General features: G+C 38.7%; 4 protein-coding genes, 1 long non-coding RNA gene and 1 other non-coding gene across 7 annotated transcripts; 3 read left to right on the forward strand and 3 right to left on the reverse strand.

Annotated features, from left to right (window-relative positions):
- Positions 1–11,526: 11,526 nt before the first annotated feature.
- Positions 11,527–20,519, forward strand: LOC112164655. The gene is made up of 20 exons (XM_024300928.2): positions 11,527–11,859; positions 11,933–12,021; positions 12,186–12,298; positions 12,398–12,452; positions 12,991–13,076; positions 13,857–13,923; positions 14,008–14,070; positions 14,324–14,494; positions 14,570–14,663; positions 14,766–14,845; positions 14,942–15,017; positions 15,237–15,280; positions 15,666–15,733; positions 16,367–16,452; positions 16,558–16,715; positions 16,842–18,183; positions 18,344–18,630; positions 19,259–19,453; positions 19,535–19,691; positions 20,028–20,519. The coding sequence occupies exons 1-20, from the start codon at positions 11,748–11,750 to the stop codon at positions 20,330–20,332; spliced, it is 3,648 nt and encodes a 1,215-aa protein (XP_024156696.1). The 5' UTR covers positions 11,527–11,747; the 3' UTR covers positions 20,333–20,519.
- An 83-nt stretch (positions 20,520–20,602) lies between these two features.
- On the reverse strand, positions 20,603–22,032 carry LOC112167282 (E2F transcription factor-like E2FE). Its single transcript, XM_024304295.2, has one exon. It carries the CDS (start codon positions 21,936–21,938, stop codon positions 20,898–20,900), a length of 1,041 nt encoding a protein of 346 aa, XP_024160063.1. The 5' UTR covers positions 21,939–22,032; the 3' UTR covers positions 20,603–20,897.
- A 6,616-nt stretch (positions 22,033–28,648) lies between these two features.
- On the reverse strand, positions 28,649–29,666 carry LOC112203638 (tobamovirus multiplication protein 3). Its single transcript, XM_024344570.1, has 2 exons — positions 29,644–29,666; positions 28,649–29,525 (listed from the first exon to the last, which is right to left on the reverse strand). The coding sequence occupies exons 1-2, from the start codon at positions 29,664–29,666 to the stop codon at positions 28,649–28,651; spliced, it is 900 nt and encodes a 299-aa protein (XP_024200338.1).
- A 72-nt stretch (positions 29,667–29,738) lies between these two features.
- On the forward strand, positions 29,739–33,126 carry LOC112167223. 2 transcript variants are annotated; one of them, XR_005800544.1, is made up of 7 exons: positions 29,739–30,081; positions 30,344–30,424; positions 30,516–31,182; positions 31,781–32,123; positions 32,243–32,329; positions 32,489–32,653; positions 32,905–33,125. It is a non-coding gene; the product is annotated as an uncharacterized LOC112167223 (transcript). The 2 variants fall into 2 exon arrangements; XR_002923655.2 differs by having other exon boundaries at positions 30,344–31,182; positions 32,905–33,126.
- Positions 33,127–47,955: 14,829 nt separating this feature from the next.
- On the reverse strand, positions 47,956–49,438 carry LOC112203639 (zingipain-2). Its single transcript, XM_024344571.2, has 2 exons — positions 49,201–49,438; positions 47,956–48,733 (listed from the first exon to the last, which is right to left on the reverse strand). Exons 1-2 carry the CDS (start codon positions 49,430–49,432, stop codon positions 48,048–48,050), a joined length of 918 nt encoding a protein of 305 aa, XP_024200339.1. The 5' UTR covers positions 49,433–49,438; the 3' UTR covers positions 47,956–48,047.
- Positions 49,439–68,199: 18,761 nt separating this feature from the next.
- LOC112166015 lies at positions 68,200–70,858 on the forward strand. The gene is made up of 4 exons (XR_002923088.2): positions 68,200–68,504; positions 69,023–69,203; positions 69,883–70,029; positions 70,561–70,858. It is a non-coding gene; the product is annotated as an uncharacterized LOC112166015 (long non-coding RNA).
- Positions 70,859–72,089: the final 1,231 nt, after the last annotated feature.

A 72,089-nucleotide genomic window follows, 5' to 3' on the forward strand; every position in this document is an offset into this window, starting at 1 on the left:
TGATTTTAATATTATGAATTTATGAGTTCAGAGTATATAATTGAGGAGGTAAATTATGAAAGATGAATATGATAGCGCTTGCATGCATTACCTGGTCGACAATATCCTCCAGATAATATTCTGGTTGGCAGAAAGATAAATATGATAGCGAATGCATGCATTACCTAGTTAACAGTACGCTCCAGGTAATACTTTGGTCGGTAGTGCCCTCCAGAATATATATTCCAGTCAGCAGTACCCTATGATGCATCATTTGGTCGGCAGTACTCTCTAGATGACATGAGATAGTTAGTCGGCAGTACTCTCTAGATGGCATGAGATAGTTAGTCGGCAGTACCCTCTAACTATCTATTCAGATCAGCAGTACTCTCAGATGAATCATTTGGACGGCAGTACCCACCAGATAACATGAAATGGTTAGTCAGCAGTACCTTCTAGCCATCGTCTCCTCATATTCCGATCGGTGGTACCGTCCAATGAGTCATTTGGTGTCACGCCCCGATGTTCAATCACAAATAATAATACAATTTAAATAATTACAATACTCCAGGCATAATGGTTCATACATCAACATTAAATACTTGAAAAAAAAATTCTTTTAACACAAGCAGCCGACAATGTCCCGAACCCACAATGTTAATATAAACTCGTTCTTTAGAGTCACATATTACATATTGCAAATGTAGACCCCGTGAAATTCCGAACATCACTTTTTGACGGGATAATTTTTCGTGACCTTTGTTTGGCCAAAGACTTTTGGAAATAGTTTGGGCTTGGGCCTTAGGCCTAAGAATAGTATAAGGTTAGAGTCCAAAATTTACTCTGGACACCCAACAGACGGGTATGCTAGTGAACCTAGCCCAATTAGTTAGTCGACCTTTGACCCGAACATCTCCCTTGATCCAATATGGTCCTTGTAGCTCATAATGACATCTTGGCATAATTTTGAAATATACTTGTGCGTGCGTTTACGATTTCTCGTTTTACCTTATTCCTTACCCGTTGGTTGAATTCCTACTCGCCTTACCCGACACTTACTCGTCAACCATCTCACTGACTTTCAAAAGAATAATTTATTTACTCCTTATATTTTTCAAACTCAAACAAAATTCCGACCAAATTTACCCTGCCATTTTTCTATCTACATATAAGTTCGGTAAGGCCCAATTCTTATTTAGTCTTGCCAACATTTTTAATTTTTGAGTTTTCTTTTATTTATTTGTTCAACTTTTATTTCCCCATCATATTGGTTTTTACACCCTATTTTTCCTATCACATGCCTTAGCTGATCCAAACCCTTTTCTGCCCACACATTGAGCTTGCTTCTACCTATACAAAGCCCAAGTCTTTCCTTCTTTCCTTGTTCACGTCAGAGTTGGGCAGAGAGAAAAGTAACGTCGTTCAGCTCTCCCCTTCCACGTTATCACCATGCATATGGCAACTCCTCCAAGAACATCACTCCATATATTCAAAAGGGAGAGTCCCAAACTAGAGACTGTCGTCCACCCTCCTCTTCTCGCTCTTTCTCTCTTTGCTGGGCACATCAGTGTGTTTTCATGCCTCGAAACTCCTAGTTAGGGACCTCCGATAAAAAAAAATTTCTTCATCAAAGTTGTTCGTCTACGTCTCTTTTATCTAGGCTCCAAATTTCAGCTCCATCGGAGACGTTTTGAGACCTGTACATCCCTCAAAGCAGAAGCTATTCAGAAGCGAGCCTGTTCCGGATTTCTGCTTGAATTTCCTCTCTTGCTCTACCCGAATCCCTCACATCTTACTTGAGACTGATACAAACACTTGGTAAGATTCTGGAACCATTAAGTTCGCCTTTCTTTCTTCAATTTTTAGGCTCAATACGTTCAAAACAACTATTCTACATATTGAGAAGTTTCTGTTGCACTCTACATTTTCGAGATTGAGCGAATTTCTTGACCTGCAACTGGGCTCGATCCAATCAGCTCCCTTAGCTCTCTTTCCTGTTGAAATCCTCAAGAGAAACTCACCTTTTTTATTAGTCTTTGGTGAGTATCATCTTTTCCATAAACCTCTATATATTTTTGGTTGTTATTACGAATCCTTAAAGATTATGAACTGGTCACTACTGTTGTTGGTATCTTGCTGCCTTAATTTTGATTTCTCATCCATTCTAATGTCTAGGGATTCTGCTAGGTCGTCATGGTTACACCTTGAGAATTAGAATCGTATTTGGTTCAAAGGTTATTTGTTTTTTGTAGCTGTCCAAATATCATATTTCAATGCATTATGTCATCGAGCTACAGCACCTGCCCATATAGTATTAGAAAGTAACCTGAGCTATAGATCATTAGGAGCATTAGACATGCCTCTTAAGTGTGTTGGGTTAGCTTCGATTGGCCATATTGGGTACCAAAAGAACTTTGAGCAAAAGAGCAACTTTCTGCAGTTTTTCACTTTTCGGTACATTCTGACCCAGTTGCATTTATTCCAAAACTGGTGCTAAACCGCTCGAAATTTGGGATCAGTTTCTTCTAGATAAATATAGTAGACATATAGATAAACATTCTGGATTTTGAATCACCTCAAAATAATTTTTCTAGAATTAGTTATGAAAATTTGAAGGAGTACGGTTGATAAGATATGCTGCTGATTTTACTGCTTCTCCCCAATAGGATCGAGGTACATTCATGCCAAACAAGGAAGCACGAACAACTTCCATCAACTGTCTATTCTTCCGTTCTGCTAAACCATTATGTTAAGGAGTATAAGAATTGGAGGTTTGATAACGAATTCCATGTGACCTGCAAAACTCAATCATAGGGTCATTCACAAACTCTCCACCATTGTCAGACTGAAACACTCTGATGGATTGTTGATACTAAGTTGCCACAATTTTGTGAAATTCGGTAAACATGCCAAATACATCACTCTTATTCTTCAGTAATGACACCCATGTCATGCGAGTGCAATCATCAATAAACGTTACAAAATACCGAGCTCCAGAAAGAGAAGGAATTTTCGCAAGACCCCAGACATCAGAGTGAATCTTCATAAAAGGAACATGACTTTTATTAAGACTTGGTGAATATGAAATACGGTGACTCTTGGCCAGTTCACAAATGTCACAGTGGAAATCCAACTCACTAACAACTGAAGAAAAAAAATGAGGTTGCGGCTTCTTAAGATAACGAAAGGATAGATGACCTAAACGGCGATGCCATAACCATACAGCTTCCTTCACATTCTCTACCCGTTGATCTGATTAGCTTGTCCCAAAAGATGCTTCTGCTTCTTTCCAGTCTCTGTCAAATCCAGATAGTATAATTTCCCCCTTCTAACACTATAACCAATAATCAGTCTAGTCAGAATGTCCTGAAACACACAGAAAGTCGGATAGAAGGTCACAATACATGCAAGAGCTAAAATAATTTGACCAACAGACAGAAGATTATAAGCTAGTGATAGAACAATTAAGACAGATTCAAGGGTTAAGGTATCAAATAAAGCAATAGAACCTTCTCCGGTGACCGGAGTTTGAGTACCATCAGCAGTAGAGACAACGTTTTGAGGGGAACGTCTAAGGTTTTCACAAGACTTGGGTCATTGGTCATATGGTCATATGCACCTATATCAATTATCCATGTACTATTAAAAGTAACCTTACCCTTTATACCTGACTGTGCTACATTAGTGGAGGCATGATCTTGGTAAACTTCCTCTGTAGTAGCAACAACAGCCTTGCCCAGATTCTTTCGGGGTTTCTTGGAGAAGTCCCACCAATCAGGGTAACCAATCACTTCATAGCACCGCTCCTTGCTATGACCTAATTCCCCACAGATAATGCACCTTTTGTTTGCATATGGATTTGGTTTACCTAGAGGCCAGCATGGAGAAGGTCCTGAGAAGCCTGGAGGAGGACCCTATTTGCGTTGAGCCATAACAGAAAATCCGGTAGTCATCGAATGCCCCATAGCCTGTTTCTCTGATTGCATCATTGAGGAATTCATGATTTTCGCAGGATTGGATTTTCAAGGGTTTCAAAATGGATATGAATGTTTTGGAAAAAAAAAAAGTTTTTTCTTTTTCTTTTTCCGAAAAAAGGTAGGGTGATGGTGGTTTGAAATTCAGGATGGTTTGATTTCAACGGTGGTGGTACGCAGCGGTTTGTGGTGTTCTTCCGGATTCAGGATTCAAAGGACGTAGCACAAGTTCAAAGGATTGAACCTGGCTCTGATACCAAGTAGAAAATAATACTTCAATTCAGGGTTAATTCGATAATTCTATTCATCCCACAATGGGGGTGTATATACAAGTACAAAGGAGTAGTCTAACTCTAATAGGAAACAATCTTTCCATAATTAGACCATCTCCAACAAAGATGTTAAAATTTTTGGGTCAAATTTAAATTTGACAGATGATGTGGTATTTGACAATTTTGTTATATTTACACTCCAACCCATCAGTTAAAATAAATGTATATTTTATTGATCACACTTCTTCTCCTTCTGTTTCTCTTCTTCTCCTCCTCCTTTTTCTGCTCTTCTATTCAAGTCTCAATCTTCCTCCTGTTTCTCCCCTTTGTCGTCCTTCCCTTCTCCTCCTTCATCATCTCTATTCAAAACCGATTACTCATTCTTCAACTCAAATCCAGCTGCATAAGCTCAAATAGCTCAATAGCAAAAACAATCACATAACATCCAAATCTAGGAAAACCCAGGTAAAAAACCAATTACATACACAGATCTAATGAAAACCCAGAAAAGATTTTGAAAACCCATAAACGGTATATACCTTCTGCGGCTTCTCATAGTCTTGCATAAGACTCTGATGCTAAAATCTGGCCCTTGATCCTAATACAGAGCATACGAAGAAGGCTCCACAGCAACAACCCCTTTCATCTTCTTCATCAAATTGATCACAAAGAGACTTCTACTGAAAACCCCAGAAAACCCATTTCTTGCTTTCCTGTTTTATCTGTGAAATTTGAACCAAGACTAGAAGTTTTGATTTGGTCTGGGCATCGGGTATGAAGAAAGAGAGAGAAGAGAGAAGGAGAGAGAAGGAGAGAAAAACAATTAAAAAAAGAAAAGACATAACGCTTGAGTCTGTCAAATTTGACAGGATGAAGCCGGAATTGTCTTCCACGGTGGATTTGAAGAATGAGTTGAAGAGGCTGAGAACGGTCTTTTGTATTCTAATTAAATAAAATCCTAGTTACATACAGATTTATAGCGATTCTACACCAATAACCAAAAATCATTGAGAGCACCATCGATCTTCAGTATCCATCCTTTTAAGTAACTGGCGGCTTGCAATCCAAATCATGCCAAAATGTCTATCACCACCACCACTTTGTTCAGTTGATGTCCTCTTTCACCACTACTTTTTTTGGTCGATTCTCTTTCACTACAACTTTGTTTAGTTAATCCTCTTCCTTTGAAAAAGGCATCAATTTCATCAATGATATGACATGCAAACCTTCGTTTTTCATTCCCCGCAACCCCGGAGTTGACTCAGCATCACTAAATAAGTCTTTGATGTTTTCTTCAGCTTGCCTTCCCCAAAACTTCATTGTCATTGACAAACCTTGGTTCCACCTCGTTCAAAATTATTCCGTCCAAATTTTTTCCAATTTGATGAGCCATAAGAGTTTTTCCAGTACCAGGCAGTCCATAAACGAGCAGACCCTTTACATGCTTAAACCTTCACTTGTCTGTCAACTCTGATGGAAACAAATGGGAGGCAAAAGCACTTTGAAATTGATCTGCAAACTCACCACTTAAGCCACCAATTTCGTGTTTTTCAACAACAATAATCCTTTGCTTGAAGATGGCAGACAATGACAATAACGACCATCTCTTGATTTTATTAAAGGCCAAGGACGGCCTCTTGCTCTTCACTTGATGAAAGAGGGAGGAGAAGCCTAATCGGTCGACCATAGTCATGAAAGACAACAAAACGATTTTCTCTCAAGTTTAAATTTTTAATGGATTAACCCTTTCAGGATACCATATATATATATATATATATATATATATATTTATATAACCTTGCTCAGGTGCGGATATCCACACCTAAGAAAAAAGATACGGATTTCCAGTTTTGACCCACTTTTCGATCATATTTTCACATCTTAACCGCTGAGTTTTTAGATACTAATGTATAGATTACTTCTGCAAAATTTCAGCCAAATTGGTGATTGTTAAGGCATCCTAAACTGCAATTTACACCAACAAACCGAATCTACCTAACCGGAACCGTTCGTGTACATTGTCGTAAATTGCAGTTTTGGATGCCTTAACGATCACCAATTTAGCTGAAATTTTGTAGAGGTGATCTATACATTAGGACCTAAAAACAGAACGGTTAAGATGTGAAAATATGATCGAAAGGTGGGTCAAAACCTAAAATCCGTACCTAAGAAAAACTGCGGACGTCAGCAGTGGAGAAGCGTTATATATATATATATATATATATATATATATTTGCAAAGATACATTAACGATCATCAATTTGGGAGGCAAAAGCACTTTGAAATTGATATGCAAACTCACCACTTAAGCCACCAATTTCGTGTTTTTCAACAACAATAATCCCTTGCTTGAAGATGGCAGACAACGACGATAACGACCATCTCTTGATTTTATTAAAGGCCAAGGACGGCCTCTTGCTCTTCACTTGATGAAAGAGGGAGGAGAAGCCTAACCGGTCGACCATAGTCATGAAAGACAACAAAACGATTTTCTCTCAAATTTAAATTTTTAATGGATTAACCCTTTCAAGATACCATATATATATATATATATATATATATATATATATATATAAAACCTTGCTCAGGTGCGGATATCCAAACCTAAGAAAAAAGATACGGATTTCCAGTTTTGACCCACTTTTCGATCATATTTTCACATCTTAACCATTCAGTTTTTAGATCCTAATGTATAGATCACTTCTGCAAAATTTCAGCCAAATTGGTGATCGTTAAGGCATCCAAAACTGCAATTTACACCAACGAACCGAGTCTACCGAATCGGAACCGTTCGTGTACATTGTCGTAAATTGCAGTTTTGGATGCCTTAACGATCACCAATTTAGCTGAAATTTTGCAGAGGTGATCTATACATTAGGACCTAAAAACGAACGGTTAAGATGTGAAAATATGATCGAAAAGTGGGTCAAAACCTAAAATCCGTACCTAAGAAAAACTGCGGACATCCGCAGTGGAGAAGCGTTATACACACACACACACACACACACACACACAGATATATATATATATATATATATGTATATATATACATATACATATATATATATGTATATATCTATTTTGGAAAGATACCTTAACGATCATCAATTTGGCTGAAAATTTGCAGAGATAATCTATACACTAGTACCTAAAAACTGAACGGTTGAGATGTGGATATGCAACCGAAAAGCGACCCAAAACTCGAAGTTCACACTTTAATTTCAAAGCAGAACTCCACTCTGGATAAAATCTGTATATATATATAACTAATTTCATTTTACCTCCCTAACATTTACATGTTAAATCAGTTGTAACCTTACACTTCACTTTTAATTTCATCACGTACTTATACCCATGTGCTCTCCAATTTAATTAATCATGTCCAATAATTCATTATTATGTCAAGTATTTTTTAAATTGAAAATGTGGCTCTAATGGATTCCCTTGTATGATGATGATTGACTAATGTGGCATGCAAAATTATATCGTATGTGACTACAATTTCAAAATACGTCACACAATAATTAGCAAAAAAACCAAGAGCTAGACAAGATTGAATGAAATCTGTAAGTATAGGGGCACGCGTGATGAAATAAAAAATTGCAAGAGCACAGATGATTTAAGGTGTAAAGATCAATGAGGTAAAATTAAATTTGCCTTTAAAAATATCAATAGCTGGATTATGAAACTATGAAGTGAAACTATATTAAATCACAACTAGATATTATTATCAAGGCGACAATCTACAGACGTGCGTGGAGCTTGAAGGCTTGGGGCTGTGGAGAGAAGATGGGTTGGGCTTCGCTGTTGGGCCTTGGTAGGATGTCCTTTAGGGCTACTGTTTATTGGCCTGGGCCGTCACCTTGTCATTTGGGCCAAGTGTTTGGACCTAGGGCTATAGTTTGTTAGTAGTGTTGCTTTCAAAAACCCTTGTCTGGGGACTATGCTTATTAGGTTTTCTTTCGGGCACTAATGAGTATAGTTTTACTCGGTCTATTACTACATCCTAGGTTATCGTAGTAATAGGCTTGCTTTTATAAGTGAGCACTGGTTGTATAATGAATGGTCTAGTCCCTATGTATCATGTGGTACCCCCACAACCTCTTGTCTATCTGTCAATGGTAGCGGAGAGGTTTGTAATAGTCATTCTGGTTTGAGATTTATAATGACAATATTTATCGATTAATTCAAAAAAAAAAAATCAAATTAATAATAAATATAACCCCCCTCTCTCTCTATAGTTAGGGCTGTCAATTCTGATACGACCCAATAACACGACTCGAAACCAGCAAGAAATAAAGCGGGTTCAACCCGCACTATTAAAAAGCGGGTCGACCATGGGTCAACCCACCATGACCCATTAAATAAATGAGTTGGCCACTTATCAACCCGCCAACACGAAGTGAACCGGTATAAACTGAATATGCTATACCCTTCTTGAAATTTTAGATGTCAGGAGTATTTGATCATAGGATTAGACAATTTGAAATATTTTTCTTTATAATTATGGATTTAGTTATTTATATTCTTTGTCTTGTGGAGTTTTTAGCTAATTTAATCAATTTATGCATTGGGTTGCATTGTTAACCCTTAAATGAGTCATTTTGTCTAACATGACACAACTTATTTATTAAACGGGTTAAGCAGGTTGGAAACAAGTAACCCGTTTAATAAATAGGTTGAGTTTGAGTTTAAATTTTTGATACGATTATTAAATGGATTGAGTTTGAGTTTGTCTTTTGCGACACGACAAATATCTTGACCCAACATGACCCATTGATAGCCCTATCTATAGCGTTTATACCAATAAAGACAACTAGACGAGACCAATTTTTCACCCTAAACACTTCTTCTATCAAATTCTAATGCCTTTTCTTCAAACTCAAATTCTTATTATCTTATCTGATAACTGAACTGATGAGGTATAAATGTTCTTTTGAATGTGAATGAATGAATAATGTATTCTCACTTACTGATTCTAAACTATACAACATTGGTTTTCAGTTCAAGTGGTTGACGTGGAAGTTTTCATTTTTTTTTTTCTGGATCGAGGTCACACAGTATCATCAAAAGCTTTCTTGGCCTAGATTTATCCGTGCGGGGAGGTCATGTCAGAACTTTTCCTCCCCTATCCACTAAGAATAAATTGAGATTTAACTCCAATTAGCGTCGGCGATATTCAAACCCTGATGTGGAGTTCTACACCTGAAAACTCTATTCAACTCGACAATTTTGACCTCCGAGCGCTCTCCTCTATAGTCTTTTTAATAACAAAACACATATTTTTCTCTTGCAATCTCAAAGCTCTCAACCAATCTTACAATCCCATTTCTTAAATCCTTAAAACCCAAGGACTATTCTCACCGAAGTCCAAACTAAAAGTAATTTATAGAGCGAATACAATTTCCAATAGAAGTGACCAAGAAAACAAACCTTTACAGAACGGTAGATCATAAGTTTGGGTTTGATAGTTCATACTCTGAGGCCTCGTTTGGTTCACGGAAATGAAAGTAATTCCTTGGTCTTTCCCATTAGAAAGGAAATGAAATTTCTCTAGAACTTTCCATTTCATTATTGGGTCATGTAAGAAAAATTATCAGGAAAGTTGCTAAAAAATTTTGAAAAAATGTAATAAAACAGTATGGTGTGAGTAATAAATGCAAGGAAAGAATGGGAGAAAGTGATTCATTTGAAATTTGGAATAAACCACTTTCTCCCTTATTTTCCATTCCTTCAGGTAGGCCTGGCAACGTGCGGGTATAGTGCGGGTTCTTAACGGGCCAACCCGATAAGAACCCGTTAGCTTAACGGGTTTCGCGGGCCAAACTCGGCGGGTTTGCGGGTTTTCCGTTGGAACCCGTCAAGACCCATAAACAATTTTTTATTTATTTATTTTTTTTAACTTTTATCAAAGCAACTAAAACCAATTAAGACTTATGTATATAACCCCTTATTTGTTATTTTCTCTATATGAACTTTTTTGGTTTTCTATTTTGAAATTTTTTATTTTCTATCTTTTTAGATTTTTTTTCCCTTTCCTTTTTTGACAAAAAATGATTTACAAATCACAATTATACCACGATCAAACGGTCGGACCCTCACAGATCACCTAGAGGATCATCTTTACCGATTTATACGATGATCCAACCGTCGGATCCTCACGGATCGCCCTTAGGTTCATCCTCTCAAAATTATACGAAGATCCAACGGTCGGATCACCTAGAGGATCATCTTTACCAATTTATATGATGATCCAACGGTCAGATCCTCACGGATCACCTAGATGATCATCTTTACCGATTTATACGATGATCCAATGGTCAGATCCTCACAGATCGCCCTTAGCTTCATCCTCTCAAAATTATACGACGATCCAACGGTCAGATCCTCACGGATCGCCCTTAGGTTCATCCTCTCAAAATTATAAGATCCAACGGTTAGATCGTCCCGGATCACCTTTAGAATCATCCTCACAAAGTTATATGACGATCCAACGGTCGGATCCTCACGAATTGCCTTTAGAATCATCTTTGCACAATTATACGAAGATCCAACGGTTGGATCATCCCAGATCGCCTTTAGAATCATTCTCACAAAATTATACGACGATCCAACGGTCGAATCCTCACGGATCTCCTTTTGAATCGTCTTTTCACAATTATACGAAGATCCAACTGTCGGATCCTCATGGGGAATAAGAAAAATTATAAAAATGCCCTGGTTGAAAAAAAAAAAATAAAAAAGAGGAACCCATATGGGTAATGGGAAATGGGTTTTTGGGAAGGATTTTGAGTTAATGGGTTCCAACGGGTTTAGCACGCAAAACCCATTAATTTGCGGGTTTTTTGCTTGCGGGTATAGTGTGGGTTTGAGGGTTACGGGTTTAAATGTCAGGCCTACCTTCAAGAAATGATTTCATTTTTTTTTGCATCCCAAACGCAAGAAATGAACAAATTTTCTTTCTTAATACTTACTTTCCGCGAACCAAACGTGGTATAAAGGTTTGCGTTGAAATACAACGGCTTGAAGATTTGATATCTGATAGACTGATACTTCCGCAAGTTACAGTAGATGCGGTAAAGTATAATTTTCGCAATAAAAAAGGGTCAAAGAAAGGTTAGAAGTGTAATGTCCCACCGAAAAGACGAAGAGCCATGCCGACAAATCCACTGTAGAGACTGCCATGTCTCTGCCGGGTATCTGACACATGGGGGCACAAATCCCCAGATCCAACGCACCATTAAATCTAACGCCTCACGTGCCCCCACACTCACGGTCACGTGCCATCCACCCCAAAACCCCCCCGCCTCTTTCACCTCCCATCGTTCTCAGATTCCCACCTCAAAGACAAAACACACACACCGAAAGCAAGAAAAGAATTTCTCTTTTCCCTCTCACAATTCGCAAACCCCAGATGCCCGATCCGAACCCGACTAGGGTTCTCGCATTCCCGATCGCCTAGATCCGAACAGCTCCGGAGCTCCGCCGCAGCTCGTCGGAATTCCGAAAGTCATTTCCAGCAATGGAGACCCTTCTGGGTCGAGCGCTGGAGTATACTCTCAAGTACTGGCTCAAATCCTTCTCCAGAGACCAGTTCAAGTGGCAGGGACGGACGGTTCAGCTTTCCAATTTAGGTAAATTCAGCTACTCATTGGCTCAATTTTGCAGCGATCGCGGTTCGTTAATCGCGGTGCTTTTGGATGACAGATATGGACGGCGATGCTTTGCACTCCAGCATGGGATTACCGCCGGCGCTGCACGTGACCACGGCCAGAGTCGGAAAACTTGTGATAGTGGTTGGTGATTCTTAATTCTGCATTCCTTTTGTTACCTATTCGATATAATTCACTTTTCGGATTTTGAATAGGTGTAGCTTAAGCTTGGTGAAAATTGGAAGGAAATGAAATGAGGAGTTTCGTACTTATATGTTTTAATTTTTGTTTTTGGTATGAATTAATAGCTCCCATCATCGTTGAGCAATGTTCAAGTGGAACCGATAGTAGTGCAGATTGACAAGCTGGATTTGGTTTTAGAGGAGACTTCGGAGTTGGATGCGAGAAACAGTCCTAGCAGGTAATTCCAAAGTATATGTTTAGCTTGATGTTACGTACCAAGTTTGTAACAAGCTTGGCAGCTTACTGTAGATACTGAGCACTAATGTCTTGCATGCAGTTCGCCATCATCCACTAGCTCCGGGAAAGGAAGTGGTTATGGATTTGCTGATAAGGTTAGGTTTGCTCAATTCAGTTAATGTATGCATTTTATATCAACAAGGTCTTGTCCTTCTTTTAGTCTATTGGTACTCTCAGCCTCAGAACTTGTGCCTTTGATACTACTTTTGCGATGCTTGAGGTGGATTACTATTTTTTAGGAAAAAAATTGAACATGGTGAGGTTGTTGTCAAAATGGTGATCATAGCTTGTTAGCCAAGATATTGAGTATCTACGGACCCTTTAACCAGCGAGGAAGCTGACAAACCATACTTCTCTGTTATATTCCAAACAGTTGAACTCCTCTGGGAATCTTTCAACAAAATGTCTCTCCAGGCACTTAAAGAGCCAAGCTTGTTTAGCAACCTATTTTGCCATTTCCTCATTGATTAATTCTACGCCCCCCCCCAAAAAAAAAGAAGCTATTACCTCAGAGGCTTTTTATATATTTTCTCTCTTTTTGCTCATGTCATTCTTCTTTTGCTTTCCTTCTTGTATTTCATCTCCCACAGGACTTTTATTGAAGGTACATTATTGACCTTTTTAAACTATCAGATTGCAGATGGAATGACTATAGAGATTCACACAGTTAATCTTCTACTTGAAACTTGTGGGGGTGGTCGCCAAGGAGGGGCAGCTTGGTAATTCTGAAGACCCATTTGTCTGGTTTTACTTTTTATATACCCATATGGCAGTATCCTGTTCCTATCTGCTCCATGAATTGCCCTTCTAAGATTTTTCTACCTTATTATAGATTGTATAATTTTGGAAGTTATAGTTTGTGGGAACACCTCAGTTTCTGATTTTAATTTGCTGCAAGCAGTAATGGTCTTTCTGTGCCTGGAATATACTATATAGTTGTGAGTAAGTAACTTGGGCTGCTAACAAGGAATTGGTTTTTATAAGTTTATAAATGACCTTGGTCAACAAGAATAAACCGTTCACCCTTAAATGGCATATGTAAGTAGTAAGGGATTGTAAGTTGGCGCCATTGTGCAGTATAGCCGTCTTTCTTAAATAGCTTTCTTTTTACTATTGAACAGATTTTTTTTGTTGACATAGTACATATTCGTAATATAGTCAGTTGTTTCAGGATTTGTGAAAAATTAAAAGTTGCAAGTCCTAGGACTGTTAAAGGAGGAACATTTGCTCTGAAACAACAAGACGTAGAATATTGAACATGATGGAAAAAAGTAGGAGGAAGCTAAAAATTTGCTGCTGAGATTTTTGGATGGCACTATCTAAAGGAGTCAAGGATGTCCGCATAATTATTTTAGATTAAAAAGTGTAGGGTTTATGAGTTCAGGTTCTTGGACAAAAAAGAGTAGCTAGGATTTCTTCCAATTTTGAATCATGGACATGTAAGTAACTTCTTATGCTCATCCTTCTCTCATTATTTCAATTTTTTTTCCTTACCCCAGGGCATCTCCTCTGGCTTCTATCACTATACACAACCTTTTGCTGTATTCTACTAATGAAAATTGGCAGGTAATATATTGTTTATGCACATATGATAGTTGTTGACTACTTCTGTAACGTCAGCTGCTTACTTGAACAAATGCCCTGTGACAGGTAGTAAATCTTAAGGAAGCACGGGAGTTCTCCACCAACAAAAAGTTCATTTATGTTTTCAAAGTAAAGTGCCTACCTCTGTGTGTGGCAACAATTATTTCTCTCTACCTTTATTTTCTCTTATATGCGGTGGGGTCGGGGTGCCTGCCCTGTTTTGTGAACTGCTCTTATTGTATTTGCATTTCCCATTGTCTTGTTTCTCAAATGTATGAACCTGCATGTTCACAGTTGCATGTGCCATTGTTCTCTGACCAGGGATGTTTTACTTTTCAAGTTTAAATTAGTATTACATGATGATAAATTCTTTTTTTACTAGAAACTTGAGTGGGAATCTTTGTCCATCGATCTCCTGCCTCACCCTGATATGTTCACGGATGCTAATATAGCGAGCACTCAAAATGGAGGAACCCAGAGAGATGATGATGGTGCAAAGCGAGCTTTCTTTGGTGGGGAGCGCTTTATAGAAGGAATTTCAGGAGAAGCTTATGTAATGCAGATCTAAACTTTGTACTTTATGGTATTGATGTTACTGTATCATTCTTGACTTGGTGATTATGACCAGATCACAGTGCAAAGGACTGAATTAAATAGCCCACTCGGTCTTGAGGTTCAGTTACATATCACAGAAGCCATTTGTCCTGCAATAAGTGAACCAGGTAATGTTCGGAATATTTGTAGATCACTTGTTTCATTGGTCATTGGTCTTAAATTATATGGTGTACATATAGCTCAGAGCTAAATATGATCATGCTGCACAGGACTACGTGCTCTTCTCCGCTTTATGACTGGATTATATGTCTGTCTGAATAGAGGAGATGTTGATTCAAATACTCAGCAGGTTTGCAGTTTCCTTTTCTTTATTTACTTACCATTATCATGCTTAGGGACCATCTTAATTTCCCCTTGTCTTTCTATCCGTGTGGTATTTTTTCAGCGGTCAACTGAAGCAGCAGGCTGTTCTATCGTTTCAATTGTTGTAGATCACATATTTCTCTGCATTAAAGATACTGGTATGTGAAGTAGGGATTTAATACTTTTGTTACATGGAAGAAATAGGATTCATCCTAATGAACCAAATTTAAGCCAAAATAGTCTGGGAGTCCAGTTTGTTGGTAGCTAGTTGTCTTACTCTGTTCAAGGTTGCATGTCATGTTCATTTTTCGGATTATACTGTTTGTATTTCGGATGTTTACGCAAAGAATTCTTATAAGTTTTGACTTGACTTGCAGAATTCAAGCTTGAACTTTTGATGCAGTCACTCTTCTTTTCACGGGTACTGTTCTGTGACTTAAAGTTAACATTGTTATCAGTTCTGCTATCAGTATTTTAATATTATGATTAGACACAATCGACATAGTGCTGATACTTCAAGGAGGGTTCTACATTATGTATTATACTTCATGAATGTGTCTGGGTTTAATGTAAAAATGATTTGGCATTGGAAATGTGTTAAATATTGGAAAAAAAACAATCTTATATATGTGCTAGAAGAAAACCACACTGTTTTGGGTCACATACAGTCAGAGTTCAAGCCATTAGATATCATTGGGGAGCTTACAAATTGTAGGCTGATCGATATCTTGTAGTCTTTGTGCTGTGCCATGTTTTCTCTACTCATTTAGCAGTCCAAGAATTTATAAGAATATCCACTTTTGCAGACAAGTGTTTCTGATGGAGAAATTGACAATAACTTGTCTAAGGTTATGATTGGTGGGCTCTTTTTAAGGTAAACTTCGTTCTGTTTCAATTTTTCTAGATATTTGATGCTTAGACAGCTAGTAAATTTTTTCTGGCGCACATTCTCCTGGAGTTCAATGTTCTACAGTTTTGACTGCATGTATGTAAACATATGTGTTTGTGCATATATGAAAATTTACCACCTTTTTGGTGTTTGTGCATTTGTCCCCTTGTCTTTTAGTTATGTGCAGACAAGGATATTGATTTTTTTTTTTCAAGGGTTATATTAGTATCAAAGTATGTTTAGAACTTGAGGTGCTTTCCCCCCTTATCTTTTAGTTACCTGCAGACAAGATATTTTGATTTTTTTTTTTTTTCAAGGGTTGAATTACTATTAAAGTATGTGTAGAACTTGACTAGCTGATCCTATTTGTTTGGCTAAAAGCATAATTGGTTAAGTAGTGTTTGTCTGTTGCTTACCTGTAACAGTTCAAATTTTGCCTCTGCAGTCATTGACACTCTGTAATCCTTATGTATACCTACTTATTGAAGCAAATAAATTCTAATGGTGTTTCGGAGGAGAAAATTATTAAGTTGTACAATAGTATAGAATCATCCCTGCTTTCAGTTTTTATTCTGCTAGATGGCTAAATCATAATTAATGTTGGTGGCTGGAATGTAGGGATACCCATTCAAGACCTCCTTGCACTTTAGTGCAACCATCAATGGATGCCATTTCCGACGAACCTGTGCATGTTCCTGACTTTGGTATGGGCTAAATTTATTATATATTCTGGAAAAAAAGAGATTTTATTTGTGTCAAATTATGGGTATGTGTAATTTGAAGTTTATCTCTTCATTTTTTTTGGACAGGTAAGGACTTTTGCCCTCCCATATATCCTTTGGGAGCTCAGCAGTGGCAGTTGATCGTGGGTGTCCCTCTTTTATGCCTTCATTCTCTTCAGACCAAGCCCTCCCCTGTGCCTCCAGCTTTTGCTACACAAACAGTCATTAATTGCCAACCCCTGATGGTATGCAATACTTGTTCCCTATCACCTTATATGAACAGTCATTTATTTTAGGTCTGTCTTTTATTTTCTTGTTCTTTTCTGAATTTAAAAAGTACCGCTTCTTAATCTTTTTCTTTTTAATCCCAGATTCATCTTCAGGAAGAATCCTGTTTGAGGATCTCTTCCTTCCTGGCCGATGGAATTGTTGTCAATCCCGGTGCTGTTTTGCCAGATTTCTCAGTAAATTCCTTGATTTTCACCCTCAAGGAATTAGATGTTACCGTTCCTTTGGACGTGGACAATTTGCGTAGTCGTGGTAACAACAGAAGCAGTATCAACCAGAGTTCCTTTTCCGGAGCAAGGCTTCACATTAAGAACTTGTTCTTCTCAGAGTCACCGTCACTAAAACTAAGGCTACTGAATTTGGACAAGGATCCTGCTTGCTTCTGTCTCTGGGAAGGTCAACCAGTTGATGCTAGCCAGAAGAAATGGACTACCAGAGCATCACACCTTACTTTGTCTCTCGAAACGTGTACTGCATCAGCTGGACTTCAGAGTTCTCTTGATGGGACCTCAGGCTTGTGGAGATGTGTTGAGCTGAAAGATGCTTGCATAGAAGTAGCTATGGTAACTGCTGATGGGAGCCCATTAACAAATGTTCCTCCTCCTGGTGGTATTGTCAGGATAGGGCTAGCTTGTGAAAAGTATATCTCAAATACTTCTGTTGAACAGTTGTATTTTGTTTTGGATCTTTATGCGTACTTTGGCAGAGTTAGTGAAAAGATAGTTCTTGTTGGAAAATATACTAGACCAAAGACGAGTACGGATGATACGTTCAAGGGGAAGCTAATTGACAAGGTTCCCAATGATACAGCAGTTAGTTTAATGGTGAATAATCTTCAGCTACGATTTCTGGAATCATCTTCCATGCATGTTGAAGGAACGCCTCTAGTTCAGTTTGTTGGGCATGATCTCTTTATAAGAGTTACTCACAGAACTCTTGGTGGTGCAGTTGCTGTTTCCTCCATTATACGTTGGGATAGCGTTGAGGTGGACTGCATAGACAGTGAGGGAAACTTGGCATCTGAGAATGGCAGAGATTTAATTTCTATTGAAAATGGTCATGGTGTTTTGGTGAGTGGAAATGGGTATCCTCAACTAAGACCTGTCTTTTGGATAGATAACCAAATAAACCATTCATCAAATGGTAAAGCTATTGTAGATCGATTTCTTGACATAAACGTGGAACATGTAATTCCTTTAAACGAACAAGATGTAGAGTGTCACAGTTTGAATGTGTCAGCTTGTATTTCTGGCATTCGCCTAGGTGGCGGAATGAACTATGCTGAATCCTTGCTGCATCGCTTTGGAATACTTGAGGCTGATGGTGGTCCTGGGAAGGGGCTATCTAAAGAGTTGGAGAATTTACGAGCAGGCCCCCTTTCAAAAATTTTTGAACCATCACCTCTCATTGTTGATTCAAAAGAGGGTATGTGGCAATTGCATTTGGGTAATTTCTAGTTATTATTTACACTCAGAGAGGTTGTTATGGTGTTCTTTGTTCATTTTTCAAAAATTTTTTTTTTACTCAATTTAATTTACTGCAGTCGCCCTAATGTTAAATTTTTTTTTTCTTTCTTTTTTTTCAGATGGAAGTTCAGGAGATGGGAAAGAGAGTGAGGTTTTGCACTTGGGAAAGCCAGATGATGTGAATGTGTCCATAGAATTGAAAAATTGGTTATTTGCTCTTGAAGGCGCACAGGAAATGGCAGTGTTTAGAAGTTCCTCCAATCAGGAGGGTGATAGCAGAGAAGAGAGGTCTTGGCACACAACATTCCACAATCTGCACCTAAAAGGAAAAAGCCGTCCAAAACAAATGATGAATGGCATTAGAAAGTCATACAGGACACCAAAATATCCTTTAGAATTGGTGACTGTAAGCATATCTCTCTCTTGCCTTGATCCCTATGTTTTTAATATCCTGTTATGCTAGAGAGATGCAAAAATTGTTTGATCATACATGCATGAATATTTATTAACAGTGGATGGATTGTTTGTTCACCTGCTAGCGCCAGCTTGGGTGTGTTCAGTTTCAACAAAATCACTTAACGGAAACAATCTCTCCCCACTTGCCCCTATTAAAATTACGTTTTCATCATTGCATTCTTTCTTTACATAGACAAATAGACACATACGAATGTCTTTTGTTCAATACATGCATTTGATGATTGATCTTACATTTTTGAATTTCAGTTTAATTTTTAAAAAATTATTCATCGTTTCTCTTGACTGTTGACAATATCAGTAGCTAGGGTCAGAGGCTGAATGTTGGAATAGTGATGAAAATATTGATATCAAAATATCTGTTAATATTTCTGTAAGTTTGAGTTCTAATATTTTTGTAACTGGTTCCAAGATCAGTGTCATACCGTAAATATACTTCAAAACTGTATTTCAATATAAAGATAGATGTTTGTGATTGATTTCTTTATGTGCCTTTATATAATCTTGGGATTCATAGAGGTATCAGATCATTGTCTCTTACATCATAAAAATGGTTGCAGGTTGGTGTGGAAGGCTTGCAGATATTGAAGCCACATGCCCATAACTATCATAATCCTGCTATCTTAAATGTGAATGGGACCAAGGAATCTGCAGGTGTAAATCTGGAACTTCGCCTGGTGACAATGGAGGACAGTGTTGATCATGAAATGGTGGAATGGGTAGTAGAAAATGTGAAATTTTCTGTTGAGCAACCGGTAATGAGATTTCCGAGTTAGTTATTGTCTTATTTCCTAAAATAGTGTTCTGCATTATCAAACTTATTTTTTTCTTCACAGATTGAGGCAGTTGTATCTAAGGATGAGCTGCAACATCTTGTTTTATTGTGCAAGTCGGAAGTTGACTCAATGGGTCGAATAACAGCTGGAATTCTGCGGCTATTTAAGTTGGAGGAGACCATAGGCCAGGCTGCTATGGATCAACTGACCAACCTTGGTATGTAGTAAACTGTTTGCCAATAAATAAGTACAGTTCATTAATTCTGGTCAGGATGTGTGCTTCTGGTCTTCCAACTTCCAAGTTTCCGAAATTCATTCAAATGGCATTTCTTGACATATGCACTTTGCTTCTCCGCCCTACATGTGTTAAATTGCTCAATTTATTTGTGGAAATCAGATGTCATCTTGTATTCTTCTTTAGCTGTCAAGTTTTATTTCTGGCTTTGTATGATTGGGGTACTGCTGGAATAATTACTTAGTATTTCAGTTTGTGCCGCATGCTCAGTTTTGTTTGTTTGATCTTCATTCATGAATTTTGGAAAATGACTTGCAGGAAGTGAGGGCATTGACAAGATCTTCACTCCTGAGAAGCTCAGCAGGAGTAGCAGCTTCTACAGTGCTGGGCTCTCTCAATCAAATTTGATAAATGAAGGCCCAGTTACAAGTACAACCACCTCAAAAATGACCGTGGCTTCACTTGAGGAGGCAGTTACTGATTCACAGGTCAAGTGTGCTGCTCTTCTTACTGAACTGGGCACTTCAGAATCTTCCGTGCAACATCTTGCAACTGTAAAACAGCTCACTCAAAAACTTCGGAGTATGCAGAGTTTATTGACAAAATTAAAGTCTCAGATATAGTTGGCCATTCTTTCCCCTGTAAAAGTTTGGGATTAAAATAATCCCATTTGATAGCTTAGCCATTCTTTTTTGTATATAAAGAGACATATTGGCATGGTCGTGGGTATATCCGTATATGTAATAGACTGGCAATCAGTTTTGTATGGATTTGAGTTCCTAAATTAATATATCATCCTCAACTTCAATTCGCCAATATTACATTTCACACTTGATTCAAGTTTTGCAAGTTTAGCAAATAAGCAGACAGTTGATAAAATTACTCGTGCAATTAGTAGATGCTCTTTTTCATTCATATGCCAATGTTGGGTAACAATCTATAAACTTTTCCTTGCTGATATAGGAAACTCAAAATGAGGAAAGCTGAGAGTACAAGGATAGGGAATACACATCAGTTGCACAAAACAAAGCAACCAATAAATCTGTGTCGAATGTCAATACAATGAGACTAACAATGTCACCAAAACCAAAATGAAATATGAGTCCAACAATATGCAGGTAACCCATCTCTTCTTTGTCGAGTCAACAAAACAATGAGAATCGAATCGAAGCAATGTACCTTGAAGCATCAAGAACTCTGAATTGGATTCTTCTCAGCAACTTGAGAGTTCCACAACATCCACGCTTCCCTATAATGCGAAAACAGCTCCTTCATCGCTTGGTTCTGATACTGAGGCCGATAATAAGCCCCCAGACTCTCCCAGCAAACCTTGTTGACGTCAACACCCTTCCTAGCTCTTGGAACCGCCACCGGAGCGAAAGGACCAAACTGGTAGCTCTTCGAACTCTCCTTCGCCCCACCACCGCCATCCGAATTGCAGTTCTCAACCTCACCCTGATCTTGAACTCTCTTCTCCACAACCTTGCTCCTCTTACTACTCGCATTCGTCAGATCTGTCCCAAAGCTCCTCTTCTTAGCCTGCTCCGAATTCAGCTCCGAATTCAAATTCAAACCATCTCTTCTCCCATTCAGCCCCAACCACCTGTACGCCGGCTTCCCTGTATCCGCCGTATGAGTCTTCTCAATCAAATTCACCGACGATAACACATTCGCAATGTCATAGATCCTCCTCACCTTTGTCCTCATCACTGATACATTGTGAGCATCTCCAACTCCAAGCAGTAATTTTGCAGCTTCATCAAGAGAAATCGATTCCGATTCCGATCCGGTACACACGAACAGCTTCACGAAATTCTGCGCCAGAAGCGCCAGAGACTTTTCCCTCTTGGTCTCATCCAGGGGGTTGTTATTGCAGGCCGCCGGGATCGGAGTCAGATCCAGGCCTTCTTCTCTGAGCTCCTTCAGGGCGTTAGGGACCGCGCCGAAACCCTTCCACGTGTACGTGTTCTTGGACTTTCTTGACAGCAGTCCGACGCTCTCCAGCACGTTGACGATGTCGTAGATCCGGCGGCGGACGACGCCGAGGCGGGAGGCGGCGTCGTCTAGGCCGATCAGGGCAGTGGCGCCGTCGTCGCGGTTGTAGAGGCTGAGGAAATTGGAGCAGAGGAGGCTCAGGGACTTCTGCTTTCGGCTGTAGGAGGCGTCGCGGCGGGTGGTGGTGGTGGTGGCCGGAGGACGATCGACGGCGGCGGCGGCGGAGGAGGACATGGTCGAATTGAAAGGACCGTTAGAGAGAGAGAAGAGGGTTTGGGTTTGAAATTTGAAATTTACGAGCGTTTGGGTTTGTGGGGATCTGAAGGATTAAGGAAATAGAGAAATAGAGAGAGAGAGAGGGAGCCGCACCGACTTGGATTCAAAAATTAAAAAAGGTTTCAAGGAGCGGGAATCTTTTACATCAGCTTTTTTTACTTTTTAACTTTCCAAATTAACCTGTGTATACTGTACATTACCGACTTTGGGTTCTATTTTTTACCCACCTCCTTATGGTCATTTCCCATTTCGGGTCATTGTATGAATTTTTCTCCTATTTGGACAATTTGACGTAATTTGTTTGTCGCGCATTAAATTAAATTTTAATTTTGGGTCATTGTATGAATTTTTCTCATATTTAGACAATTTAACGTAATTTGTTTGTCGCGCATTAAGTTAAATTTTATCATATTATTTGAACGACTCTGATTACTATTTGTGCGAAAAATTTACTTTGATTTCATGGGGATATTTTTTGTAGATTATTACTACGTGTTTATGTAATAGTGAGAATTTTGTGCGAGCTATACATGGTGAAAAAATCATAAAAGAAGGCCATCTGACCAATTGACAACAAAATTAGGTGAGCTGGACCAATCAAGTCAACCTAAAGTATCGTACACGTGGTATTCTGAAAATGTATGAAAATATCCCATTTATTTGTTTATCAATTTCAAAAAAAAAAAAAAATTCAAAATTTCAGCCTGAAGCATATGGCCCAAGGTTTGGCTTGCCTCTGGGCATAAAGACTCAAATTACCAATGTTTGAGTACACAAATTCCATGGAAAATTCAAATCATAATTCAAGATGTCAATTTCCTAAGTTTTAACTACAACTCCATCTATACTTAAATTTTTCGAGAAGTAAACATGGTGGACAAACTACCCTATCAAAGTCATAATCTGCATAAAAACACACTGTGCATGGTTTAACAACTTTTCGTGCTGAAATTTCTCAAGTTGTTTTTATTTATTTTTTTAGAGAGAAAATTTTCATTCATTATCTCCATAGCCAAAACGGCGCATGCCTAACATCCTAAAACTTGTGTCCCCGCCGGCCCGCCCAATATTAGTAGCCAAGCATTATAGGGAAAAACAAATGCCCTTCATTACAACAATTAACTTGACTTATTCGTCAAGCCTACTAACTACAATCTTACCAATTTTCAACCAAAAGATAATAAAATGAGCTTAAAAGTACCAATGCACACAATTCTAGTACGCTAGAAGCTCTTCAATTCAAAATTAACAGGGCCCTAATATAGTAGACTAAAAGAAAATTACAGAAAACTGAAATGCCCCAAGTTTAGGACGACAACCATACCAGACTGAACCCCAAACCCTCCCCTTTGCTGAATGCTGATAAGCCCCAGCCCTGAAGTCCTGGCCACCAATCAAACGATCCTTGGGCAGGAGACCAACTTAAGCGTTCAAAGCCAACGCCCTCGCATATCATCTCACACCCCTAATTTAACCTGCCACTAGCAATACGAGTATAGCTTTCTGGCCGTCGTAGACAATCCAATAAACTGGATTGTCTATATCACCATGAGAAACAAAATCACTCCAGCAATGCCCAACAAGCCCTGCAAATCTTCCTAACGATCAGAATCGTTGTTGAGAAAGGTGCTCACCAGAGGAGCCACTTATGAATAGTCTGGATGCTGAACATTGAGGATGGGATCCCAGCCCAAAATGACTAGGGTTAGGAAGGAGCAGCGACGTGTTATTCTTATTTAAGATCCATAGCGGAGGATATTGTTTTTAACTTTTATGCACATCCATAAAGATAAAAAATTGTATTTTAAAAGCATTTTAGGGCTTGACTAGTTGACCGGGCCTAGTCTTTTTATTGATGGGTCCTTGACCCAACGCCCCAAAATGAGCAAAAATTATTCCACTTACCCCAGCAACAGATTTTTATTCCCACATACCCAATTTGACACCAAATGACCATTATACCCTCAACTCAATTAAAAAATTACAAACATGCCACTCAACATCAATCTCACATCCCGATCTCTCTCCCCCTCCGGCGCTGTTTCTCTCTCCTCCGCGCTTTCTCTCTAGCCTCCGGCGCCGTTTCTCTCTCTCCTCTGGCGCTGTCTCTCTCTCTCTCTCTCTCCTCCGCATAAAATCCTCCACTCGATCGAGTGCGAGCTGTGATGCAGATCTCAGTTCCGCGGTTCAAATCGCATTTCTAGGCGCATTGAATCTGGAGAAGGGAGAGAGAGAGAAGATGGGATCGAGCGGCAGTAAAGCCACGTCGTCGTCGTTTCCCGGCGATAGTGGTCGAAGGCGACGATCTCCTCGTATGTGGATGAGGAGGCGATTGATGATGGGGTTGAGGCTGGTGGAGCCGGTGGATCGGAGCTGGTCGGGGACGATGTGGGAGAGTCGGATGTGGATGAGGAGGGGGAGGAGGCCGAGGGTGTTGGGGCCGAGGAAGGAGTAGTCTTGGAGGAGGTTGGAGCCTGACCTTGGTTGGTCGGAGCCTGACCCTGAGTGGTCGGAGGCTGGGTCTGCTGGGTGGTCGGAGGCTGGTTCTTGAATATCAGGAGTACCACTCGATCTTTTTTTTTTTTCTCTTTTTTTTTTTCAATTTTTTGCCCGGCCTATGTTCGAACCTTTCGTAGAGTGCTTTAGCTTCCTTCTCCCAGTTTGGAATGTATTTTTTGAGGTATTGGGGAGCATCTGTACAATGATTTTGTTTCTGATTGAGTCTTCTTGCAATATAGTCGAGAACCTAGTGGAGGTTTTACTGTTTCCAATATTGTTTTCACAGGTTATCTTCCGTGCTCTTAGGAGTGTGTTAAGGGTCTATTGGAGGGTAATAGACGTCTATTGGGGGCAATAGACGTCTATTGGGGGGCAATAGATGTTTTGAATTGATGTAATATTCTCATTTTTTTCTCTAATTAAAGTTTTATTTGTCAAAATCTAGGAAGATTAGTTCTTATTCTGGCGACTAAAAGTCCTATGGGGGGCAATAGACTTCTATTGGGGGGCAATACATGGCTGATAGTCGTCTATTGGGGGGCAATAGACGGCTATTGGGGGGCAATAGACGTTTTGAATTGATGTAATCTCCTTGTTTTTTTTCTGTAATCAAAGTTTTATTTGTCTAAATTTAGGGAGATTAGTTCCCATTCTGGCAACTGAAAGTCCTATTGGGGGGCAATAGGCTTCTATTGGGGGGCAATACATGGTTGATAGTCGTCTATTGGGGGGCAATACATGGCTGATAGTCGTCTATTGGAGGGTAATAGACGTCTATTGGGGGGCAATAGAGGTTTATTGCCCATCTACTAGGGGGCAATAGATGTCTATTGGGGGCAAAAAAACTTTCCGGTGAGATTTTCAGCAAATTCCGGTGGGTGGGCAGTAGGAGACCGAAATCCGGCGACCGGATTCCGGCGAACGTTGGCCGGAATCCGGCGAACGTTGGCCGGAATCCGGCGACCGGTGACCGGATTCCGACGGCCGGTGACGGGCTCCGGCGAAGTCTCCCATGGTTTCTCTCTCTTCTATTTTTTCTCTCTCTCTCTCTAAGTAACAAGGGGGTGAGGGTAAAATGGTATTAAAAAAAAATTAAAAACAAAAAAAAGGGTATTAGGGAAGACTCCCTTAGAGTGTATTGGGTAAGAGAGAATTAAAAAAACTTAATGGGGTAAGTGGGAAAAAAATCCTTAGAAATGGGGTAAATGGACAAAATCCCTAAAATTCATTCATCGGTGCTTAAATTGTTATTTAAGCATTTTTGGGCTTTGATTAGTCGGCTTTATTTATGGCATGTTTATGGAGATAAAAGAGATGACTCCAATACGTACATGACTTCCATTGCGTTTAACCGTTTACAAACACAGTTTGCACAGAAATACAATTTAGACTCCACATTGTAAACATGACTTCCCTAGCCTTTTCCTTTCTTTTTTTTCTTTACACCAATTAATACATATGTTTTTTTGAACTAAAATTAATAGAGATGTTACCGATTACTCCTATTCGAGACATATGAGAGTTTCTATTGGGACCTCCAAATCTGCTCACTTGACCTCACTCTATTAGGAATTATTAAATGACATAATAACCTACTATAAAATGACTATTAAGGACAATAATTATACTAGAAAAATAGTTATATTTATTTTCTCTAGACTTTCCAATTCAATAATATTATATTGCATTCTTTATTATTTTCCCTATCTATTTTCATTTTCCAATTGTTTGGACCCAAAATAAACATTTTGGCCTGACAAGGCACGTCTTGGAGAAATTGAGCCAATATCAGTGGCTCAAGTTATATATTGTCGACAAGCTCGAAATATATATTTAGAGGCTAAATAAAGCCTACTATGGAAGTATGAAAAGTCAACTTTAGCATATTTTCCTACTTCGGCTAGGAGAAACCGAGCTAGACAAGGAAGGAGGGGCGGCAGACTAACCAAATGAAATCGAAATGAGCTGAAACTTTCCAGATTCATTCTAGACATCCTAAGGATCATTTCTTATGAAGAGTGCCAGAGCTATTTTTGAGTGGAAGGCCTTCAAACAATCAGTCCAATTTTCTGCAGAAGCAAAACTGGAAAACTGGACCTGTAAGAGGTCCAGCAGCATTTCCGGCCCAACCACATGGAATAAAGCTCTGAAAATTTGTCACAATAATCTACACTCATTTTGGATCATTTGATATGAAGAAGTCAAAGGCCCATTTTGAGTTCTTGGTGGAGATATAGCTGCAGCAAAAAAGGAGCAGAAAGTGCTCTCACCTAACAAATCCATTAGTGTTTAAGTGCTTAAACCTAACATTCCATTAGTGTTTTAAGTGCTTAAACCTAACATTCCATTAGTGTTTTAAGTGCTCAAACCTAACCCATCATGATTTGTTTAAAGGCCAAATAGTGTTGCTTGGAAGCCTATATATAGAGGCTAAGAGAACAAAGAAAGAGACGAATTCATTCACATCAAAACATCTCTAAGATGATCTAAGTTCTCTCTAGAGCAACCTCTCTAAGAGCAACTCCTCTCCTTCTCTTTCTCTTACCGGTGATCACACTCCAAGTCCTAGTCTCCTTAGGAGCCGACTTTCAGTGCCACCAAACCCTCTGTCAACGTACTTCGGTCCTAGTCTCCTCGGGAGCCGACGGTAGTGCCGCGACCAAGAAGACACCAATTCATTCAACAACAAACATCTCTAAGATGATCTAAGTTCTCTAGAGCAACCTTTCTAAGAGCAACTCCTCTCCTTCTCTTTCTCTTATCGGTGATCACACTCTAAGTCCTAGTCTCCTCAGGAGCCGACTATTAGTGCCACCAAACCCTCTGTCAACGTACTTCGGTCCTAGTCTCCTCGGGAGCCGACGGTAGTGCCGCGACCACAACGGTTACAGAACCAGCTAAGCAAGGGTAACGCCCTAGCAACCCAGCCAAGCTAAAGTCACGCTTTAGCAAGATCTCAACACTTCCCGGTGATTTCGCTCTGCTCAATCTACAATATTGAGTATCGATTGTGTGAACAAGAAGAAACTACATCAAAGTCCTCACCACGAGGCACAAAGAATCCTACGACGAGGTTGGTGCTCTCCTCATCTACAATCGCTCAAAAGAAGTCAGGTCAAAGGACACCCCCGACGACCGCACCCGAACGATGCTGGCACGCCCAAGCAGAAAAGAGACTGTTGACCAGCTGCAACAAAACTGGAGCCAAACACCAATTTCACTACATACTCATTAAAGCATTCATATATATTTAATAAGAAATAAAACTATGATTAAGATAAAAATGTATGATCTGCATATTGAACGCATATTGGTAAGGGAGAACAAAATAAATTGTATTATGACCTAAATCTAAATCTATCCATTATATTTGCAAAAAGAAGAAAAAAAATAGAGCTAGCAAATAAAAATAAATTAAAAAATATTTAAATAATTAATCATGAGGTACAAAAAATAGAGAAACATTAAGTAAAAATGATTAATCTGTTTTTTTTTTGCACAGCTAAAAAAGAAAAAGTAAATAAAAAAATCACATAATAGTTCATGTTATTTTATTTTTATTAATTTTTAAAACTCAATACCTTGTGTTTGATTTTTTTTTTATTTGATAAGAGATTTATGTTGTCTGATTAAGGAATGGAGATGTAATTAAGATTTATAGAGTAATTAAATCATTGAAATGACTAAGTTTTTTTTATTATAAAGATCTTAGTTTGTTTGTAAATTATATGTGTGAGGTTATTTGAGGAACTTTAGTGAGGTTTAATGAGTAAATTTAGTATTTAAAAATTTGACAGGAGGTGTAAAAAGCATAGAGGTCAAGTGAGTAAATTTGGAGGTTCCAATAAAAAAACTCGAGACATATATATATACATACACTCCTTAAAGACGCTGTTCAAACTTCAAACAACAAAGCACCAATCATATGATTTGACGACAAACAAAATAAAAACACCATGATGCTAAGTTACTAACATATACGAGACACTCCTTAAAATGGCTAGGTCAATTCTTTTTGACATATCTACCACCCCTGCTGAGAACAAAAACTTCCCAATACAACAGTTCAGAATGGTCATCTTTGCGTCGTAGCTTGATGATTACATTGTCCTCAAAAGTAGATCTCAAAGTCCATGTAGTCCTTACTGCCTGACCCTTGGTTGTTTTCATCATACCTTCAGAGCGCGAATAGGTTGATATTGTGTGATCCCAATCTTTGGAGGCAACTTCCTCAGAATGAAAAGAACCAAAGAAGAAGGCGATATCTCCACCAACAGGTAATAGATCAAGTTTAGAACTGGGTGATTCAAAACATCAAGGTCTGCCGCCTTGTCGAATGCACATAAGCCCATCATTACGCATCTCACAAGGAAACACGTAAAACATATGGTTGTCACGTAGCCAACCTCATGCAGCTTCTTACGTCTTGCTTTCGATTCCACAGGAAATCTCTGCAACATCAGAAACAGTCTTCCACCATACACAAGAAATCCAAGGGCTGCAAATAAGGAGACCCCTGCGAAGAACAGTTTAGATAACAAGACCACGACTGGGATAGGGTTCCACCATAATATCAACCACATAGATATCTGAACTAGATAAACAGCAGCGTTGATTGTAAAGAAGCTCGGCCTTAGTCCATCTGTAAAAACAGCACGCGCCTTATAGTAGATTTCAGCCCAGAACAGAACCAGAAGCGCGTAAGTTGTGAAGAAAGCCAGACTTGGCATATCAAGCAACACATGTTGGAGAATCTCTGGATGCAGCTTCTGTACTTGCCGGCGGAAAATAAACACTGCTGATCGAACTGCATTGACAATAAAATTGAGAAATTGGAAGACCTTCTGGGTGGTCCAGCCGTACTCCGGCACTCGCACCTGTGTCCCAACCAATTGAACTAGGGCAACGAAAGCGACGAGGACGTAGAGAATGGCGAGGCCGTGGATGATTCGGTCTTGCCAGAGCAGCGAGGCATTGATGTCGTGCCACCAACTTGACGACTGTCTGAGATTGTAAGCTATCACCGACGCCGCCACTACAGAAAAACTGATTACTCACGACGCGAGATTTACGGCGTGCATTAAATGTACACCGTAAATGAGTATCATTTACGACGTGCATATAAATACACGCCATAAATGATAATTTTTTGACACAATTTTACGGCGTTAAATATATGCGCGCCATTAAATTTGAAATTTTGTGTTCTTTAACTGCATTCCCTGTTGTATGCCGTGGTTGTTGGAACTTCAAAGAGCACCCGGCCAAAAATTAAACTCTCTCCTCCCTTTTTAAAATAGAATTCTAGGTCAAACTCGTATCATCCTCTCTCTCTCTCTCTCTCTCTCTCTCTCTCCCTCCCTCCTCCTCCTCCTCCTCCTCCTCCTCTCAGAGGCTCATTATCTCAAAATCTCCTTTTCAAATTCGATTTCGGGAGTCCGATGCCGGCGGTGCAGGAAGATTCGCCGGAGGCCCAGCGATATCTAGAAATCCGACGCCGTTACTGCGATGGTCCTCAGAGCCGAAGAACAAAGCCAGCTACAGCTCGTTGAACTCGAAGACATTGATGATGAAGACGACCTCTTCGAAGCGATCGATAAGTGTAAGCTTCATGAACCTTCGGTTCCGTTCAATTTCCGTTACATACTTCGATTTTACGTTTCGATCATTTCGCACTGGTAATTGATTTCAATCAATTTTCAAATTCCTGATGGATTTTCTTAGTTTTTGTGGACCTCGCCGGAATTGAGTTTGGTTTCTCACAATTTTATGATTAGAAGTAAATTTTAAGCTAAAATTGCTTCAAAAGTGACTAAATCGGAGTTATAATGGAGCGATGAGATTTGTGTGCGGTGATTTCTCAGGGAATCAATGTTGGAGATGCTTCAGGACGCAGGGATCTACATCTGCAATGGCTTCAGGACGCAGGGATCTACACCAAGAATGTAGATTTCCATAATTAAACATGCAGTTTGATTCAAATACCACGTTCTATACCTCAAGTCTTGCTGACTGAGCTTGTTTGTTACTTTTCAGCTTCCTACTAACATGCATGGAGGGAATGGAAATGTTGCTTAAATTGATACTGAGGGAATTTTGTGCCTTGTTTACATTATTGGTTTGATAATGTGATTTGATGGGAAAGTAGAAATTAAATCCTGGCTGCTGGAAGTGTTAATTACAATGTCGTATTATTATAAAGTCTTATTTTTATACTTCCAATTCAATGCTGTTATCATTTCGTTTTGGAAAATTGATGAAGTTATTGGTAGATGCTTAAACTACTTTTCTTATTTCTTTGTATCCCAATATTGTCACTGTGATAAGATCCATTAGACAATGGGATTCATCCCATGTGAGAGACAGAGAGAGTTGGAAAGACAAGTGTTAGGGAAATGACTGGGCTGTACAGCACTGTCCTAACTCTAAGATAATTGACATCTGGTCTATTGTTGCCCCTTTCTTATTGTTAATTAGACTTGAATTTCTATATCATAGTCCAGTACCATTGTATTATTCAGTATTTTGTCTATTGTATTCTCAGGTTTTGGGAGGTTTTGAAGAATCAAAGTATGTTACTGAAAGGAAATGGGCTAGTGCTCCAGATGGTACTCAGATTCCAATATCAATTGTTTACAGGAAGGACATTATAAAGCTTGATGGATCTGATCCATTGCTACTCTATGGCTATGGTTCTTACGAGGTAACAAAAGAATTCATAGATTAAAATATGCACAGTTCTTTTTTCTTTCTTTAGCTTTCTTCAACTGCAATCATTGTATTTTTAGTCTGGTTATATTGAAAAGCATATATCCTAAATACAAAATGCAAGATCTTCATAAATACAAAATGAGGACTTCTAAGTGGGCAATTAAGAAATGGCATCTGAAGATCTTAAAGCTAATCAGAACCATCTTTGCCCTTGAAGTCACTCCCTGCATTATAGTACTGATGTGAAGAGAAAATTGTATGCTTTTGAACCCCAGGTGTCTCCTTGAAAAGCTTAAAAGTTTTCTTGCTATGGTCGTGCAGAATTTTTGTCTCTGGCATGTGATCTGTAATTCTGATCATAATTTAGGAATTCTTATCTATCTTGAAGTTTGTCACTGGTCCACTTGGTGTTTGTCTTGTATATGTTTGCGGAAATCCTTAGAATTATTATTTCTTTATAGTAAAAGTTAAAAATCCTAATTAAAGGCACAGTGTGGGCAGCTCAGAAGTCTGGGCATACTCTTGTGGCATCAAACTAACAGCATTCTAGTGTAACTTGTAACAACTAACAAGTTGTTGAATTTATTCAGGGTAAACCATGGAGAATTTTGTTGGATCGGGGTTTTATTTACTATAGCTCATATTCGTGGTGGTGGTGAAATGGGTAGGAAATGGTATGAGAATGGGAAGTTACTGAAGAAGAAAAATACTTTTACAGATTTTATTGCCTATGCTGAATATTTGATTGAAAAGAAATATTGTTCAAAAGAAAAATTAAGTATAGATGGAAGGAGTGCTGGTGGATTGCTCATTGGTGCTGTTCTTAATATGAGACCTGATTTGTTCAACGCTGCTGTTGCTGGAGTGCCTTTTGTTGATGTGTTGACTACAGTGCTTGACCCAACAATCCCTCTCACAACTTCAGAGTGGGAGGTACTCTTCTTAATTTCAATCAGCTCTCATCAGCTGCAGTCTCTGGGCTTGCTGCTAGTGTCTTTATGAGTTGCAGGCTTTTATATTCACCTATCCACTGATAAATTCTGTTTCTGCAGGAATGGGGTGATCCGCGTAGAGAAGAATTCTACTATTACATGAAGTCATATTCTCCTGTTGATATGACACAAGAATTCTACTAAATGGTAGGCACAAGATCCTAACACTTTTGCCTATGTGAACTTTAGTTTCTTCATTATGAGATTGCAAGGCATGATTCGCTTTCACATTATACATTTTGGAGATATCCCATCATAACTTGCAGATATGTGATTGATTTCTCATTGGTTGGTTACGCTATCCAGGTTTTATTTGAACCAAAACAAAGGGAAACCTGGTTGACCAATTCAAATAGGAATTCTGCAAGTTATATGGCATGATGCTTGAGCCTTTGCTGAATGTTTATCTGCAAGCAGGAGATTTTTTTCTCTCGAGCTTGTCTTGCACTTGCCTCTCTAAGAAACACAGAGGTATATATGCATTTATTATTATCAATATATATTCTGAAATGAGAATGTCATATGGGGATATCTTACATGACTGGTACGTATGAGTATTGGATTTGGTCCATGATTGGCTATTTGTGTGTCTTCTCTGTTGCTAGACATTTTTCGTTTTGTTCCATGATTGGCTTGCAAAATTGACATTAATAACTTCTTGAAGGATCTTGATGCATGTTCAGCTCCAAAATTGACATTATTTCTCATTTCTTTCTCTACAGAACTTGATGCTTTGGCCAATAACCATGAAACTATTTCAATGGCAATCATATACTTGTTCCTGGCAATCATCTACTATTTCAATGGAATGTGATATATTGTGATACCATGTGGAATGTGGAATATTGTGATAGATATCATTCGCTAACTTATCGATTTTATTAGTCAAAGGATTAAATGATGTAATGAGGTTTAGTATATCATTATTACACTTGTTGTAATATGATTATTGTGGTTGATTGAGATAATTTTGATGAAGAGTTTCTTTTACATTGGGTATGTTGTACTTCTATTTTGTTTCAATAAGTGCCTGAACATGATATGGCTAATAGCTGCAATGTTGGGGTGATCTTGGAACAACTGAAAATAAATTGATTTTTTTTTTTAAATTTTGCAAAAGACATTTACGGCGTGCAATGCGCGTCGTAAATGAAAATTTAAGGCGTGCTTCTGAGCACATTTACGGCGTGCATAGAAAATCTACGGCGTGCTTATGAGCACATTTACGGCGTGCTTTTGAGTACAAATTGCACGCCGTAAAAGTGAAAGTTTGAGTTCAATTTTACGACGCTGTCTATAAGAGCGTCTCTTCGCGCGGCGTAAAATATCATTTACGGCGTTTTTTGTGCGCCGTAAATGACCTATTTTCCTGTAGTGCGCCGACTGCACCACACCAACGCTATGCCCCATCACAGATTGCCGCGAATTTTCTGTGAATTTTGTGATGGACCGAAGAGGTTGATTGATTTAGATTTGGGATTGAAACCTCGAGAAGAAACAAATGATTAAAATCCAAGCTCAAAGTTTAATGCGTTTTTCTTCTTCTTGTTGTTTCTGTTATTTATATTTATTTTTCTTTTTCCGGAAAGCTGGAGAATTCCAAGTCGGGCCAAGTGGCCAACATACCTTTTCCTTTGTGAAATAGGTTTTATGCAAAACCTAGAGCTCATAAATAAAGTCTGTAAACAAAAAAGTAATCTATATCTCGGACACACACACACACATTTTTAGGGGTTAGACAGTTCATTGGATAAATGACACAATCTCAAGGTTGGAATAGTACATACACCAACACAAAACACAGGCTTACACCTACATTGATACACAAATTACTCCAAAAAACATTAAAGCACAAGAGTCTAAAACTAATAAAAGAACTTCGACTTCAAAGGAAAATATATATATACCTAGGTAGTTGCTTAACCTACATCAAGCACGCAATTGTGGTACGCACGTTGGGCAACACTTCTAAGAAGACTCATAAAAAATCTTCAACTAGGCTAGACTAGACCAAGACCAAACCCTAGGCAAGCACCATCTCCTTCCCCTTAGGATTAGAGTTCCCATCTTCACTAGGCTAGCTAAAAGTTAGCTCTCCCTTCTTCTTGTTGGTTTGGCTCAAAGCAACAATCATGAGCCCAAATCCAAGAGCCCTAATCACGAGCCAATAGTTTGCCCTAGACAACTTGGGCCTAACCCAAATGCCACCAAGGTAATAGCACCGCTACCACAGCTATACTCTGAGGCTCCTCCGATGCAGAGAATCACCACGCCATTCGCACAACCTCTTGGACCACCACCAACGTCTAGCTCAACCACATGCGAAAATCTCTTCCCATCACTGAACCCAGATTTAGAAGATAACCTGGGCAAGAACAATTTGTTGTCAGATTGGTAAATCTTTATGTTTTTATCATTAATGAAATGATTACTTTGATGACCATGCACTTTACCACAACCCACGACAACTAATGTAAAACCGGTAATTTTTGTTCTATTAATAGTAATTATTCAACCTAAACTAATGTACTAGTTTATGAACAATTTAACAAGTGTGACAACAAATTTGTTGTTAGAGTGGTAAATCATTATGTTTTTATCATTAATGAAATGATTACTATAATGACTACACATTTTACCACAACCCATGCCACAACAATTGATGTAAAAGTGTTAACTTTTATTCGATTTGCAGTAATTACTTCAAAAACTACATCATTTACAAGATTATCAACATTTTACAATTCCAACAACATTTGTGTTGTGATATATGGTAAAACAAATATTAGACCAAAAGATATGTAAGTACTCAGTATTGTAAGGAGGTTCTCCTTTTGATAAAAGTTGTCCAACTATGATATTTACATCTTTGACCACTCAATTACAATACCCATAATAAGTGTCGTCATAAGTCGTAATTTTAGTTCTACTATGTGTAATTTATTATTTTGACAATATTTGTTACATGTTTCTGAACAATATTACACTTCAAGAAAGAATGTGTTGTTAATATGGTAAATTTTATTTTTAAAATGACACATGTCAACATTTAAGCAGGTAACCTATTAGCCAGTTCAATAGGTTTCCACTACATTAATTTATTAAAAATAAAAAAATAAGGGTATGACATACATCAAGGTACCCTAGACGAGCCCGAAGAAGAAATCGTCCTCGATCGAGTACCATTCCAATTTGTTCAAACCGTTGTTATTGGTCTGATTTTCCAATTGAGCTGTCACGATTAGTGGCTGAATGTCTGATGTCTCATTATCCTGATTTTCTTACCTCTTGTGGTATGCAAAAACTAGCAGCGAGCTTTTTCTGACCGCGGTGAGCTTCGGCAACGCGAAATACTTCCTGTAATGCGGGTTGAAGCTTCTCTTTACTCCTATGGTACCGTTTGTACAGCACAATTCTTTGATTTGGGGTCCAAAAAAATTAACCCCATTAGAATGGTGGTTGAAGAACACATGCGAAAAGCCAACCTCGATCAAGTATCCAAGCTTTTGTTGTTTATACTCTGGTTGGTTTCTTTTGTTAAAATAAGATAATGATACAAAGGGATCCAAGTTCTTTGTTCATAATCCTTTTTTATATGAGACTGTGCAAGTGAAACTGCCTCGATTAGGTTGGTGTGTACTATGGACAAAGGAAAGTCGATGTAGCAAACTGCCTGACCACTCTAACTTCTCTTAATTGTGTAATCTTTGTCTTGTGGAAAATTTCCAATGCAATGGTTATGACTTTGAATTTGGTTATGAGGAGTGGGATGAATTTACTATAACCACATGTAGGCCTGGGATTTTGAACTCGAGAACCGGTGGAACCAGAGGTTCGGTTCGGTTTCAACTTCTGAAAACATGACTAAATGGTAGCACCGAACTGTTTTAGAAACCGGTTCGGTTCCGGTTATGCCTCTTCCATACTCTCCAGAACCGTTGGAAACGGTATATGCATGTCTGTAGGTCTAGTAGCCCATATATTCATTCACTAAAGCCCACATATATGCAGACCTCATGACCTCAGGCCCGTTTCTTTACAAGTCAACACGACATCACGACTTAAACACTCGACAACCTCGACCTAAACGGCTAAACCTAAAACTCTTAACTCTCTCAACTCTCAAAACCTTAAACACTCGACCTCAGACCCGCAGTCGAACACAGTCCACTTCCCTCAGTTCCCTGATTCAAAGTTCCAAACCCAAAATCCGTCTATATTCATAACACCATATGTGCTTCAAAATCCAAAATCCCAATTTGTATCCCAAACTGGCAAATCATAATCCCAAATTCCCAATTCCTCCCAAATCGTTCAACACTTCGACTGCAAATGAGTTCGAATTCACTTTCTTTGAATTCAAGTACTTGGAGTCCTCGAAATGAGATTGTACCTGCAACACAGCAAGGAGAAGAGATTGAAGGAGTTCAGTCGCATCATCTTAGCACCACAAAGAAAGGTGCTGCAAAGAGAAAGAGGGCAGAGAAAGTTCAGAAACTGAAGAAATCTAAGGAGAGAAGTTGGATTTGGGCACATTTCATAAAGGTGGAGCACCCACTTATCACTATAGGAGAAAGTGGATGCATCGACACATAACAGACAACATATTGAATTTATATGTCGTCTGATACGTGTTAAACTAGTCGTTTCTCTGCCCCTCAGCCAACACAGGCTCAAAATTGAAATTTACAAAATTTGGGACAACATATACAATGACATATGTTGTCTGAAAAACCCAAAAAAAAAAAAAAAAAAAATCAATTAATTTGGGTTGAAAATCCTGAAAACCCTAATGTAAAGTATTCCCTCCCTTTGACCCGGCCTTTCCCTCTCGTTTTGTTTTAAAACGCCCTTTCCCTTAGCTATTTTCAACCCTAGATCTTGAAAAAACAATTCTCTCTCACCCTTAATCACTCTCACCCTCGCACGCTCTCACTCATGAACCTCAATCCCTCATTCCACCCTCAATCCCTTTCATCCTCTCAAGCTCACCCTTGCTCTCATCCTCCCTCTCAGTATCATTAAAGATTTTCGAAAGCTGTCGGTAAGCTCAGGAGCAAGTCCGGCGAAGTATAGCTGTCTCCAAGCACCGTCAGTCTCTCCGGTCACCACGGTTCTCTCTCCGTTGGTCGCGACTCTTCACTTTTTCAGCTCATCTCTCTCTCTCTCCCCTCCCTGTAAGTTCTGCTTCTCTTTCAGATTTAGAGAACTTCTTTGTTTTTAATTTCATCGGGTCTTGATTAGGTTCTCCGAATCTCCGATATGATTGGGTTTTATAATATTGGCATTTCTTTTAGGTTTATAGAATGGTTTTTATGGATTCTTTACTTTCTAATTGGGCTCGAGAACAATCCATTCTTTTTTTTTCTTCTGGGTTTCAGGAACCCTAGAATTAATTTAAGGAAATCTGGGGTTGATTGGTTCGATTTATTAGGGCTTAAAGCTGATTGATGGTTACTAGGATTTTAATTATGGTTTTGGTTTCTAACAGGGTTCATCGGAGGTTTGGACTACAAAGACGAAGAGATGGAGGGTTTAGGGTGATTTTTATGTAGGTTGGTTATATTTTCCAAGCTTCAAATTTTAGTACCCATGGCAAAGTGCTGTTTTATGCTGGACATGATGACATCTTGATTCTCTACTTGTAAATAGTTTCTACTATGCTCTGCATTTTTCTAGTTCAAGCATATTGATTTATGTTACCTGGGTTCAAGCTCAAGAAACCTTGTTCTTTACTAATTTGGCATGTGAGCATGTCATCTTCTTGTGGTTTGGAAATTGATGTGCTGATACTAAAGCATCTCAGAACTTGAAAAGCTTGTGTGGTTTGGAGATTGATTTGCTGTACTATTCTTGTATAAAAAGGAAAGGAAAGAACATAAAACTTGTCTTTACTATGACGTAGACATATTTGATACCAAATGATCTCCATCTAATTGGCAGGTGCAAGGTATAAAAGTGGCTGGTTTAAGTTCTCCGGTATCAAGAATGGATTTCTGCATCTTCTCTTTAAACTTGGCTGTTGGCAGTGAATCTGGTTTGGTCAGATATCTTTCACTATTGACTACTAAATTTCACTTCTAAGTTTTACTATGCTGATTGTCTTTCTACCAACATGTATAGGTCCGTATTTATAACCTCAAAGGGTGTTCAGATGGGGTAAAATTCCTCTTTGTAACTGAAACCAAATGTGAAGGTATTTGTTAATGTCCTTGACTTTCTATGACCAGATCATACTATGCTGATCTTGAAATAGTTTTTTCTAGAGCCTCTATTTTATTAAATTTAAAGTGGTATAACTTGATTATTAGACCTCAGTTTGTCTCAAGGAAAAGGACCTCAATGCAGAGCTGTTTTCGGGCTTATTAATTCCTGAGTTCAAGCACTTCAGTTTGTGAAGCATGGAGGTAAACTTGCAGTGGGATTTGAATGCGGTCATGTAAGTATCATTTGTTCATTGTTTTTAATAGTTTGTACATTGGCCATAACTTATGCTTTTACCAATCAGAAGGTTCTAAATTTGATGTTTCCATCTCAGGTTGCAATGCTGGACACAAGTTCCTTATCTATATTGTTCTTCATAAAAGGTGCATCTTTCTCTAGCTCCCCAGTCATTTCAATGACTTGGACAGAAATTACAAATCCTCAAGGCCGCTTGAAGAGTTCAAAGCTCTTGGAAACTAAATCACCAGTTCACCCTGCAGAGGAAGTAATGTTCATTTAACCAAAGATGCAAATATACATTTAATTTGTGGAACATGGGTAATATGATCATTCCTTGGCCATGGTACCTGAAAAAGGAGTCAATTGCAATTTCAATTGCACATTAAAAAATCTATGTTCTTATACCTCTTTGTTTTATATGCAATTCCAGGATCATTGGGTGTTAGTGCTACAAGACAGTACCATTTTAACTCCCTAGCTGTTCCGCGCAAAGCAAAAGAAGCAATTGGAGGAATTACCCGTCTTACTCATGCTGATGGTATGACATGAATCTACTCATATCTTTGCTGGATAACGTTAAGTGGTTGTAAAAGTCGTTTCCATATTTTATCTCAAATAGCCTGTTCTTTCCACCCTTTTTTTTTTCCTTTTTATCTATTCTAAGTTGATCAGCCAAAAGTCTGGCTGTGAAACCAATAGCAATTGCATCTCTTGAACTTTTATTTTCCGTTTAGCATATTCCTCCCTATAGTGAAAACTAAACTTGATTTCACAGTAGACTCTAATACTCAGGAAGATAAAGAGATACTATATCTTTAAATAGCTAACAGTACACCAAACTTTCAATGCAGTTTAGCGACTGTTGTTTCAGGAGTTCTTCAATCACAAGTTTCTCAGAGAATTGAGGTAAAGCATTTAATTTCGTAGCTTATAATTGTATTGTTTATTGGTTATGGATGCATATGGCAATTAGTACAAATTGAGTATCAGTTTTATATATACATATAATAGCAGTTTATTATGTCCACATATATCTGCAGTCAAACTAAAATTAAAGGAGCTGCTTAGAATAGTTTCTTTTTTCGTAATTTGCAGGGTGATGGTGGAAGTTGAACACACTTCACCACTTAAATCAACGGGTGAATAGCCTAGTTCTTCTAGCTCCGATAAGATGTTGCATTTGCATGGTAGGCATCCCCTCAACTCCTCTCTCGAAAATCTGAATTCAGATTCAGCTGCACATATTAAAGGGCTTATGCCAGATTTTTTAGGATACTTGGCTGACCAAGTGAGACTATGCTGGTAATCATTCATTGAACAGGTTTTGATCTTAACTGTGTTTTCAGCAGATTTGAAGGGTTTAATCCAACAAGGGAGTATGGTGGGATTTGCATATCCTCTTGGTTTCATGTCCACCAGTGACTGTCAGCCCAAATAAATATTTTGTTATGCTATTCAGGTGTGCAAACAATGTCAGAGGTAATGAGAGGGAAGGATATTTTATCACTGTTGATATTGAGAAAGGGATGCAAGATGGACAAGTATGCTCTCATTCTTTATACTTTCTTTTCTTGTCTGGAGTTGCTCTTTGTATGAATTTGGTTATATCAGTTAACAAGGGATCGATACTTCTTTCTGCTAAGTTTGTCACAGCTCTCACTTGTTTCTAATTTGCCTTTACAGTTTATGTAGTATTCCTTCTCTAATACATGAGCTCTCCTATCGATTTACGAACCAAAGCAGACTTCACATGGGCTACCAAGATTGCACAGCAATGGAAACAATACATAATCCCACCCCACGATTCAAGGATAAGCTTCATAAGTTCAAGATATGACTTCATAAGGCGTAGTGCCAATTTGGTAGTAGTTTTCATATAGAAAGATGACATCTAGGTTGGATTGAGTATATACTTTTATTTGAAAATTTTATATATGTATATGGGGTATACTTTGTTCACTGATGGAAGTAATATATATGACAATGACAGTTTGTGTATTGTCCAAAAGGAAGTCATACAACATATATTGTGTGCAATTCAATAATTTGTTGACTAAGATTCATTTAAAACAATAGAAGCAAATAGTAAGAGTAGTCTAAGCTTCATTCATACAACATATGCATCAAACACATTGTTATCTTAAATGCATTTCAGACAACATATACATCCAGCAAATTGTTATCATAAATGCAATTCAGACAACATAAAGGCATACCAAGTGTAGTCTGAGGTTCATGCAAAACAACACATGCATCTATCACCTGTTATCTTAAATGCATTTCAGACAACATATATATCCAGCAAGTTGTTATCATAAATGCAATTCAGACAACATAAAGGCATACCAAGTGTAGTATGAGGTTCATTCAAAACAACACATGCATCTATCACCTGTTATCTTAATTGCATTTCAGACAACATATACATCCCGCAAATTGTTATCATAAATGCAATTCAGACAACATAAAGACATACCAAGTGTAGTTTGAGGTTCATTCAAAACAACACATGCATCTATCACCTGTTATCTTAATTGCATTTCAGACAACATATACATCCCGCAAATTGTTATCATAAATGCAATTCAGACAACAAAAAGAAATAGGGAGTATAGTCTGAGGTAATCACAGACAACATACCCATCAAAGCATTGTCGTCCCAAAATAAATTTACTCAACACCGAAGTAGCAAGCTGTTGTGTGATTCTATACTCTACAACAGTTTAACCAAATGAATAAAAATTGCATAAATTCAGACAACACATATTTACATATAGACGTTGTATGAATGAGTAAGCAGACAACATAAAAAGCCTGTCGTCTGATTGAATTCAATCAGACGACAGGCTACTAGACAACAGCCTCATTTTTAATCAGACAACAGGCTTTAGCCCGTCGTCTGATTCATTTTCTCCTATAGTGTATGGAGAGTGTGGATGGAATTGAGCAGGAAGTTGGCCGCACCACAAGAGCACAATGTAAGTATTTTCCTACTCACCTCACATGTAATTCGACTAGTAATGGAACTAGTTCGATCTTTGATTAAACACATAAAGGTAATATGCAAGGAATATCCAGGTAGAAAAGAATTAGCAGTGAGTCAAACTCAGCTTGGTGCTGATGACTTGGATGAAAGTATGGTAACTAGGCACTGGACTCAAGAAGCTTGCATTCAAGCTGCTACGGTTATGATAGTGATGGATGAAATGTCCTTTAGTTCTATAGAAAGATAAGGGTTTAAGTATTTCTGTAAGGTGGCTATTCCGAAATGGAAAATTCCTTGTAGGAAGGTTATAGTGAATTTTTTTTTTTTGAAAATGTATCAGTTGAAGAAGGAAGAGCTTAGAAAAGAATTAAGTTGTCATTGTGTGTGCTTGACAACCGATACTTGGACATCCCTTCAAAACATCAACTATATGGTCTTAACTGCCCATTTCATAGATAATGGGTGGAAATTGCACAAGAGAGTTCTCAATTTTTGTGTAATTTCAAATCATCAAGGAGTTACAATCAGAAAATTTTTGGAGTCATATTTGAGGGCTTGGTCTATTGATAGAGTCTTAACTATTTCTGTGGATAATGCTTATGCAAATAAGCATGCCATAGATTACATTAGGAACAAAATTATTGATTGGGAAAAGAGTGCTATTTTTGTTGGGAAATATCTGCATGTTCGCTATTTAGCACATATAGTCAATCTCACTGTGAGCTCTGCCCTACATTTAATGGATAAATATGTGTCTAGTATAAGGAATGCAGTTCGATATGTTAGATCAAGCTCATCAAGGTTAGATGCATTTAGGTCTTGTATTGAAAAAGTGGCGGATGATTGCAAGAAGATTTGTGTGTTGGATGTTCCAACAAGGTGGAATTCCACCTACATATATTATGTTGGAAACAGCTTTAGAGGTTAGAAAGGCATTTGATAGGCTGAAAGATGATGAGGACATCAAGTACAAGTCTTATTTTGATGAAGATGAAGAGGCTGTTGAGGAAGATGGTGAAGAGCTTGATGATTTTAGTGTTGATTTATCTACAATTAGGAGCAGGGCATCTAGGAAGAGGGTTGGACGACCTAATGCAGCAGATTGGGCAAAGGCAGTTGTGTTGGTCAAATTCTTAAAGATATTTTACAATGTAAAATTGAGTGTTAGTGCCACAAATCACCCTACCTCGCCAAAAGCTTTCCATGATATTGTTTCAATCCATGCTGAGATTAAAGATCTGTTTTTTCAACCAGTGGACAGCCATGATATTACACAAAAGATCCTATTTCAGATGGCGCAGAAGATGAGGGTCAAGTACCAAAAATATTTTGGAAAGCTTGAGGACATCAACCAACTATTGCTGATTGCCTTGGTTTTGGATCCTAGGTGTAAGATTCGATATTTTGAAAATATGTGCAAGAAGATATTGAACATGGAGGATTTAGTGATTAAGAAGAAGAGTGTTGAATTGAAAGAATTAGTGGTCTCCTTGACTGATCTGTATGCAGCTGCGCTGCCCTCACAGAGTTCACAAAGAACTAGATCATCTAAGGTGACTCAAACTACTGGCAGTAGCAGATACACTTCAACTAGAGTTACCAGCAAGATGGTAGATATGCTTGAGGACTGGGATAGAGAGCTTGAAGATGGTGATGTAGTGGTGGTGAACATGAGGTAGATAGGTACATTCTAGACCCTATAGAGAAGCCTACCAAAGGCACTGAGTTCAAGATTTTGACATGGTGGAAGCTGAATGGTCCTAAATATCCTAACCTCCAAACTATTGCCAAAGATGTTCTTGCTATCCAAGTGTCGACAGTGGCAAGTGAATCTACATTTAGCACCGGAAAGAGGATTATAGATCCTCATAGGAGTTCTTTGACTCCTAGATCAGTTGAGGCATTAATTTGCCTTCAAAACTGGCTGAAATCAGATTGCATTACCGGCTTGGCTTATGTTCCCACTCTGGAGGAAATGGAATAGTTTGAAGAAGTGGAACAAGGTGTGATAACTTGAGTTGCTTGTGTTTTTATTTTTCTGTCACTTTCGATGCAGTTTCTAACTTTCTGATCTAATCCAATTGTTTCCAATATTTGTTATGCAGAACAAGATAAAGAAGAAAGGGAAAGGAAGGAGAAGGAGGCAAATGCATCATCGATATTGTTTGGACCCAAAATGAATATTTTGGTCTGACAAGGCACGTGTTGGAGAAATTGAGCCAATGTCAGTGACTCAAGCTATATATTGTCGACAAGCTCGAAATATATATTTGGAGGCTAAATAAAGCCTACTATGGAAGCATGGAAGCATGAAAAGTCAACTTTAGCACATTTTCCTACTTCGGCTAGGAGAAACCGAGCTAAACAAGGAAGGAGGGGCGCGGCAGACTAACCAAATGAAATCGAAATGAGCTGAAACTTTCCAGATTAATACTAGACATCCCAAGGATCATTTCTTATGAAGAGTGCCAGAGTTAAATTTAAGTGAAAAGCCTTCAAAAAATCAGCCCAATTTTCTACAGAAGCAAAACTGGAAAACTGGACCTGTAAGAGGTCCAGCAGAATTTTCGGCCCAACCGCATGGAATAAAAATCTGAAAATTTTTCAGGATGATCTACACTCATAGTGGAACATTTCATATGAAGAAGTCGAAGGCATATAATGAAGTCTTGTTGGAGAAATAATTGAAGGAATAAAGGGGCAGAAACTGACCTAAAAACAGCTCAATATTCACATGTTCATGTTTCCTACCCACATGAAGAAAGCTAGATGCTTTTCTTTTTTTCCTTGGATATATTTTTCTTCTACAATCTCTTTAATAGATCATCATCACTTCCATGTTGCTGCACCTTCATGCTTTGCTTTCATTTCATCATTTCTCTATCTTTTCCATATTTTACAAGTGAACTTAGATCCACTTTCATTATTTTTCTTCCACTCATCATTTCACTCTTCTTTTTCTTCCCTATATAAACACCTTCTCCTCTCATTCTAACACACACATTCACAACACAACAACATCTCTAAGATGATCTAAGTTCTCTCTAGAGCAAACCTCTCTAAGAGCAACTCCTCTCCTTCTCTTTCTCTTACCGGTGATCACACTCCTAGTCCTAGTCTTCTCAGAAGCCGACTTTCAGTACCACCAAACCCTCTGTCAACGTACTTCGGTCCTAGTCTCCTCGGGAGCCGACGGTAGTGCCGCGACCACAACGGTTACAGAATCAGCCAAGCAAGGGTAATGCCCTAGCAACCCAGCCAAGCTAAAGTCACGCTTTAGCAAGTTCTCCTCATTTCCCAGTGGTTCTCGCTCTGCTCGATCTACAACATCGAGTATCGATTTGGTGATTTTCAAGAAGCTCAGCAAAAGTCCTCGCCACGAGGCACAAAGAATCCCACGACGAGGTTGGTGCTTTCCTCGTCCACAATCGCTTGAAAGAAGTCAGGTCAAGGGACACCCCCGACGACCGCACCCGAACGGTACTGGCACGCCCGCGCAAGAAAAGAGACTGTTGACCAGCTGCAACAATTCTGGAGCCAAACAGATATATAACTTCAAAGGCTAGTAAGGTCAGCAGGACATCCACAACTTCTGATGCAGCTAAGTCAACCAACAAAACTTCAAGAACCATCAAACTGACTGCCTAAGGTGAGCAACTTTGTTTCTGTTTTGATTTCAGTATGTATCAATCAATTTGTGACTTTGTTCAATTCAGTAAGTATAGAATGCATGCAGTTTATGCTGATGATATCAGTTTATGCTTTGTTCATTGTGTTATGTATTAATGTCTAAAAGAGTGATACAAATCAATTTATGTCATTTCAGTTTATGACTTTATGCTTTGTTCATTTTGTTGTTCAGTTTCGGCTATTTTGTTCAATTTGTTAGTATCAATTTTGTTCATATCATTAGAGCCACTTGACTTGTTAGTATCAAATTATCAATTTTGTTCATTTTAGTTTGATATTGCAATGATGCAATATGTTATTTTGTTCATTTAAGTTGGTATCAATTTTGTCCTGTTTATGTATTGATACAGTTTCTAGTTTGATTATGGCATTATGCAGCTTTTGACTCATTTGTGTACTCAGTTCATTATTGATGCAGTTTGCCACTTTCATTCAATGTGGTTTTTGATTCTCTTTTGTTTTGATTATTGCCACTTGCATTGTGTTTCTGCTTCTATTTTGGTTCCAGGTTTTAGAACTGTTTTGCTTTTGTTTTGGTTCCAAGTTTTGGGAGTGTTTTGCATATGTTTTGGTCCATGTGTTGGGACTGTTATGCTTATGTTTTGGTTCCATGTTTTGGTCTCATGTCCAATTATACTATTAATGCAGGAATTCAGTTTTAAAGCAGCTCTCTCTATGGATCACAGAAGGATGCAATTTGGAAGTTGGAATGTGGAGTAAACTGGTTTATTGATTTCAGTTTGGTTCCTTTTTCATTGAAAGATGTTTATGTGTAAGATTGCAACATTTGTGGATTAATGCTTTGTGCAATGTAGTGATTGTATTGCATCAGTTCATTGTTGGACTGTTATCTTTGTTTCATTGAAAGATGTTTATGTGCAAGACTGTAATATTTGTGGATTAATGCTATGTATTTCACTATTTCTGGAGATGGAACATTGAAGTTCATCAGTTGAATCAGTTTATATGTGCTGTGCTGCAGTCTTGTCACTCTTGTGTAGCTGGGAAACTGTAAAACACTTTCAATTTGTGGTTATGTAAAGGAACCGAAAACAGGTCAAAACCAAACCGAACAGAATGGTTCGGTACGAGAGCGGTTCCTACTAAAAATAACATTGTAATCGAACCGGAATAAGCTAAACGGTTTGGTTACAGTTCCGGCTAAAACTAACGTTTTCAGAACCGATCCCAGGCCTAACCACATGTAACCAAAAAGATAGAATATGGAATATCTATAAACTTCCACTTTTCAATCCCAATAATGAGAAGTGGAATAAGGACGTAGTTTTTGTGGATGGAAGTTTTTTATTGTGCTGTTCAATGTATGGATTCATCGGTTTTATTGGGCAGCTTCAATGTAGCACTTAAAAAGTGGGTTATGATGAACAGTTCCACCTCCATCCTGAGACTGCCGTATCGCCCTATACACGTACATCTGCTTGGTTCAATCTGATCGGGAGCTCTTATTGGTGGCTGTTTATCATAAGGAGCGAGATGGTGTTGAACTTCTCTGCCATATTTACTGCCTTACTGGTTTGATTTATCACGAAAAAATTGAGAAGAGTTAAGAATTTGGGAAACCCAGTATTGATTTTACGTCGCTCTTCATCCATACTCCATAGCGACTCTAGCTGTTAGCAAATTAGCAAACATGATATTTTCTCATGGTTCGGACAGCTGCTTTTACTTGGGAAAATGAAGGCGAATTGAGATGGCGGTCCAAAAACAATGAAGGAAATATTCGATGGCATCAAAGCCTAGAGATCCAAAATATATGGTTTGGCTCTAAATTATTAATTCTATATTACTATTTCAGAAGAAAATTATTTCTCTTCATTTTGATGCATGTATTGTATGCCCTTTTGTGTAAGCCATCTTAGAATTTGCTACAGCGATCACAATGGAGGAAAGCAACAGTAAGAACAAGAAAAATCATATAGATGTACATAATGGATATGCATATTTGATAGAAAACTACTTGTAGACCACACTAATCCGCAGATGAGTTCTCACATGTGATATAATCAAGTCATTAATTAACGGTACACTTTGAAGTTCCTAAACCGCTTTTTCTAATTTCGACCACTAAACCAACTCGCATTGTGAAACCCTAATTTGACACACTCGATACAACTAGACTCAAACAGACCTTCAGTAAATGATTCAAAAAGGCCATTGTAGCAAAAAGAGAGCTAGGGTTTAGAGGGGGAAAGGTTACCATTTCTTTGAGGATATTGTTGCCGTCTTTAGTGATTATTTCAAGCAAAAGAACTTCTTGTACGTTCCTATCAAGCCAATAAATTCTATAAACACAACAGATTAATTAAAATTAAAATAACCTTTAGTTTTTTTTTCATTACATTCTTGATAACATTTGAAGGCTACCTATAAGATATCCAAAAAATAAAAAAATAAATAAAGAGAGAGAGACAGTTGCCGTATAAAATCCAGAAGGTTGCCTAAAAGAATCCATTCAGGTTTGGTTCCCATTTCTCAAAAGCATAACATCTCAATGCATGAATGGGAGTAGGAAATTCACAAAACGAAGATTAGAATAATTAAACTGAATAGAGAAGTTTTGCAGAATTCAAAGAACCAAAAGTAATCATATAGGCTTTGATTATTACATGAAAAACCGGATCAAAATCATCAAGTTATAGCTAAGTTCAGTAATCACTTTTTATTTCTTAGTTTTCTTTCCATAGAAGGACATGAGATGAGATGATGACTTAATTGTAAGTACGTCTATCCTTCCGGGGTTTGACCTGGACCCCCAACTATCTTACTTGGACCTTCGGGGTTTGACCGGGACGGAGCAATATCATCGGTTGGGTATATAGGAGCACTAGCAATTCCGCAAATACCTTCCGGCTTAGTCGCAACATTCCTTCGCATTTTCATATAACCCTTGTCACCCCAATCCTCACCCCATGAATTTTTTATTTTCCAATAATCTACACCGTTTTCAGTCCCGTACCCAACTATAGTAATGGCATGGTTCGCCTTATCTATATCAAAATTACATTTCCCCTCTCGGTCCTCAAATATATAACCACCTGTGTAATAATTAAATTCGTCACATGTGAAAACTGAGGCAGTGACTGGTTGATTGGCCACAGCTCTTATCAGATCCATTTCATTATTAGGGACCCGTTCATAGCCAGTTATTGTGGCTGCTGGATAACTGACGGTGGTGTTGTCACATGCTTGCGTGTCCGTACCTTTGTATGGATACTTGTCACTATAAGCGACTCCATGTTCTTTAATGTAATTAAAGGCCTTCAATCTGTGACCACTTCCCCTGCAGCCATTGGTACCAAAGTCTCTACTGCAGTCCAATAGTTGTTGCTCCGACAATACTCTCAATTCGCCAGTCGCTCTTTGGGCAATTCCTTCGACAGCAGCTACAGCTGCAAACGCCCAGCAACTACCTACACGTACACAGAAAATGATACAAGGGACAAACTTAATTAAAAACAGTTATATGCGCGGACTGGAGACTTGCAACTCCATTATCGTATATAAAGTTCATCATTTGCAATATAATTCACAATGCTAGCTGAAAATTCATGAACTTTAGACAAGAGAACAACATAAACTTGATTTGATTTGATTATAGTGAAGCAGCGAATAGAACCCCCTACTAAATAAATGAAAGGAGAAGCATCCCTCATGCCAATGACCACCAAAAAAGCTAAAAGCAAAATGGAGATCGAGTGTTTCAATTAAGCCATGTTGCAATTATACGTACCTATCTTTTTGTAATATATGTGATATACAACAATTTAGTGTCTAGCAAATAATAAAGGATGCCGATTTCTTCTTAAAGTTAAAAGAAGACAAATGATTTAAACAACAAATTAAGATGACCACACAAGAAAAATTATTTGTTGCTTACCACACCCTAGTTGGTCCTTTACTGGGGTAACTAGTCTTTCTTTTACCCAATCGATTTCTGTAGGAAGATCGTTAAGGTTCAAGCTTTTGTACCTAAAATTAAAAGATGAGTTTGATGATAAGGTGGTGGTGGTATTAATGGAACTCGGTTTTGTTGGGGGCATGCGTGGTGTGGCTTCAGCAAACAATGGCAAGAAAAATAGGGTAACAATGAGAAACATTTTCTGATCCATTGGTTATCTACGGAGAAAACAGATAGTTAGAGAGTTGGGGTTATGGTGTATGGGTTCTTGACTTATTGTTCTTAAGTCTATATATATAGTACTGCTAGCTAGTTAGGTTCAGTCATTCAGATGTTGAATTCATTTCAAGGATATATCTGTTTCTTTATAAATTGGATTACATAATTATGAACTGTTTCTCTCTAAACGATTTGTGCATGCTAGTTGCTTCGTCAACATCTAGATTGCGTCACCATGCACTATCTAATCGTTTCCTGTCACTATGGAAATCCACTAAGTAATCGTTTCCTGTCATTGTCGATCGATCACCATGCATATATACTCATTCGTCTCATAGCTAGTTTGTCCAACCTTCAAATGTCCCGAAAAGGCATGTACGTGCTGCTTTCAGTACTCTTCTTTTTCCACTCTATAGCCTATGCCCTCTGGGATTCCTCCTTAATCACGAATACGCGTTTTTTTTTTTTCAATATTAGCTTAATCTGAAGGAAGGCTGCTTCAGCGGTTTGCTTTCTTTTTCAGTTTTCCTAAATTTTAACCTTTCTTAAATGTTCATTTCATGCATAAAAAGCTATTTCTTTGTTTCTTTTCTTATTTCTTCAGCCAAGTCCTATCCTACATGAGCTCCAAAACAAGGACTTGAAATATATATATTGTCCTGATCTACTCTTTTAAGTCTTTCTTAAGTAGACTCTTCAAGCTAGTTGCACAGCCGTTTGAATTGTACGTACGTAGTGATAACAGCTAGTAACCTAGTAGCAGTAGCTTCGATGAGTTGATTTGTGTCATTTTGATCGCCAATACGCGTTTAGAATTCCCAATGTGAATTGAAGCCTGCTTTACGGATTTGCTTTCTGTTTTAATCTTCCTAAATTGCCAAGGGTGTTGAACTGTTGATCATCATCCATACCCCCCTTTCTATTTGAAGAACTAATTTTTGTTTCATGGTTTTCGGTCCTTTTTGGACCCTACGATACCTTAAGTCTTTATAACAATCAAGGCTTATATACTTTCGTATTTACCAGTTGTTATGTTTAAATTTTCAAGCCTTTGATCGATGGACTATTACGAGACTGTTTGTATGTTAGACTAAAGGGTGGACTCAATGTCATTGCTCCAAGAAAATTCACATTAATGACATCGATTGTCCATATTTTGAGACCAAGATTGGTAAAAGCTCCCCATAATTTCACGATCGGATTAGTCAATGAATGTATTAATTTTATTTGGTACTTTTGCCTTTTCAAAGATTGTAGAAGAGATTGAAATATTTCAAACCCATAGATTGATGATATTTCAAACCCACATGGGGGGTTCTGATTGATTGACGTTTTATATATCCAAATTTGGATTACACGCATTACTCTTTTTGAATGATGGCCAACTTTTTATTTGCTGGCGTAGTTTTTTTTTTCTATTAATTGACGTTTTTTTCCTTATTAATCTCTTGCTTTTAATTTGTTCCTCTCATAATCTGTTTTGATTTGCTTGTACTGTAATATCCGGAGACTTACTGAACTGTAATTCCACGTACACCAGCGACTTAATTAATTTGCTATATAAACAGCACCACCAACTCTCTCCCTTCCTCAAGGATCAATACTTACAAATTAAACATAATCAGAAGGGGAAATGATGCGTAACTTTCTCCTCCTCGTTCTCTTCGCTTGTTTCCTCCTTTCTCCGGCTGCCGCAGACTCCTCTCCTGGACAGAGGGACGACATTGAAGAAGGCGGTTGGGAAGAGTCCTATAACATAGACAAAGCTCAACGGATCGCCGGGTGGGCGCTCTCCGAACACAACTCGAATTCTTCCCTTCTCGGTACCTATTTGAGCCTCGCGGGCATCGACAGCGTCTACACTCAGGTCGTATCGGGAAAGCTCTACAAGATTAGGATGAAGGTCGTCATTCCGTACTCCAGTGACCCTTCTTCTGAATACACCTATGAAACTCTTGTGTGGGAGAAGCCTTGGATCAACTTTAGGCAATTGGAATACCTCCGTACAGTGTGATGGTGAGAAGTATTATGGATCAGGCCGGTTGTCAATATTTCTATCCTAGCTATGTACTCTGATTCATCCTCTTATCGTTTTGTTTGTTCTGATTTACAGGGTCGATCAAATGAATGAAATAAAGGCTCAATAAAACTATTTTACCCTGGGTTTCTGACGATTTGGGCCTCTTTCTGTTTGTATTTACTCTCTGTTTTAATTTATCAATGAGTTTACTGTGTTCACCAACAAAAAATGAAATGAGATATACGCTTATTTAGTTAATGTACGTGTTCTAATATTCTCTCCTTAATCTGCCTTTTAATGTTCAACTTTTAACCAACTTAGTCTGCCAGTGACATCGTTTCTTCATATTCTTAACTTCAATTTTGTTATAAAACAATTAACAATTTTGACCTCCAATTCCCAGCTTAACTATCTTGGACCCATAATTTTTCCTTCAACTTGCATTGAAATTTATTTTTTGTAGAACTTCGTAAATTTGTTTTGCCAAATTAAATATCATGTTTTGTGGAGTAGTTCTGGGAGTTAATTTCTTTCTACTACACCAGCCTCATTCGCAGCACTCAAAACACTATTTCCTTGCTTTTCTTAGGCCATGGAAACTCCATTTCATAAACTTTAGGTTTCCTATTAAATAAGCATATTTATAGAGGTATTATGGACATGCAACTAGACATGATCACACAACATTGCACAGTCGATCAGATCAGTTTGCTTTGGCGGCTTAATTTAGAATGCTATAAGCAGAGAGTAAAATAAAAACCATATTAGTGAGATTGAAGTCATGGGTTGGTTATGTTATTGTGTTTAATGAGTTACATTAATTTGAGAGAGCTAGTTTTCTCGCGCACTACTAGCTAGCGGTATGTTTTTTTGTTTTGTTTTTATTTTTTATTTTTAATAGATATACTATTGAGTATGTTAATTTCATAAGATGAGATGTATGTGATATCTAAAAAAATAGTTCACCTAACATTACTTTACTTTAGAGTTTTAAAGCAGCTCATTTTGCAGATGAACGAAAGAAATTGGTTGCTTCTTCTAAGTTAATTAATTAGAAGATCGCATTTCATTTAGGCTAAACCTGCTAATGAACTAGATTTTGATCCGTCTCCATTCTTAACTAATGGATTTGGATTTGATAATTCAGATCCGTTAACAATTTGGATCCATTAATCCTTTAACTCAACGAATCAAATACTTATATAAGTTGATCCGATATTTCTTGACAATAACAAAATATTATATTTATCAGTATATAATTATTCTCTTTAAATATAAAAATAATTATATATATAGATTTAGACAAAAATTTACAAAAACTAAAAAAAATTTAAAAAAAAAAAAAAAACCCTTAGCCCACCCCACCCTTACATATGTCAATGAGAATCGAACCCATGACCTTTACAAAAACTAAAAATCTTTAAACGGTTGAATATTTTACTATTTTGTATTGCCTTGCTATTGTGATAAAAGTTTAATACTTTTCATTTAAAAATCTTAGGGCTCCTTGACCCACAACACTAAAATGAGCAAAAATTATCTCACTCACCCCAACAACAGACCAATTTGAAGCCAAATGACTATTCTACCCTCAACTTAATTATTAAATTACAGCCACTGCCACTCTCTCTCTCTCTCTCTCTCTCTCTCTCTCTCTCTCTCTCTCTCTCTCTCTCTCTCTCTCTCTCTCTCTCTCTCTCTCTCTAACGGTGCCGGCATATAGGTAAGGTAATTGCCTATGCTTCTAGACAGTTGAAGCCACATGAGTTGAATTATCTGACACATGACCTTGAGCTTGTAGCCACAGTTTTTGCCTTCAAACTGTGGAGACATTACCTATATGGAGCCCAGTGTCAAATCTTTACAAATCATAAAAGCCTTAAGTATGTGTTTTCACAGAAAGAACTAAATTTGAGACAAAGAAGGTGGATGGAATTGATTAAAGATTATGATTGTACTATTGAGTACCATCCAGGCAACTTGTTGGACCTAAAATTATCGAAATCACAACTAATAAAATCAAGGTGATCAAGGAGAGGCTCAAAACAGCACGAAGTAGACAAAAGAGTTATGCTGATAATCGTAGGAGGCACCTTGAGTTCCAGATTGGTGATTGGGTTTTCTTGAAGTTATCTCCTTGGAAAGGTGTGGTAAGATTTGGTAAGCGTGGGAAACTTTGTCCAAGATACATTGGTCTTTATAAGATTGTGGAGCGAGTTGGTCTTGTTTCCTATTGCTTGGCATTATCCCCACAGTTGTCTAGGATACATGATGTCTTCCACGTATCCATGCTTCGCAAGTATGTGGCTGATCCTTCACATGTGTTACCAGCTCAACCCATTACACTTAGGGAGGATTTAACTTATGAAGAAGAACCAGTTCAGATCCTTGACCGTCGTAAGCAAGTACTTCGAAACAAAGTCATACCTTTGGTTAATGTATTATAAAGAAATCACCTGCCTGGTTGAAGAAGTTTCTTAGGAACCGGAGGATCAAATGAGACAGCAGTACCCATGTCTTTTTCCTTGGCAAGTACGAAATTTTGGGAAAGAAATTTTATAAAGTGGGGAGACTGTTATGCCCCGTACCAAAATACTTTAACTTACTACTAGTTACAATTAGTAAAAGATGATTTTCACTTTGTGGACTTCTACTATGACTTGGTATCAGTGCCAACAGTCGACCGAGTTGAAGTTGATGGCAAATCGACCAAGTTTGTGCAGCCAGCGATCCTCGCGAGCCCAGAAGCCGGCTATCGTTGTGCGGAGGGCGCATCAATCGTGCAGCCGGCGGCGACTTCGTGTAGCTCCGGTAAGTTAGCTTGAAGACGCTGCAGAAGATGACTTGGGTCCCGGGTCTGCAACCGGAAGGAGAAGAGGAAGTGGAGGCCCAAATCATTTTTTTTTGTAAAATGAGTGCAGAATTATTATTATTATTACTATTATTATTTTTTTTGGTAAAATTGGGGCAGAAGGCGCAGAAAAAAAGAAAAAAGAAAACCAAAGTTCTATTGGGGGGCAATTAATAAATGTTTTGAATTGATGTAATCTCTTTGTTTTTTTTTTCCTTAGTCAAAGTTTTATTTGTCTAATTTTAGAGAGATTAATTCGCATTCCGGCGATCGAAAGGTCTACTGGGGGCAATAAACCTCTCTGCCCCCATATGAGATCTCCGACAATCTCTTTGGGGTCTTCCGGCGAGGTTTCATAAACCTCTATTGCCCCCCAATAGGCCTCGAATAAAGGTCTATTAGGAGGCAATAGACGTTTATTGCCCCTCTATTGGGGGGCAATACAGATCTATTTGGGGGCAATAAACTTTTTCGGCGACCTATGAGATCTTTGACGACCTCTTTAGGGACCTTCGGCGAGGTTTTCAGAGAATTCCGGTGGACGGAGGCCGGTGACGGGAATCCTGAGATCATTGGCCGGACTCTAGTGAAGTCTCCTATGACTTCTCTCTCTTCCATTTTCTCTCTAACAAAGGGGTGAAGGTAAAATAGTCTTGAAAAAAAAAAAAAAAAAACTTAATTGTGTATTAGGGAATACCTTACTAGAGTCTTTATGGGTAAGGGGGAATTAAAAAAACTTATAGAAAATTACATACAAGTGTCATTTTGAGACTTATATTAATCATAAGGCAACCTAAATTTATTTGTACACATAAGGCCACTTTAGGGCCAAAACTATCAGCTCCTTTTTATGCTATACCTGTTTTACCCTCAACTCTCTCTCTCTCTCTACTTTTCGCTGGAAAGACCATGGCAAAAGTTACAGGCGTAGAGCTCAAAATCTCAAAATCTTTCTTTCTCCTTCCATTTTTGAGATCTAAATCCACAAATCAAATCAGCTCTCTAACAATGGTGGCTCCCAATCTCAAAGATAGAGAGAGAGAGAGATTCGAAGGCTCTCTCTGGTTTTGATTTCGAAATCGGAATCAGAATCATTGGCAGTGGTGATTGAGAGCTCCATTTGGGAACCGAGTCCTGCGCTTTACATCTTCATCTTCTTTGCTTGCCTCTTCTCGATTCTCTTCTTCCCTTAAGCCTCCAGCATCAGCAACAGCACCTCCGCCGCGAAAGCTGCTTCGTCTCTGTTCGACCATGGAGTCTCCCCCACCACGTAGTGTAGTGGTGATTAGGTTTTGATGACTGTTGAGTATATTTATAATAAATATACTCAACAATGACTGATCGGCATTTTGGTTTCAGTTATGGAAGGACTGTGGTCGGTGTTCGGTGAAGTTGAGCTAGCTTACTACGGATAAAGCAAAGAGAAAACGGTGCTTTATCTCTGTGTAGGATTTGCGGCTTCTATTTCAATTGGTTCATTTTTAGGAGTACTTTCTGATTTAATGTGAGTGCCTTTTGAGCTGAAATGCTAGTCTTGTTTTTTAAGTTTGTTGTTGAATTGCCTACTGTCGAACCCTAAATTGATTTTGTTGTGATTTTTGATAGGAAATTGAGGTGGCATTTTGTACAGACGGAAGTGATTTGATAGGAAATTATATGATTGCTTATTGAGTTTAATTTGTATATTGATTTTGAGAAACTGATACTCTCTGAAAATGCTACTTGAACAATTTTAAAAGGCTACTATCACCATCAAACAAACTTATTGTTAGTTTTTTTGTTCTTTCAAGAAAACTGTTGTACTGTAAAAGAAAAAAAGAAGCTACTAATACTGTTTGAAATGCTACTAGCATATTTTTGAAAAACTACTACCGATGCCAAACAAACCTACTATACATTTTTGACAGTTACTCTGTGTTTTCATTCATGTCAAAACTAGAAGCTAAAAATCTATCAAATTGGAAAAGCATGATTTTGAATGAAATTCAATTCTATTCTTGTTGTGATTTAGTATCTCTATCATTTCTTGTTTGGATTTGTGTTACATTATCAACATGTATAATCAGTTAGTTTCGTGCAATCAGTATCCATATCAGTAACTTTTTATTAGTAGTTTTTTATTACTGGTCTAGTAGCTTTGTAAATGTTTTATAGTGCTTTCTGTACTATGTCAGTAGCTTTTTATTACTGGTCCAGTATCTTTGTACGTGTGTTATAGTAGCTTTCTGTACATGTCAGTAGCTTTTTATTACTGGTACAGTAGCTTCGTACGTGTGTTATAGTAGTTTTTCTTGTTAGTGAGAGTAGCTTTTTCTGTTGGTGATAGTAACTTTTGGTGTGGGTGACAGTAGCTTTTGTGATCTCGCCGGAAACCTCACCAGAATAGATTTTGTTATTGGTAAGAGTAGGTTTTGGCGTTAGTGACAGTAGCATTTGTTGCTAGTGAGAGTAGCCTTTTTCTGTTGGTGATAGTAACTTTTGGTGTGGGTGACAGTAGCTTTTGTGATCTCGCCGGAAACCTCACCAGAATAGATTTTGTTATTGGTAAGAGTAGGTTTTGGCGTTAGTGACAGTAGCATTTGTTGCTAGTGAGAGTAGCTTTTGTGACATCACTGGAAGTTGCCGGAAATCTCATTAAAGTAGCTTTTGTTGCTAGCTACATTAGCTTTTAGTGTTAGTGACAGTAGCTTTTGTGGTTGTCGGAGTTCGCCGGAGGTCGGCCGGAGTTGACCGTAGACCTCGTTGGAGAGGAGAGAGAGAATGAATGTTAATTTTATACTCTAGTGGCATTTATGTAAATATATTAGTTTTTAATATCCAAAATATAACACCCTTTTTAATCTAATGGCCTTATGGCTAAAAAAACATTCAAATATGCACTTATATGTAATTAACCCAAAAACTTAATGGAGTAAGTGGAAAAAAAAATCACTAGAATTAGGATAAAGGGTGTGGCTATTGCCACCCTACTATTTTCTTAGTGTACATGCATGTCCATTTGCAAGCATAATTAGCTATAATGAGCCACGCTCATGGTACCACCAGGGGTACCAACGCCCACCATATGAGTGACTGGCGTAAAGACAGTTAGCCGGGTTACCGCCTGAGCCCCGGATCAACCCCAAAGCACCGCCGACGCGCCGCCACGCGCCGTGTCAAGATGGCATCAGAAGCTACTGAAACTGGGAACTGAAGCACCATCAGTCCCACATCGAAAACAAAGAGAAGATCATCCTCTTCCTCACCTATAAAAGGTTCTCTCCTCTCTCCTCATTAAGGACGCATTCAATACTTACCTACTATTACTTTGTCAACATAAATACATTGACTAACTTAGGCATCGGAGAGTTGAAGACCGCCCGGCGCGGTCTCCCTCTGACGCCCATTGTATTTTATTTGACAGGTAACGGGAACCACTCACAACAAAGGTATCGATCCGCCCGCCGGATCAGCGTTAACTAAGGTCCAGCTACCGCTAGACTTTTAGACATTAACACTTAGTTCACCCTACAAACATTTGAATTATTGAAAGACTATATTACCCAAGTGCAAAATGACTGATAATTAAGTACATGTTTAAGGATATCTCTATTTGTGTTTGATCCAAACTCTAGGTTACTTGACCTAGTGGTAATAGGGTTCAATTAGAAGAATCTAGAGATTATCTTTCCTTGTATGATTCTAACTCTATGCATTGTAATCCTCTACATAAAGAGGCCCCTATTATCAATGAGACCACACAACAAATTTCTATCTATTTCAGTTTCTCTACAACACGTTATCAGCACGAAGCCCTAACCCTGAAACGCCTTCAAATCCCAGATACCTCCGTCGCACAACTTGAAGATCTCAACCCCAGATCCCCAGAACCGGCGGCGCTACCTCCAGAACCTGCCGGAACAACCCCGAACCGGCCTCCAGAAGTGACGAAAGCCCTCCTGCCCGGCTCAAAGCCTTTCGCTCAGCCTCTGACGAAGATACTCCACCATCAGAAGCTCCTCAACCCCAGATCCCCGGAACCAGAAAACTCATCAAAGGAACCGGCCTGGAAACAGCCTAACCGCCCGCCTGAATCTGCCGCACCTTTGAACCGCTGTCTGCCTCTCCAGCCTATACCTTCAGCCCTGTGAAGCCCAGCCCAAAGACAGAAGCAGAAGCCCTAAGCCCAGAAGCATAGAGGCGACTCGGTCCAAAGACTGAAGCCCAGAAGCCCACTGACTTCATCCCTGCGTCATCTACTACGTCAGCATCCACGTCAGCCTCCAGTCAGCGCCCAGTCAGCCTGCCACTTCAGCTTCAGAGCGCCACGTCAGCACCTCCGGTCAACGACCAGTCAATGCCGGTCAACCTTTTTCCGGCAACTTTCCTGCCACTTTTCCGGCCATCTACAGTAACTTTTCCGTCGACTTTTTTTCGGTCAAGAACTTCCGACCATTTTTCAAGGTAAATGTTTTCTAAAAGTTCCCGTTTTTGAAGTTTTTTTTATTTTTCTTCTTCTTTTCTCGGGGACTTCCAACATCTCTTCTTCTACCCCCCTTTCTTCTTCATAGGGGAGACCAAAAGCCGAACTGTGGGGGTTCGTGCTTACTCCAAGCTTGGAGCTTGTAGAGTCCTCCAAACTTAGAGTATGTTGAGAAGAAAATGATCGACCACATACATCGTTGTTTTCGATCTAATCCAAAACCCCTCTTGGATCGGATTTTTCTTGAAAGCAACTACGCTCAGAAAATCCCTAATTTCTTGGAAGCGACTACGCTTAGGAATTTAATAGTTTTTCGTGGTAGCCTTTTTTTGCTCCGAAACTAGCCCTAATCTTGTGTTGTTTTTCAGGATGAGTTACCTGAACAAGTTGAACTTTGTTCCACTAGAGACGCAGGATACCATAGGTGGGTCCGAGATGTGCGCCAACATCTTAAGGCTGATGGACTTCTGGAAGCCATCCAAGAGCCTGGTCAGAACGTGTTCTCCATTGAGCAAGCTATTGCTTTTGAAGAAAATCAAGCTAAAGCCATCATTCTCATGACAAGGCACATGAATGACGCGCTCCAAAGTGAATACCTCAATGCGGAAGACCCAAGAAAGCTATGGGTTGAACTTGAGCAGCGATTTGGCAACGTTCGTGACTCCCTACTTCCTGATTTAGAAGTGCGATGGCATAGCCTCCGCTTCTGTGATTTCAAGTCTGTGCTTGATTATAACTCGGAAGCTCTTCGTATCAAGTCTCTGATGGAGTTTTGTGGCCAAGCCATAACTGATACGATGTTGATCGAGAAGACTCTCTCTACGTTCCCCGTCTTTGCCCTGATGATTTCAAAGAATTATCGGATTGTTGTGAAAGCAGGACGTATCACAAGATTTCATGAGCTTATTGGCACCATGAACGTAGCTGAAAAGCACGACAACATACTTGTGAAGAACTATAACGCTAGACCCGTGGCAACTAAGTCTACTCCGGAGTCTAACTATAGTCGCGCCCCCAAGGGAGGACGCAAGGAGAGAAACCCTAAGAGTAGGGACAATTCTGGACGTTCTGGTCCATATTCTCGCCCTAAAGAGGAAGGAAATCTCCAAGAGAGGCGTGCACGGAACCGTGGAGGTCAACGTGTGAAGAGAGAGAGAGAGGCGGAGACTCCGGCTATGGTGGTGACGCCACCAAGAGTAATAGTCGTCCAAATCATGCACCAAAAGCATCTCGATCAAGGGAACCTGACCATAAAGATGTTTGTCTCCGATGTGGATCAAGTGGACATTGGACAAGAAGTGTACTGCATCCCAGAATGTTGCAAACGCATACAAGACGTATCGTGAAGCAAGGGAGGCAAATTACATGGAACAAGAAGATCAAGATGGCGATCTCGATCTAAGGGTGGAAGACTACAAGGATCAAGACCCAGAAACTGGCGATTTTGATTGAGTCTTTTTATTTTCCAAGAGATGTAGGCAATTGCCATATTACTTTTGTACTAGATGCCAATGATATTAGTCTTTCTTCAAAGTAGGCGTACTCAATGTAAGTGTAATGTCTAGAAAAGTTTTGAGATAAGTGGTACTTAAGCGAGCTTTGCTCCACCGACATCTCTCTACTCACCTGGTCACATTTACATTGGAATTACCGAAAGAAGTTAGACGACTACCATTGTTTTGCATTAACTAGTTTATTGGATTAGATTTTCTTTGGTTAAAGAAACGATGATGTAATTCCGTTTGGCTTATTAATAAAAGTTGAGTTCTTTTATTTATGACTCCTTTTTTAATTACGAGCTTTTCTTTTAGGAATTGATGAACTTCAATGTCTTGCAGATAGTGCGACTATGCACACCATTCTACGACATAGGCAATTATTCTTAGAGATGTTGCCTACATATTCATCTGTGACTACGATGGCTGGGCCATCAAGTTTAGTTCAAGGACATGGAATGGCCTAATTCCTTTTACCCAATGGCACCTTGATTAAAGTCACTGAAGCTCTCTACGCTCCTAAGGCAAATCGAACCTTATTGAGCTTCAAAGATATAAGAGCCAACGGATTCCATGCGGAAACGCATAGTGACAACGGAATAGAATTCCTTTGCATTACCTCTAATGATTACGGAAGAAAGCGCATCTTAGAGAAGCTTATGTGTCAATCTAGTGGACTTTATGTCACTACAATTCGACCAATTGAATCCAATAATGTCATAAGAGAAGATCTCTTGGATTCAGACACATATTGGCTTTGGCATGACTGACTAGGACATCCTGGTCGTGATATGATGCTCTGTATACTTAAGACTTCACACCGGCATCCTTTCTTCAGAGTGAGAAGAAGCAAGAATCAAAAATTGATTCCAGGACTTAGCAAGACCGCAAAAATTGCAGCTTCTGGTGCTGCTGCTGTCTTGGGCCGCCGAAAGGCCACCCCTGTCCCTAGTGATGACGCCAGAAATGGCCCCAACCATGAGCATGATGCCATGGTTGCTCCCCCCAGTGGCCATGACGCACACAATCCAATTTCCATGGCTCTAACGCCATAATGGGAGTTGAAGTCACACACTTTGCTTCTAATAGTGCTACAGACGCTCAGGCCCAACCATAATCCTCATTGGTTGCTTCTAAGGCCCCTCGCTCATTTTGCAAAGCCTGTTCCTTAGGGAAATTAGGACCGAGACCGTCCTATGCAAAGGATCCAAAAATACTCATTCCGTTCTTACAGAGAATCCAAGGGGATATCTGTGGATCAATTCAACCATCATGCGTACCTTTTAAATACTTTATGGTATTGGTTGATGCGTCGACACGCTGGTCACATATTGCGCTATTATCCACTCGAAATGCTGCTTATGCTAAACTCCTCGCCCAGATTATCCGTCTACGGGCTCACTACCCTGACCATCCTATTCAGTCGATTCGACTTGATAATGCTGGGGAGTTTACATCGAAAACGTTCGATGACTATTGCATGTCACTAGGGATTGATGAAGAGCATCCAGTTCCCCATGTTCATACCCAAAATGGTCTCGCAGAAGCTGCTATCAAATGACTACAAATGATAGCGCGGACATTGGTTATGCGCACCAATCTCCCTGTTTCTGCTTCGGGATATGCAATATTGCATGCAGCAATGCTGATTCGTCTACGACCCACTGCAACCCAATCCTACTCTGCGTTACAGCTCGTGACTGGGTACGAGCCTGATATCTCGCATTTACGCATTTTTTGGTGTGCCATCTGTGTGCCTATTACGCCGCCACAGCGTACTAAGATGGGTCCACAACGACGAATGCGCATCTATATTGGCTATGAATCTTCAACCATTGTCCGCTACCTTGAACCCTTGACAGGCGATCTCTTTACCGCTAGATTTGCGGATTGTCACTTTGATGAGACAGTCTTCCCATCGTTAGGGGTAGATAAGAACACAGATGTTCAACAGGAACGACAGGAATTGTCGTGGTCTGTCCCCACTATGTCTCATCTCGATCCCCGTACCGTACAGTCTGAACTTGAAGTGCGAAGAATAATTGAGCTCCAGAACGTAGCAGACACTCTGCCTGATGCGTTTTCTGATGTTGCCAAAGTGACGAGTTCACACATACCTGCTGCAAACGTGCCTGCAAGGATTGATGTCCCAAATACTGGACATCACGCCACTCCTGTGACATCAGGAGATGGCGTTATTGCCCAGCATAGCAATGATGTGGCATCTATGGTCACAGGTCCCGTAAGGAAGCGCGGTAGACCATTGGTTCGAAGGATACTCACCCTAGAAAGAAAGCGAATGAGGCACAGACAAATCCTTTGATCATCGATACTCAAAATCCGTCCCATGAGAATGTTTCGGATTACGGTTATGTCCAAGAGACATCATTGGGGGACGCCTTAATGTCAAAACCTATCCATGAGAACGTAGAGATCTCTGTAAATTACACTAGTATACATGGGACGTGGGAATGAAACTCCATCATCATTGATGATGTATTCGCGTATTCAGTGGCACGTAAGATTATTGAGACCAATGACATGGAACCACGCTCTGTTAATGAATGCCAACGTAGAGCTGATTGGCCAAAATGGAAAGATGCGATCCAGGCAGAACTCGATTCTCTAGCGAAAAGGAAGGTATTTGGCAAAGTTGTACCAATACCGCCCAACAGCAAACCAGTTGGTCACAAATGGGTATTCATTAGAAAGCGTAATGAGAAAAACGAGATTGTAAGATACAAAGATCGCCTTGTGATGCAAGGCTTCTCACAACGCCCTGGAATCGACTACGAGGAGACCTATTCTCCTGTAATGGACGTCATTATTTTCCGCTACCTTGTCAGTTTGGTAGTTTCCGAAAAACTGAACATGCAGCTTATGGATGTGGTTACTGCGTATCTATATGTGGATCTAGATACGGAAATATACATGAAAATTCCAGATGGAATTCAGTTACCCAAATCAAGTGGCTCTAAACCACGGAGCGCGTTTGAGATTAGATTGAAACGCTCACTATATGGATTGTAACAATCCGGACGGATGTGGTATAACAGTCTAAGTGACTACTTGATTGGAAAGGGATATGTGAATAATGAACTTGTCACGCCCCTGATTTTACACACATGAAAATCAATATATAATCCCATAATTACATATGCGTGAACGTTCAACCATCAATACAAAATACCTAGAAACTTTTTCCCTTTTAACCCAAGTACATAATGATGTCCTGAACCCACTATGTCAATATAGACCCGCTCCATAGAGTCATATATTACAATGCTTACGAATTAAATTGCCAACAACAAAATAAAACGTAAATGCTCCTCAGAGCTAACTACACAACGGAAGTCCTTATCAACGGCAAAGTTACAAAAAAATGGCTTCCTACTGTAAAGCTGCAAATGCGCTACCTCAGCTTCAGTCCCGATTATCCTAACCTGCAGGATTAACCCCTACACCGTTTGAATAGTGTACCGGGTTGTCACACAACAAACCCGGTAAGCTTTTGCAAGCCCGTATGAGTAACTCAAACCACACACAACTCACGCCAAAAATAAGGAAAACAACTCACGCTTTGATTCCTTAAAACACGAAATAAGGGAGAATAACTCACACTTTAATTTCCTTTCAAATCGAAACATAGAAAACAACTCACACTTTGAATTCTATCAATAAAACATAGAAAGCAACTCACTCCTTGATTTCTATCAATTGTACCAAAATTGTACCATAGAAAACAACGCACACTTGAATTCTATCAATAAAACATAGACAGCAACTCACTCCTTGATTTCTATCAGTTGTACCAAAATCGTACCATAGAAAACAACGCACACTTGAATTCTATCACTAAAACATAGAAAGCAACTCACTCCTTGATTTCTATTAGTTGTGCCAAAATCGTACCATAGAAAGCAACTCACACCTTGATTTCTATCAAATCGTTAATAAGGAAAACAACTTGCACCTTGTCCCCTTAAAAACCGTTAATAAGGAAGCAACTCACACCTTGTTCCCTAAAAGCACATAATGTCATGAGTTATCAATAACCAGTTCTCGTTACCCCATGAATTATCTATATGGTAGACAGATTAGAGCTCTAACTGAAAATGTAACCACTCGTCCGGCCAAAGACGTGATTACCTGATATTCTGCCCAAGGTCATAGACCTTCGATCCTTGGACCGCACAGTCCCTTGGAGCAAAACACTAAAGGAGTCGCACTGGACCCAAAATGTTACACAAATCGCAACGCTTTTGAAAACAATCGAAATCAACATTTCCATAATCATTGTTTTCAGAAAAGCCATAACACAAAACAATAAAAAGCATCAATTCATGCATATTGTTTTCATACTCAAATCTTAACGCTTTTTCCCAAATCTCAACGCTTTTCAAAACAAATCGAAATCAATCATTTCCACAATCATTTGTTTTCCAAAAGCCACAACCCAAAACAATAAAAAGCATCATTTCATGCATATTGTTTTCATAAATCCACAAACCACCAAAACATATATATTTCACTTAAATATATATATATATATATATGTAGTCATCCGCTCAGGGAATGCCTACTAATACCAACTATAGTTTGCAGTTACTAAATAACTCTCAAAACGATATGGTAAGCCCGTTCGTGAATGAACTTCGTGAGATTACTCACCTCGAAACTCCCGCTGCGTCTTTTATACAGAACCGAACTAACACTCTCACCAACAACTTGTCCATTTCACCTTTTAGAAGCACCTATTCACCAATGATCTCAAATCAGTAACGATTCACATTTGATTTAAGTTCGAAACCCCTGTTTTGAACTAAAATCCCCAAAGTGGCGCCAATCGAGGCAAAACCACATCCAAGCCCTCCCAAAGTCTCTCGAATACGTCCACGATCGATGTGACCAAACCACAAGTCGATCGGACGCTCGAATCCTCACGGATAGAATAAATCGATCGGTATGAAACTGCAAAAATCATAACAATTCCATACGAACTCCAAAATTTGCATATTATATATCGAAACGCTCGTATCAACGAGTAGAACATATATAATACCAAAAATAGTTCCTTAAGTGGCCGGAACACTGCCGGAATGCTGCCACAGACGGTGGCGCACCGCCACCGGTCAAAACTCAATATTTCACAAAACTCCCAACATCAAAAAGCTTCATCTAAGCATGCTTGTGAACTTTTATAACTAGCTCGAAGTCAGAATACAAGCATAAAGGGTCGAAAACTACCTCACAAGCCGTGAACAGTAATCCAATCTGAGTTGAACCAAGTTTTACGTGAATCAATCCAAACAACCACCAAGGATCGATCAAGGAGGCTGCTCTGAGCTCCCCAAGCTCAACTTGAAGCTCCGCCGACGTCGGAGATCGGAAAGTCGATCAGGTCCGAAAACACCCAACTGCGCCGCCTTCTACCGCCGCCACCACCGAGAATCATTACTAGAGGACACCACAGGGATGACCAGACGGAGGAAACGATCCTATCTGGAAAGTTTCGTCGCCGGAGACCGCCTCAGTTCGCAGGAAAAGCCGGGTCGGATCGTCCGGGTTTTGGTCGGGTCAGACGGGTTTCTTCGATACTGAAGGTGCAGCCGAGAGAGAAGAGAGAGAGAAGAAAGCTTTCCTGAAAAGGAAAGTGAAATTATGAAATGATTTTTCAGAAATTCCTTATTTATACCAAAATGGAAACTTCTTCCACTGGCCATAACTTCCTCATACGAACTCCGATTGACGCGTTCCATATGTCCACGAATTCGTATCGATGCGCTCTACAACTTTCGTGAAGGAAGTTTTCAGAGAATCTCAACGTATCAAAAGTCAACTTTTGCGCCACCCCTAAAGTCATATTTTCCGAATGAAAATTAATCCGAAACACTTCCGCTCCGTCCACGAGTCATGAAACTATCCAATAAACATAAATTTAATTCCGGAAAATCTTCGGAAAATAAATACAAATTTCCGGGGCATCACAGAACTATGCCCATGTGTGTTCATAAAAAGGACAAGTTCCGGATTTGCAATAGTAGCGGTTTATGTTGATGACATGAACATAATTGGCACCCTTACAGAGTTAAGGGAAACAGTTGAACACTTGAAATCTGAGTTTGAGATGAAAGATCTTGGGAAAACACGGTTTTGCCTCGGTTTAGAACTTGAGCACCGTAGAGATGGTATCCTGATTCATCAATCAGCTTATACCCAAAAGATGCTTAGGCGTTTCAACACTGATAAGATTAAGCCTTCAAGCACCCCAATGGTCGTCCGTAGTCTTGATCCAAAGAAGGATCCATTCCGTCCAAAAGATGACCACGAAGAAGTGCTAGAGGCAGAAGTGCCCTATCTAAGTGCAATAGGCGCATTGTTGTACTTAGCACAATGCACAAGACCAGATATCTCATTCTCTGTGAACTTGCTAGCTAGATACAGGTCTGCGCCAACACGACACCATTGGACTGGTGTTAAAGATATCTTTCGATACCTAAGTGGTACGATCGATATGGGCTTGTTCTATCCCTATAGGGAGAAGATGGATTCGGACCCATCAAGTGCCAGGGACGCCACACATGGTGGACTGCGTTCCCTCTCCCCATCCTAAAACGATATAAGTGTTTTGGAAGGTTTTGCTGATGCTGGGTATCTCTTTGACCCACACAAAGGTCGCTCCCAAACTGGTTATGTTTTCGCCATGGGAAAGACCGCGATATCTTGGAGGTCTACAAAGCAGACCTTAGTCGCTACCTCTTCGAATCATGCAGAGATTATTGCTCTTCACGAAGCAGTTCGTGAATGTATATGGCTTCGATCCATAGTTACGCATGTTCGAAGCAATTGTGGTTTGAAGTCTACCACAGATGAGCCAACGAGCATTTATGAGGATAATGCTGCTTGCATTGAACAAATGAAGCAAGATTACATCAAAGGCTACAACACCAAGCACATATCGCCCAAATTCTTCTATAATCAGCAACAACAGAAGTTCCTTAAGATCAAAGTAAACCAGGTTCGATATGAGGACAATGCGGCAGACTTGTTTACTAAGTCATTACCCAAATCCACGTTCGAGAAACATGCGGCAAGAATTGGCTTGCGGAAATTATCTGAAATCCCATGATCGTAGTCATCAGGGGGAGGCACAGACATCAGGGGGAGATGTCTACATGTTCGTCTCGAATCGTGAAGGGTGTGTTGTGCTCTTTTTCCCCTTCGACCGAGGTTATTTTTGTCCCACTGGGTTTTTGTTACTCAGCAAGGTTTTTAACGAGGCAACGAGAGAAGCACCGCGTTTGGACAACACAAGGGGGAGTGTTTAAGGATATCTCTATTTGTGTTTGATCCAAACTCTAGGTTACTTGACCTAGTGGTAATAGTGTTCAATTAGAAGAATCTAGAGATTATCTTTCCTTGTATGATTCTAACTCTATGCATTGTAATCCTCTATATAAAGAGGCCCCTATTATCAATGAGAACACACAGCAAATTTCTCTCAATTTCAGTTTCTCTACAACAGTACACTAATTTTTTTAAATCCAAATATGTAAGAAAAATAGATATATAAGTAATTAATTAAATACAAAGACTACTTAATTTCTCAGTAGATAACATTAATCTTTATTTTCTTCTCCATCCAAATTTGAATTTATTACTATCTTTTTGTCTTTTTGTTGCTTATTCCACTACTAAAAAAAACTTCAATTGCGACGGCAATTTTCCGTCTTTTCCGTCGCGAAAAGTCAGATTTTGCGACGGTATGTGCTACGGCTATTTTACCGTCACATCTCGGAGAGTTTTTGCAACGGACGTAACTTTACCGTCGCATAATTATACATCTATTGCGACAGCATAGTCACGTCATCGCTTGTATAATTTAAAAAAAAAAATAATAAATAACTATTCAATCCTTTAGATCTAGACCAAAATTGATTTTCATTCACGCTTTCTCTCTCTCTCGCTTTATTCACCATAACCTAGCGATCCTCGGCCTCCATTAAAGAGACAGAGTTGGTGAGAAGCGGAGGAGATCGAGCTTCATTGACGACGTGGCCGAGGAGAATGACGAGGAGGAAGAGGACGACGACGACGTTGATGAATACGGTCCCTATCGTGGCGGCGGCAGTGGGAGTCGTCAGCAAAGCACAAGAGGCCCTCAAGTGGATTTTCTCGATCTCGAAGCGGTAGTCGATTCAGATGAGGAGCAAGAGGAGGATGAGGACGAGGACGGTACGCTTTAGCTAGTGCTTCTACTAATCTCGTTTGATTTGGAATTGTGTATTTGTTGATTTTTGTTCTTATGCATTTTGGGATACTGATTGGAATTGGGTAGGAATAAGGTTCGCAGTTGAATTGGCCATAATTGTAGGTGGTGAAAATTGAAATCGATTCGTGGGTGGTAGTTTATTATGTATTTTTGTTTTCTTTCATTATGATTTTTCTGGGGTTCTTAAGAAGTGTCGATTCTGGCACCTGAAGCTCCAGTTCTGGGTAAGAAGTTTAATTGTTAATGAGATATTCTTCTGGAGTTTCTATCTAAGACCCAAAATTTTGATTTGAATTTAGAGATCAATTAGAATGAATTTGATTCAATTTGTGAAGTCCAATTCTGTCTCTGATTGAATCTGACAATAATCGTCAAATCTTGTAAAATGGTTGATGATTGAACTGTAATTAAGTATGATTGATTAGATAGTTGAAAAATCTTATCTTCATGCTATAGGGTCATTTTATCTTTGTCATTTTAGGTGAACAAGACAAGCAGCAGATCACACAGACATATCATAAGACATGGCCACTCCCACTGCCACTACCACCCAGATTGTTGAGAAATTAATTGAAACTGAATGTACACCCAAAATGTGGTTTCTTCTCTGCAACTTTCAGAGACACTTCCATTCTCCTTCCCTTGTGTCAGCTCCCTCCAGAGTGAGTGATCCTTCTTACACATTTGACTTCTTTTTTCTAATCTGACTTTGTAACTTTCTTGTTTCCGATCTTCTAGGTTTACATTTGTATCTTGAATTTTGGATTCTGCATTTGTTGAATGGAATTGGATTTTGATGCCTAGATTCAGAATTCATATGTGAGTGTGTAAAGAATCAAACTTGTTTTTTTTTGTTGGCTACAAGTCAATGTTATTGGATCTGAAATATGTAGGTTTATGCCAATTTAAAATTTCAGCACTCTTGCAATCATTAGAAATCATATTATGGAGAGTTGTCCATGCCCCCATATGCGCTGCTCTGCTTCTTCTTTTTCATTGTATTACATTCCTTAATATTCTTCTTGTACACTTCATGTGCAAATGGTTCATTCTTGTGGCCAAGAATGAACCATTTGCAGAAAGTGTTATGCAAATGCACAGTTTTCATGCGATCTTATATTCTATTTGACATGCTGCATTTCAAAATGCACAGTTTTCACAACTCGACAGGGTTATAACTCAAACTATACTACCTGTTTTCTTTTTCTTTTGTTTATCCTATCTCTTTGTGCTCAACATTGTTATTAAATTTTTTATGCCTGAATTTGGAAGAACATTCATGTTATTGACCATGGCCATCTTCTTGGTTCAGCATATGACACTTATGTTATCTTCCTTCAGGTCTATCTAACTTGACAAATTTGAGTTTTAGAAGAAATGGTGCAATTACTTCTCATGGAATGAGTGCCTTTGCTAATTTATTTGGCTTGATCAAGTTGGACTTGGAGAGATGCCCAGGGATCCATGGTGGACTTGTTCATCTTCAAGGTACGTCTGCCTCTATGCACTCATCTGAAAACTGAACATTGATTTTGGTTATCTGGAAAAGAAAATTTTAGGATATTGACCATGAGGAGAAAACAGTAACAAGGGATTTATATTACAATGCATTGATTTGTCCTGCAGAACAGGTAGACCTGGTCCTATTGTATATACAATTTAACATCCATTTATCAAATGAATGTTTTTGATCAAATGAATGGGTTAATGTATGAGTTGGGTATTCATTTCAGTATACAAACGGAATTCACGTATTCATGTGTGACCCAATTAATAATGAAATATTTGGGGCTGTATGAACAGCAGTATAATCACGGTGGAAAAACCAGACTATGGGTTATTTTGAACATGTGTTTATAGTGTCTGGGTATTCACTATAAGTTGTTAAATCATATATCTCATACCATGAACATTAGGATGCTATCTTGAGCCTTGCATAACACTTTCTGCAAATAGAGGATATGGTTCATTTAATTTCTCTCTTTGGTATTTACTTGTTATCTGCTATTTGTGGGTTAGGTTATTGAGGATATGTCTCTATTTTGCTTGTGGGGCTGTTCAAAAGCACAAGTCATGGATCAGTGAATGAAGAAGAAGCTGATAGGATTGTTCCTGGGCAACCCAAGGTCTCCTTCCAACTGTTTTTGGGTGTAACTCTTAATTTCAACAAGAAACTTGGTAGTTTTAGGTATTTTGATGCTTGTAATTTTGCAAAACCTTTGGTTGGTCTTACAAAGTTACAATTGTGATTGTTGGTTTGTAATTGAAATTAGTTCATATGCTATTTTAACATTTTCACCTTATAATTTTTGCAGTATGGTACTAGCTTTGGTGTGAAATTCACACCAGATTTTTTTTTTATAATTAAATATCTTTTTGCGACGGCAAAGTATCCATCGCAACTAAATTAGCCTTTGCGACGGCAATAGTTTCCGTCGCAAATACTTTTTGCAACAGAAATTTACCGTCGCAAATGTATTTTGTGACGCCACCTATTGCAACGCTGACATTTCCGTCGCAAAAGCTTAATTTGCCGTCGCAAAAAGTATTTGCTACGGCAAAAACACAATTTGCCGTCGCAAACTGCCGTCGCAATTGGAGTTTTTTTTAGTAGTGTTCATTGTTAATTCGTTATTCAATTCACAAACCTATTATTTTTAACTTCATCAAAATCTTTGCAATATTCTTTGTGAACACCAAAAGTAAAAATTTAAAACACAAAGAAAAAAAAATTCAATCTCTTCTTTATTAATCATAGTTGTAAATTTACTAATCTTTTTACATTGATTAAAATCAATGGCGGAGTTAGGATTTTAAAATAGGGTGGGCTTAAAAAAAAATCCTTAAAAGTTTACTAATGCTTTCAAATTTTTTTGTTCTTAAGTTTTACAAGTAATATGTTTTATTCTTTTCTTAAATTAAACTACATTATATATTAAAGACATATTAAATAATCAAATAGCTAAATGACCCAAAAAATCAACATTATAACGTGTGATAGAAATTCGATAACAAAAGTTTAAAACAAAATAACACACCTACACAAATTGTACCCCGCGCCCTTGAATAGAAGCAATTTTTTTTAATTATTGAATATGTATTATAATTCTCAGTTGACTCTTTTTGAGACCTAATTTACCAAAAAAAAAAAAACACAAATTTTTTTTGCGACTATGCCTCTTAAAGCATAATACAAAATAAAATAAAATCAAATACTTCAAGCAAATAAATAACATATCTATATTATTATTAAGAGAAAAGACTTTGTTAGCCAAAATTGAAAATTTTGACAGATTTAACCCCGAAAGATTAAAAAACTTTGAGAATAAATTAAATCAGAAGGATAAATAAGACAATTATAAAATAGATTTTTATTAAGAAAATTAAAAAGAAATGATTCCACAACCCCCACTTTTCTAAAAAAAAAACCTCACTTTTCTCTCCCACTATTTTCTCTCTGCAATAACTCCCAGTGAATCTACTTCTTCTGCAATAACTACCGACCTTTTTTAAAAAAAAAAAAACAAAAAAAAAATTTCTGTACACAT

Source organism: Rosa chinensis, chromosome 5 (assembly GCF_002994745.2).
Source record: "Rosa chinensis cultivar Old Blush chromosome 5, RchiOBHm-V2, whole genome shotgun sequence".
NCBI classification, from domain to species: domain Eukaryota; kingdom Viridiplantae; phylum Streptophyta; class Magnoliopsida; order Rosales; family Rosaceae; genus Rosa; species Rosa chinensis.

What these genes read in the sequence shown, in the direction of transcription:
- LOC112164655 (XM_024300928.2), top strand. Translation starts at nt 11,748, where the DNA reads ATGGAGACCCTTCTGGGTCGAGCGCTGGAGTATACTCTCAAGTACTGG. An exon ending in GGTTCAGCTTTCCAATTTAG is followed by an intron (nt 11,860 to 11,932) that starts GTAAATTCAGCT and finishes TTTGGATGACAG; the next exon opens with ATATGGACGGCGATGCTTTG. An exon ending in TCTCTGCATTAAAGATACTG is followed by an intron (nt 15,018 to 15,236) that starts GTATGTGAAGTA and finishes CTTGACTTGCAG; the next exon opens with AATTCAAGCTTGAACTTTTG.
- LOC112167282 (XM_024304295.2), bottom strand. Translation starts at nt 21,938, where the DNA reads ATGTCCTCCTCCGCCGCCGCCGCCGTCGATCGTCCTCCGGCCACCACC.
- LOC112203638 (XM_024344570.1), bottom strand. Translation starts at nt 29,666, where the DNA reads ATGGCGCGCATATATTTAACGCC. An exon ending in GCGCGCATATATTTAACGCC is followed by an intron (nt 29,526 to 29,643) that starts GTAAAATTGTGT and finishes GTGAGTAATCAG; the next exon opens with TTTTTCTGTAGTGGCGGCGT.
- LOC112203639 (XM_024344571.2), bottom strand. Translation starts at nt 49,432, where the DNA reads ATGGATCAGAAAATGTTTCTCATTGTTACCCTATTTTTCTTGCCATTG. An exon ending in AAAGGACCAACTAGGGTGTG is followed by an intron (nt 48,734 to 49,200) that starts GTAAGCAACAAA and finishes GTGTACGTGTAG; the next exon opens with GTAGTTGCTGGGCGTTTGCA.